The sequence below is a fragment of the Ruditapes philippinarum genome, unplaced genomic scaffold (assembly GCF_026571515.1).
Source record: "Ruditapes philippinarum isolate M1 unplaced genomic scaffold, ASM2657151v2 ctg1424_1_1_1_1, whole genome shotgun sequence".
Taxonomy (NCBI): Eukaryota; Metazoa; Mollusca; class Bivalvia; order Venerida; family Veneridae; genus Ruditapes; species Ruditapes philippinarum.
In genome coordinates, this window is record NW_026862094.1 from 23,782 (window position 1) to 91,512 (window position 67,731).

The 67,731-nt window shown below is 31.4% G+C and overlaps 4 protein-coding genes across 6 annotated transcripts; all 4 read right to left on the bottom strand.

Annotated features, from left to right (window-relative positions):
- Positions 1–541: 541 nt before the first annotated feature.
- LOC132717888 (chitin synthase chs-1-like) lies at positions 542–25,194 on the bottom strand. The gene is made up of 26 exons (XM_060701465.1): positions 25,101–25,194; positions 24,691–24,827; positions 24,020–24,171; positions 23,614–23,769; positions 23,131–23,302; positions 22,435–22,556; positions 21,922–21,994; positions 20,755–20,951; positions 20,411–20,578; positions 19,906–20,056; positions 18,840–18,944; positions 18,524–18,639; positions 17,236–17,347; positions 15,562–15,759; positions 15,243–15,324; positions 13,077–13,219; positions 11,913–11,974; positions 11,450–11,546; positions 10,825–10,898; positions 9,467–9,614; positions 9,062–9,115; positions 7,936–8,085; positions 6,872–7,000; positions 5,816–5,966; positions 4,380–4,510; positions 542–3,737 (listed from the first exon to the last, which is right to left on the bottom strand). The coding sequence occupies exons 2-26, from the start codon at positions 24,734–24,736 to the stop codon at positions 3,715–3,717; spliced, it is 3,012 nt and encodes a 1,003-aa protein (XP_060557448.1). The 5' UTR covers positions 24,737–24,827; positions 25,101–25,194; the 3' UTR covers positions 542–3,714.
- LOC132717889 (uncharacterized) lies at positions 24,887–35,582 on the bottom strand. Of its 3 annotated transcripts, none has more exons than XM_060701467.1 (5): positions 35,263–35,582; positions 30,438–30,763; positions 26,322–26,693; positions 25,733–25,952; positions 24,887–25,200 (listed from the first exon to the last, which is right to left on the bottom strand). In XM_060701467.1, the coding sequence occupies exons 2-5, from the start codon at positions 30,741–30,743 to the stop codon at positions 25,064–25,066; spliced, it is 1,035 nt and encodes a 344-aa protein (XP_060557450.1). In that variant the 5' UTR covers positions 30,744–30,763; positions 35,263–35,582; the 3' UTR covers positions 24,887–25,063. The 3 variants fall into 3 exon arrangements, with proteins under 3 accessions (XP_060557450.1, XP_060557451.1, XP_060557449.1); XM_060701468.1 differs by lacking the exon at positions 35,263–35,582 and adding an exon at positions 33,025–33,215; XM_060701466.1 differs by lacking the exon at positions 35,263–35,582 and adding an exon at positions 33,232–33,388 and having other exon boundaries at positions 24,888–25,200.
- A 9,182-nt stretch (positions 35,583–44,764) lies between these two features.
- LOC132717890 (heat shock 70 kDa protein 12A-like) lies at positions 44,765–52,063 on the bottom strand. Its single transcript, XM_060701469.1, has 5 exons — positions 51,900–52,063; positions 48,378–48,683; positions 47,655–47,873; positions 46,696–46,852; positions 44,765–46,097 (listed from the first exon to the last, which is right to left on the bottom strand). The coding sequence occupies exons 1-5, from the start codon at positions 51,957–51,959 to the stop codon at positions 45,007–45,009; spliced, it is 1,833 nt and encodes a 610-aa protein (XP_060557452.1). The 5' UTR covers positions 51,960–52,063; the 3' UTR covers positions 44,765–45,006.
- A 3,010-nt stretch (positions 52,064–55,073) lies between these two features.
- Positions 55,074–58,515, bottom strand: LOC132717884 (uncharacterized). The gene is made up of 4 exons (XM_060701459.1): positions 58,033–58,515; positions 57,449–57,583; positions 55,546–55,667; positions 55,074–55,320 (listed from the first exon to the last, which is right to left on the bottom strand). Exons 1-4 carry the CDS (start codon positions 58,433–58,435, stop codon positions 55,147–55,149), a joined length of 834 nt encoding a protein of 277 aa, XP_060557442.1. The 5' UTR covers positions 58,436–58,515; the 3' UTR covers positions 55,074–55,146.
- Between the last annotated feature and the right edge of the window lie 9,216 nt (positions 58,516–67,731).

Here is a 67,731-nt window from a genome sequence, read left to right on the forward strand (position 1 = left end):
CCCCCCGAAAAACGGACAGGGCGCAAGGTAGAGCACAGATAGGCTTATCACTTAAATGATACATAAGACGAAATAGTGGTAAACGACAATGAAATCAAAGAAAACAAATAAATGATTGATTTATTAAATAAATAAAACTAGGGGCAAAAGGGCAAATACTTACCGTAGACAAGAAAACAACAAGGAATTCCGACAAAAGTGTCACCAAAACAGTATAAAATAACAAAGACATGCATCTGAGGAACAAATAGGGGCGCCGTCTTGGACCGGTCAGCAGCATAAGCACTGCTGGGAAGTTTAAACTTGTTAATAGTGCACCAAACCTCACTCTTATCCGATCATGTTCCTATAAACGAGACGGTGTAAATAAAATGAATCCTCGCCAAGTAAATTTAGAACAGTTGTTATGGTTTCAAAAGGTAAAATAAGTAAAACACCGAGATGATTATGTAGATATATGTACATATAAATGAATACCCATATGACCGTAACAAAAGTACTCAATACTTTAAAGGAAGACAGGGTAACAAAAAAATCACCTACAAAGGCCCGACGAAGCAAGGCAGAAGACGAACATTAAGGCAATTCAGTCCGAAAGGGCATTAAGAACTGTCCATCATAGAGAAATCCAATTGGTCCGTCAGATGTATTCAAAAGAGGAAAGTACCAACTGTTAAAGTGTTGAACACTAAGCATGTGGTATATCTAAAAAAGTAGAGTCAAAACCTCTTTTGGTTTAGTAAAGGCAACAATGACCAAAGATCCTGCGAAGTTTGTAAATAACATCTCCATTAAATCATTTTTGAAACACTACTGAATTTTGACATTAAATCAAAGTTATAATTGTTAAATTTTGTTAAATATCTACGTAATTTATAGTAGCGGTAGCCCCGTTTGAGTAGCTTGCTAGTAATGAAAATATGTAGTTTGCGAAAATCCTTCACGTTGCTAAAAGTTCTAGCGAATCTAATTTACTGAGATACATATAGCCAGTCAGATGTTGCATGCGGTACGTCTCCATCTAAATGTGGATAGTTTACTATATCATAATCAAAGTCATCACTTTTATCATAGATTTTTGTGTGAATATAATTGTTTTCGATAGTAATATGAAGAGCCAAAATAAAGTAATTAGCTCCCAATACTATCTGCAACTGAAATATACCGCGGTTGGCGTTGGTTGTATACCATCCGGAGGTGAAGGTCACTTGACGCCTTCGTAACCACGTACGAAGGCATCGTACTCAAAATTCGACGTCGGGTACCTATCCTGTGACCTTCGCGTGTCCTGCTTGGAAACTACTTTGAACAAAATTCCAATTTGGAGGTGACTCCGTGTGTGTATCGGATGCGATCGCCTGACCTTCGGTAGGAATCGTGTGTGGTTCTGATGCGATCGCGTGACCTTCTGTAGGAATCGTACTTGCTTCGGCTGTTGAGAGACTGTCGACCAATTTCGGGGCTTCGCACGAAATTAAAATTTTCATATTCGTATGTCCATCTGGTGTCAATTTCGGGACAGTGTGACGCCTGCATTAGGATAGTCTCTGTTATTTGGGGAACAACTTATACATTGCCCTTGTGTTGACGTAGATATCCTTTTAACGCTGGCGACGAATGTTCTAACAACGGAAGAAATGAATTGTGGAAATAAAGCCGCCCGCCCTTCTCGGTCAATGACGGGTTGTGAAGTGTCAAAGATTTGAGCTCAAATTTTATATTAACGTAATTCTAGTTGTACTGTCCTCTTTTTATATGTTTTCAGGATAGCTAACATAGGCGACATGCTGCAAGATAGCTAGCCCTACTTACTACCAGGAATAATGTATCATTAGGATACATATTTATGTCAAAACCACCAGCAGAGAAAATTCGACCACGGTTCGACACCAGAGATGTGTTCTATGAACTTTCAAATACTAGATCTCACTTACGTCTGCTAAATTTATTTACATTTTGCGGCCGGCGAATAGACATTTTGTGATACTGGTGATACTGGTTTCTGCTTCCCTGAAACAATTTCGCGCAACAGTGTCAATGCTCTGTTAATGCATAATACATTTGTAATAATTGACTATTTTGTGAATTCAGAATTGAAAGACTGGTATTGTTTGAAGGGCATTGATCAATGATTTTTTAGAACATACAGTTCAAAGGTTTATATAGTTTGGTTCATTTGTTTGTTTTGATTTTATGTCCCTTATTTGTTTTGCTAGGGATGCCCTAACAGGGTTTTGTATGCCCGGTATCCCAACATTTTGGCTTTTTTTTTATTAAAGGAGCCGTGCCCATAAAATGCAAAACATTTACTAAGACATTACTCAGTAAAATAACTTCAATATGCCACTATGTACGACTATAATATAAATTAGTTTAAAGTCTCATATTGTTTTGTTGTTGTCCCAAGTAATTCGTGATAACATACAACATGTACAAACACTTATTCTGCTAATAACTTATCCTAAGATTATTCTTCTGATATAGTTTGAGCAACAATGCAAAGTTGTTATTTTACATCATATGCATGCTTAAATATTATCATAAATTGCACCATTAGAAATGCTTTTCATTTTGCATGAAAAAAAATCACAGTGCATATATTTTACTTGAAGGAGCCACCACAAAATAAATCCATATAAAAATCAAATGCACGTAATAAAACATACGTAAAGTTGTATTTGATAATAAAACAGAACTTTCTTGAAACATTTGCAACTGTTATAACTTATCTAAGATTTATGTAGATATTTTTTATATGCCACTATTTTTCGAATATCATGCAAATAAGTGTTAAATTCAACGTCACTGCTGCTGTTTAGATTATAAGTAAATATTTGCCTGTAAAAACTTCCATATTTTTCTGTCGAAAGCTACAAACAATGTATAAGTAGCCAAGAATGGGGAAATGCAGCCACTGTAGCATTATCATATTCGTTTTATGAGTAAGAAAGTAAATTTAACTTCTCAAATGTAAAAATAAGGATATTTACTTTTTGCCTACTTAAAGCACACCAAAAATAAGGAATATATATGCATGAGTTAACATCCACATCGATTGTTATAAATAAAATATCGATCCACAGCGATAGGATTTGGACAGGGGAACTAGAAATGAGCCATTGTGAAGTTCACTTTGGCAAATAATAATAATAATACTATTATTAATAATAATAATAAACCAAAACATAAAATACAATTCCAAATATCTGACACAAGCAGTGATACCGTTGCTCCCCATTTTTCATATATGTAATTGCTCATTGTAGTAAATAACACATTGCATTCATTGCTCTGCTTATGAGCATACTAAACCCCAGCTTAAAAGCACATCTGAAGTAAACAGATATAGACCTTCAAGACAGTGTAGGATACTCCAGAATTCATTGTTCTATTGATATAAAATGGATCAAAATGGATCAAACAGAATGTCACCGAATATTCGCTGTCTTTGACAACTAATACATTCTATGAAGATATTTCTGATTTATCTGTTCGCCTACACACGTTTTGCAGTTGAACGACTCATGCATTTTATTGTTACTTTAAACGAATTTATTTTGATTCAATTAAGTTTGAAGTTATAAGATTATTGAAGCATTCTCAATCCGTTCCAAGCGGTACTAAGCAATGGGTGTAATGTTTCTTGCAACGGCTTGACCTTCAGGGGGTTTGAAGACGGCAAGTAATTCCTAGATAACTTGTCCGACGCATTAATCATTCGGCTGCATCTGCGATAACTTTTAAAAATACAAAATGAAAATAATCAATCTTTTTCAAGCGATTTCTTTTTATTTCGACAAATCAGTAAAATATAGAAGTGATAAGTATTACGTATTTTAACATAAAGAATAAATACATTAGATTAATTGAATAAATTGGATATATTATTTTATTTCTTCATCCAATCATTTATTACATTTGTATTCTGTATAAGTTTGTTAATTAGTTAGTAAGTTAATGCAAATCTTGCCACTTATCTTTATAAAATATGTCCCTTTAAATAACAACAACATGATTAATTGAAAATAATTTCAAATTCAACACAATTAAAGCTGGAACGATATAATTTAATTTCATGTTTACATGCTGGTCGGGAAATTGCCTTTAGTATCATGTAAAAGTATTGATTAAAGAATTGGCAGAATTGAAAAAATGTGCTTCTGCTTTTGCGTTCTAATGCACCAGCTTCATTTTTTATATCATTTGTAAAAAAATGAATTTCTTTTTCAGTCAGAAATGTTTAAATTCTACAGGAAGTCAAATCTTTCACATATGGTAACAGCCAAAATATCAAATAGCATTTTTTTAAGTATGTAATGTTGTTCATATAACTCATACACAAATGTATAATGATATAATATTACAGTGTTATAACTAACAGGAAGTGCTTGCCGTGGAGTATGTTTCAAATTGCTCTGAAAGTAGAGGAACTCTTTCGCCAACTCGTCTGTGACATTCCTCAATGTCTTTTCTGAATTTTTCATCGTCTTTATCTTCCAAAGCATTATCACTGTGAAGGAAAGATTATTGATTAGTAACCATTGAATAATCGAATAGGCAGCTTTAACCTGCAATTACACAGTAGAGCTAAAGAGAAAATAATTTGTATACATAATCTCAGAACTTCTGGAACTGTTACACATTTAAACAGTTGGTCTGCTTTGTAATTACATTATGGTGTCTTACATTGCTTTTAATGCTTCATGGTAAAACTCTTATCTCGTTGATATATTCATCTCCTATTGAAGTTGAATGTTCAGATCATTCAGATGTTCAGATATATCAAAAATAGCAAACGATAGATATCCAAGATTATGTTATGATATGCTACTATATTATGATACGATAGATAGGAAGATTTGGGTTTCAGATATCAGATAAAAGTTATGTAGTAATTGATTTAGCTATATTTGGGAGAACCAAAATGAAATTATCAATGATGATTTTTTAAATCTGTATGTCAATAGACTAAAAGATCAATACCTACAGGATTGAAGTGCCAAAGGTATGCTTCATAAGAAATTGACATATTATTCGTCATATAAAACAAAATTTACAGTTGAATATTATGTACATGTACTTGATATTGTCAAATTTCGAAAATGTTTCGCTTCTTTTAGATGTTCTGTTCACAGTCTTCTTATTGAAACAGATATACACTATGGCTTAAGTAGATATGAACGTGTTTATCTTTATTGTGAAACTTCAATAGAAGTTGAATACCATTTTATATTAATCTGTCCTCTTTAAAATGATATACGCTGCCAATATATTTCGGAAAATTACAGAATGCTACCAACACTTGATAAATTTTACTCATTAATGCCTTACAAAAATGAAATTAGAAACACTGCAATGTACCTATTATACGCACTACATAAAAGACAAAGATACTCAGATATTTTTCAATGAATACTGAAATACTGTTAAATTTGTTAGTTTTGTATGTATGTATACATGTCTGTATCACTCACTGTCTATGTATTTATATCATATATATGTTGTAAATGTTTATGGGCTGGAGGTCTTAAGACTTATCAATAAAATTTTGAAATCTTGAAACCAATATATGAAAACCTACGACTTGCACTGAAATGATTAAAAAATATAATTATGATATTATTGCAAATTTGTGTGTTTTAAACATATCAAAATATTACAAGTCGTTTAGCTTTTGTTTCATCAAGTAGGTTTTAACTTAAATTCTATTATCAAAGTTGTATTCATCATATCTTATATGCGGATTCAGCAGACGTTTCGTGTTTAAACATTACCATTGCATATTTAATCTTAGAAAGCGAACACTGAAGATCACCTGTTATAGAACAAGAAATTGCTATGATAGACTGTTCCGCAAGTGTATGGAATAATACCCAAGAAGTGCAGGAATGTTGAAATTCTGTGGATGATCATTGCAAAGAATTGAATCATAAGAACAACACCATAAACAGCTATCACCGCAAACCCTGAAAGTAACATCAGTTTATCATCTATAAAAAGTAATTCTATTTGAAAAATGACATAGTTGACATGTTGATATTTTCATAGTAAGTTATCGACATTATAAAAGATAGCGATTATAAAATTTTCAAAAGTCAACCATCACAACGACAAGTATCCTTACCAAGAGTCAATACACTGTTAAACGTTAAACTTTTGTTTTAACAAAGAAATAACTTTTTTAGGTATATGTAAAATAGTTTCAGTATTTGCCTTCATTTTGTACAAATTTTCTCAACAATTTCTTTGATGTGCATGCTTCAGTTCTATAATGCTTATTTTCGTTTACAGTGTCAATAAAACATCGTCGGATACCCACGGCCGAACCATTATCATTCATCAGCCGTGGGATTTTTTGCCGATATTCAGTCGATAAGAGGTGTGTCAAAGGCAGCTATTTCATTGGCTGCCTCACGATTTCATGAGGCGATTAAAACCAATCAAAACGCTCGTTCTGTACGACGTTCGGTATTACAGACAATATTGCGACAACCATAGACGACGTAAAAAGTTTAACATCGAAAAATTAAACGATTTCCAGCAAGAAAGTATAGATAATTTACTTTTACAGCGTGATTTTTCCTTTATGATTGATATCTGCTTGCAGAAGAACTGTTTTGGCGATGATTTTAGCAAGACACGTGCAACAGTTTTTAACCGTGGGCGCTGCCATTTTGTTTCTTATTGTTTTTTACCTCCGCTGTTGAGGAATATAGATTTGTTAAACGCGATGTCATTGGTAGATATTTTACGCACCTGTTGCTGTATATCGACGCAAATCGATTCATTTTACCCACGGTTGATTGCATGTTATGTGACATGTTTATCAATCGTGGGTATCCGACGATGCAATAAAAAAGCTTCAACTTACCTATCGGATTACTTCCAAACACACCAAGTAGTTTTCCCTTATCTGCCAACGTTGAGATAAGTATTAACCACAGAACATTAATCATAGCAAATACTAAAAGCCACATGTTGCGCGAGTCCTTAAGTTTCACTATATTAAAGTAAAAGACAATATTCTTTGTCACAAATACTAACACGAATAGAGATCATACAGGAAGAGTGTCATTCAATTTCAAATGATTTAGAACAACAATACAGAGTAATACAGGAAATCTATTGTGACAGTCAAACCATGTTAAACTGTACTAAACCTATCTTTCGTGCATTTACATCTGCAGAGAAGCCAAAGGACGCATTTAAATTCAAAGCCATTGAAATCCAAAGCCAGCATTTTGAAACTAAAAGCTAAAAGAATCTTAATAGACAGTGCATAGTTACAGAAGTATTTATTCAAAGCTAGATGAAGTATAAAATGAGAAATATTTTGAATATTTTGAAATAAATAGTAAAACAAATATTGATTCAATTTACTACTTGAACAGCGCTGAATTTATGCCCATTATTTAATTAATCAGCGCTTGCCTCTTGATCTTCTAGTATTGAAGAAGATAATTTAAGATTTGTTTTCTACATATTATAGGTTTTAATGATGTTTGTAATGTTATTTTCAAATATAAATGGTCATGTTTCAGTATATCTTTTTATTGGGCTTTACGTCACACCAACACAGTATAGGTCATTTGGTGACTTTCCAGCTTAACGAGTGCAAAGAGACCTCATTTGCACCTCTGTGTGCTTTTTAGGTACAAGGTACAAACGAACCGGAGTAGAACCGCCGACGTTCCTTAAGATAGTTTTCTCAAACGAAAGACCCGAAGGCTCGTGTTTTGAAGCCAACGACCTTTACCATTCGGCAATCGACGCCATGTTTCAAAATAGCTCTACACAAAACGCTCTTAACAACCATTATGTCAATGCTGTAAAATTAAATCTAAAAGTTGCAACGACCACTATAGAATAGATCATAGCGGATTTTATAATTATAAGATTTAAAAGATACTTATGACGTCCTCAAACTTGTCAAACCTTTCAAGTGCTCATCGGATTCGAAAACTGTTGACCTTGGCCTTAGACACTCTTCTCCAACTTGTTTCCAGAAATCTGTGACTTCGTTGTTCAGTTCTTCAGAACGTTTTTCTTCAATTGCATTACAAGCTTCAACTTGTTTTTTCTGAGCTGTAATAATATTATGTAACATACATCACGAGGAGTATAAATCGATTTTCAATATCAAGTGCAATGCTGAAAATATGGATCTAGTCCAAATAAGTAAGACAACATGAAATAAAAGCGAAAATGTTTAATCCACAAATGTAACCAATGCAAGCTAACATGTCATCTTTATCAGTAAAATATTATTAATCTTTTTACATAAGAGGATATCTAAATACTGAAATTTAATAAGATAACGTTCAGTGAATTCCTTTGAAATTTGAAAAAAGGATGACATCTAAGTTTTTCCATAATATAGAAAAAGTCAAAGGGTTGTGATTGGACGAAGGTAATGTTAGCTTTGTGCATACTGGTAAGTCTTTCTTTCTTGATGAAAAAATCGAACAAACGAACCATAGCGAATGTAACTTCCTCGTTTATAAAGAGGATTTCGGTCAACATCAGTTTTCAATGACATTGTCAATGTTAAAATGTAAACATAGTGCGTCATCCGAATTTAGACTCTATCAAATAAGCGTTTGTCAAAATGTTTATATTTTGAAGCGGGTGTGCTTAAAGAGACAAAATGCTAATTTGTTCATTGTCGATTTGAATTGTCTAAATAATTCATAGATTGAAATTATGATTTACCAGCAGTTGATATTGGAAAATGTTCAGGATATAATATAAATCTACCTAAAATATAAAACAACTGTCTCACTTTTAATAATTGAAAGTTACAGGTTATTTCGATGAATATTTTTTGAAATTTCCTTTGGCCACGTGAGTTATTTATTATTCATGTGAGGAAAATAATAAAATTGAAAGGATGACAAACTTTTATTTGACTAACAGATGTTCACTTACTATATACCCTTGGATGGGCAAAATTTTACTTTAGGGTTTAAGATCAAATGGGACAAGTACAAGTGATACTGTCATTTCATTTAGAAATGAAACTACTTGAAGATAGTCTGTAATGCCTTTCTACTAAACTTACCATGTGACGGTTTTCGTAATGCTTTTATGGCTATCAGGAACCTTCTGATATGACCTACAAACATATTAAAACCCACTCAGAACAAATTTATGCGCATCATAAAAAGGCAATGGATAACGCTATCACTTTAAATAATTCGAGATGTAACCTGTTTGCTGAGTCAAAGTCATTAAATTTATGTAGCCTATGTTTGCTTAGAATGTTTCTATTAAACAACATTGGATGTATTTGTAATGTCAATGCCAATATCTACGAAATGAATATACAATTCTTAGTAAAGCAGAACGTCCAAGAGCACATTGACTAGACACAAATACATTGTTTAGTGTTGGAATCTAGATATTTTTGAATGAAAAACGTTTTGAAAAATGGTAGATTTGTCAATATAGGAAACTAAACACACACCTCTCTTGTTGATGTGGAATGATTTGACATCATCTTCCTTACAGTCTGCTAGGATTTCAAGATCAATTTGATCTTTGATATTTGCCTCAAAGAAATGGTTTTTGTATTGTTCCAAACCAATTTGTTTTAACCAACTCTCAACATTTTCCTATATTCAATCGGAGAGAAGAATAATTATAGGACACGAAATAGGACAGAAAACATGAACATGTTATAAAATATACCTTTCACTTGTTATTCGAATAAACTATGCATGAAATTATCACTTCAATCATTCAGTCAGGATCTGTGTTTGTTGTCTAGCTAAAAGAACTAGAAGAAATTATGACCAAATAATAATGCCAAGCTGATTTCTTTTAATCAAACAACAATGCCGATTTTGCGTTTCCGTTAAAATGGTATTCCACAGCCGCATGTTTATATCTTGAAGTGTGACGTCATTTGCGAAAAACAAACATAGCGTAAACAAGGGCTAAATATTAGCATTTCACTATATAAGTGAGTCATTATAAATCATTCTAGAATTTGTTGACTTAAATAATATCATTCTTGCTAAAGGCCAAAGGAAACGTTGATCGCGTTGATCAAAAATTGCTCACATACTGTTTATTTAATGGGAAAATGTTTTGCTTAAGAATTGTCTGGAATTTTGTTTTTAATTTACCTTACAATCTAATGGTATAATATAAAAGACTGAACCGAGAATAAATATTCACGGATAAAATATTTATAGATTTTGGCATAATGTTCTTTACCCAGGAATACTTTGATGGTCCTAGTTCGATTAATTGAGATGTACTTCTAGAAATGACAAAATTATTAAATGCACTTGTAAGGCAATGCTTAATATGCTAAATAGATAATCTAATTATCAGCCATGAAGTTTGACACTATAAGATCAAAATGTATTTAGAAGCTATAGACCTTATGGAACCTTTCGAATTAAATATTTCTTTTGATTTCCATTGCAAGCAGATTTCTGCTCGGAATCAAATTCTAGAAAAACTCAAGGAAAATAACAAATAAAACGTAATGTCACACGCCATGGCATTGCAGATACCGCGTCGACACACCAGATAAGAAAATAGTTAATGATCACTGAACGATCAATGTCTAACTGACGGGAAACAAAAAAAGTTGTTATGTCACAATGCCCCTCAAGTCCTTAAGAGATAACTTGTTAAAATGGAATATTGTTTCACCAGTATAAGAATTTATTATGGAGAATATGATAGGTGTCTATCTAGAAGTGTTCTCTATATAAACTAGTGGTGTCGACGAGAAGACGAAACGTATTGCGACACAAGCGTTGTTCATTGCCGTAATTATTTTTAAGCATTGCTTTTTACTATACTCACTGGAATTTGCAATGGAATTTCGTAATCTTTCAGTTGTTCAACCATATTAATAATTTTCTTTATTTTTATCCGGTCTGAAATGTAAGTGTCAACTATCGTAAATAAAAGGTGTGTTATTTAAACATCCTTTATAAATTATGTCATACTAATGCACAGCTAACAAGCAAAGCTATTTGAAATTGCAACTTTTCGTTTATTCTTCAAAAAGTGTCTTCCTTTTTAACTGTTTTTCATATAACCATTATTTTACAGGCATATCAAAATTGGGGTGAGGGGGTAGAGAGATTGTTTTTATCATGTTCAAACCTGTATTCTGTTTAATGCTTGGGTCTGATTCGGTAAAGGTTTGACTGGGGCTTAAAAAGTATTGTTACTATACAATAACATAACATATATTTTATAAGCATTAAACATATTGAACAATGTTTATAGTAATGGTATATGCAGCAAAGGTTAACATGTTTTGCAGAAGAATAGAATATGTGATTTATTGACGACATGAATTCTTTACCGACAATCCAACTAAATGTTGTAAAGGTTGACATCCTTATATCCCGAAATTGCTTTAATCGTTTATATCATCAATCATGGCAATTCATAGTGAACAAAGAAATGAAAGACATACCCTTTATACCAATTCTCTTCAGATCTTCTTTTCTAATGTTACTGATAAAAGAAGTTTTCTCGAAGCCATTTTCTTTCAAAAGCTTTGCTTCTTCAGGCTACAATGATTTCAGAACATGTTTAATGAGTCCAAAAGAAAACAAAAAAAGGGGGGGGGAATGTTGTCTTGATTTTTGTTGGATAATAGAATTAAAAGTCAAAATATGGAATGTACGTATTCTATCAATGTCTCCATTATGTTTTTCAATTACTTCATGCGGAATCTTTGGAAGAGGAATCTTTGGAAGATTCCACAACTTTTCTACAAACAATGAGCACAAACAAAGTGTCTCTGACTGAACAACAATAGCAAACTAACATATATATCAAAATAGTTACAAGGTCACTGTCGCATTCAAATTCCAAAAATAATACCGCGCTGACATTGGGATTTACTAAATGTTTCAATGTTAAAAAATTACTACCATATCTTGTAACCATTTCTCCACAGACTCGTCCTCTTCGCTTTGCACAGGATCAACGCAATCTATATGTACCCATAAAACAGTTAATGAACATTTGTTAATCACCCCACTTTACAAAACATATTTAATAAGTTAAAGAATTATTATCCAATAAGATATGTTTGCTTTACATTTAATAAGAAAATTATATTATTTTCAAGATGAAGATAATTATTTAGTAGCTACCGGAATGCTTCCTTCTTGATTTCGCAAAACTGTTTAAAAAGGTCTGAACTTTGGCCGATGTTAACAAAAATCTTCAACCAACAGTTGTGGCTGTTGAACACATGTTCACATACTGATATAAAGATAGTATGGATTTCTTCTCGGCATTTTGTTTGCGCTATTATATTTGCTTCGGGGTAATATATTTTTTTATCAAATAGGTATTACATAGAACTAGAAATAAGACATAAGCACATTTTATATATGAACAAGTGGTTCATGATGGCCAAAAGATATAGGCTAGATATAAGAAATACTTCATAATTAATGTGCATAATGCTATATAACTGCTGCCTGTAGTCATTTTCCAAAATAACGATAAGAAACGCAAGTTATTATACATTGCACAAAAGTATTGCTGAACAGTTAAAAAGTTTATTAGTGCTGCAGAATACGTTGTTTTGGAACACCATTTTAGTTTACATACAATATTCATGTGAGTTAAATAGCAAAGATGTTCTATAATACAACTCATTTGATAATCGACCATTAGATTATAGAAACAACATAACATTATCTTTTACCGTAAATTTTATAAAACGTTTTTCATTAAAAATATACTTTATACGAAAGTATAACTTTTTAAACGAGTTTTCATAAATGTCCAAAACGTTTTAAAAACATATTTTGTTTAAAGCAAAAGTTGACGCCTTACGACGATCAACGCACGAACGCCAATAACTTATCTTAAGCAGTTTGTGCATACACCAGGGCACTTTTACAATAGTTCATCTAAGACATGTTGTGCTCTAGTCAAAAAAAGATTACACTTCTTTATCCTCACACTTAAGACTCTTATTTAAGTTCTATTTTTATAAATCAATTTTCTGGTGATGTACCAAAAAGTTACAATTTTAAAAAAGATGAACGATACAGTAATTAACATATGAATCATATCACCATTTGGTTCCGTTGTATCGTCGTCACCAGATTGTGATGTACCATACGATTTAGCTTTATATATAGATCGTTCTAAACTTTTATTGGTGCCTTGATTTTCTGATTCTTGTACTTGTTGATGCTTGTCTTGCCTTGAAAAACACCTAAACACATAAAAATTAAAAATTGACACAAATGATAAAAATATATTATTAATAAGTTATTATAAAATAATTCAGGATAGCTATTTCGTCAGATTTTAAAGTGACATTGTGCCTTTCAAAGTGTAAATGTTAAGTTCACAGGTAAACCAGAAATAAAATTTACATGTTTTCAATTTTATATTTAATTATGAAAAAACAACAACAACAAAAAAAAACAAAAAACAACAATTATCCACATGACACATGGAAATTTCTTTAACTATCGTTCACAATAAACGGATAACGTTCGAATTTGAGAAAGAATATGTCCGTTCTTTTATATTTTTGGGCAGATTTATATATTTTATCCATAACATTTTCCAATATAAAATGTTGGTCAATCACAATTATAAGGGGTGTTCAATTATGAATGCAACTGGGCCAACTTCTAGAAGTGCTTAACAAACAGTGCCAAATAATTATCTTATAACATGCCACCATGTGATATACAAAGTTTAAGTCTTTTCGTCCTATTGTTAAAAGCGTTTTCAGGATCTTTTCGAGGTACATTGTATACTGTTCAGACTATAGAAAATAGCCGAACCGAGATTTTTTCCCGTTTGATATTTTCTTCCTGCAAGGATGCTTTTTGAGTTTCGGAAATAGGAAAAAGTCTCAAGGGGCAAGATTTGGCGAAAAAGGAGGGTGGGAAATGTCAACAACATTTTCCTGTTTCAGATATTCTCTTTCAATTGCCGCTTTGTGTGCATTGTCATGCAACAACCTGACACCACGGAGACCAGTTGCTTGCTGGTCGACAGTTCTTGAAATATTCTTTAATATATGAAGGACATTGCCTTTGTAAAACTTGGCATTTACAGATTTACCCTTTCGTACGGAAATTTGAATAGCAGGACCTTGATTGACGCTCATTGTGCGCTTTGCTATGCAAAGTCTTTGACTTCCTTTACTTTGACTCATAAAATTGAACTCAAGTCTCATCACCATTATTGATATTTGCGAAAGATCGATTGTTGTATTTAAGGAAAGGTTTCAACAATTGTTTGGAGAGTCTTACTCAGCAAGTGTTTACTTTTTTGTAAGGAGATGGGGTATCCATCTGGCACGTATCCTCAAATTTTTCAATCACAGCTGAGAATTGTATGAGCGACTCCTACAGAGATACCAACGTCTTAAGCTATATAACTAGTTGTAAATCTTGCATCAGTAGCAATTAAGTCCTTTACTTTTTCAACCATTTTTGGCGGAATTACATCAACCATTTTTGGTGAAATTACATTTTTCTAACGGCATGCATGAAGTGTATCTTTTTCTGAATCCACACCACTCTGAAAATTCTTTCACCACGGTGTGACAGGCGAAAAGGAAAGTTCATTGTTCCCATAAACACGACACATTTCATGAAGCATATCTTTCGCCTGTATGCCAAGAAGACATCGGTTCTTGATAAAGACACATATTTGATCAGTAAAAGGTGACATTTTCCCAACAATTTTAGCTTTAGTATACACGCGTATACATCGTTAAATGAGCTATTGTTAAAGCTAGACTGAGCTGAACTAATTTCCACATGCATTGTATCAATTGAGAGCTAATGCAATTATCTATGCAAAATATGTACATAGTCCGTGCAAAACGTTGTTAAAAACGAGTATTGACCTAGTTGCATTAATATTTGAGCACCCCTCGTATAGCAGTCAATCCTTTAAAATATATAAAAAATTCAGCTCAAATTGACATAAACTGAGCATAGTGTCACTTTAACACCATAAAGATAGTCTTGTCCAAATTAAAAATTAAAACATATTACATATAATGTAATTCTAAAATGTATATAAGGTTAGCATTTTACAAACTAATATATGTAAGGTTTAAACATTGAAAAAACTTAACATTCAATTTTAAAAATATTACACTCAGTTGTAACTCTCACTTCTTGGACCATTTAAAATATATGGGGCGTTATCCACATTCATCTGTCATAAATTTTGAATTTAACTTCAATAATATCCATAATACTTACGAGCACAAAAATTTCATCCCCGACAAAATTTTCTCTTTCACTGTATGGTCATGCAAGATTTCTTGTACGTCTTCTCTTGTTCCTTTTTAAGGCAAATGCAAGTTTATACTAAATTCAACGTTAATAAATGAACAACAACTTGAATTATTACAATCATTCTCGAAACTTTAAATTGTCTTCTACAAGATGATAAATAAAACCATTACTGAAAGTTTACAGGCATTTAAATTATTTTTTATGTTATATCACTTCTTACATGGTAAATACTTTTACATTTTGAATTGTTAAGGATGTTTGAATTCTTAGATATTTTTTTTACCCCAGGAACTGTCGGTTATATTGCAGATGCTGTATATCATCAATACCAAATAACCCGAAGGCAGTCCAAGTAGATACACAAATCCATAAAATATAATCCAAAACTCTGATAGGTGTAACACAGCGGTAATGAGAAAAATAGCTGCCATTCCTATCAAATAGACACTGGTCGATGATAATTTTAAATCGTCACTGATAACTGAAATATACATTTAAAGTTAGAGAAATTGGTTAACATGTATAATCTTAATAATACATACAATGTCAAATGGAAACAACAAGGTCTTTGAAATGACTACTTTTTACCCAAAATTTCGAATTTGGGATACGATTGAAATATTCGATTTTACAAAATATGATGAACATCATCACCGTGCATATCAAGTAATGCAGGAATGTGCAAATAACGTAAAAGTAACGTCGGATCTGTGCAACGTTATAGCCAAAACGAATAACACGTTAAGTAAACAAACCAAAGTAAATCAAATTTAAACATACGACTGCTACGACATTATACTTTACCAGCACTTCAATTGTTTTCAAGAATATGTTAACTTCTTTAGATCATTCGTGAGGAAGACAACCGGATTACCGTTATGAAGGTGACTTTTCTGTTTCCGTCAAATAAATATGTACATATAACTTGTAAAAACATTATATTTTTATATTATGTATACCTAAGACATTTGTCAAACTACAAGTGCCGTGTAACAATAAAAGGAAGCTGGTAAAATAAGATTTAGTAACTACTAATGGGATAACCGCCGTTGCTTCAGTGCTTCATTCGCTAATTCGGCGTTATTTCGTAAAAATTGTCTCAATTGCATTTTATCTGCTAAATTAAGTGTCATATGTCACGAGTAGATTGATTGGAAAATGTCTCAGGTATACCGAATATAAAAAGTCATAGAGTAATATGTACGTGTTTGTATTTAAAGATATCAACAAAACTAAAAATCGCCATCAATAATCTAGTCAGGTCGTCATTTTCACGATCATGAACTATTTTGATGAGGTTTAAAGTATAATGTGTCAGCAACTGTTTGCGCTAATTCATTTCTTCCAATTTGGTGTACATTACAAAAAATTTGGTCAATTTACTTATCGCGGTGCTCGTTTTAGCCACTAAATTGCACAATTCTGCGTTACTTTTGCACAATTCCTGCTTTATTTGCACATTCCTGCGTTACTGGATAAACACGGTGATCACATGTGAAATGTGACCCAGAAGTTTCTTTTATTTGACACTATGACTCTGTTTTTTTACTTAGATGAACATCTTTCAATTTATTCGAAGTATCATTAAGAATACCATTCTCACAATGTTTGATGAAGATCAAATAAAAATGTGACCTCTAGAATTTAAGCACGTTTGTTTCTCTTGAATGATTTCGATATTTTATAAGATCTTCTGATCGTTGCTTACAGCTCAAATGAGTTGAGCTAAAACAAAGCTCAGGTGAGCTGAAAAGCAAAAGACATTATGCCGAACAAAATGGAATACAAATCTGAAATGGGATCAGACGTTAGGAAGCTTGCATAAGACATCATATCACATATGTAAGAATATGAATCTTTAAAGCAGGCATAATTGAACATGATTCAAATAGAAAAAAATGCAACTATTGAAGGATATTAAAGGCATTCTTTGTTTTGAGTAAATAAAATAACGTACAACTTTCTTTAGCGCCTTGTTGACCGGTAATATCAGTTGCAATTTCCACTGCAGTACCAACAAGCGCTATCATCATGAAAAATGTGTATAAACAGCAATATAACTTCCCTATCTGAAATGAAATTAATACTAGCTTTCACATTCTGTATTTCAAACTGCATCTAGAGAGCATTAATTTTAACTACGCGGGCTCAAGATTTCCCAAGCACCTTTGTGCCCCTTTTCATGTCTACCATTTGATTCCTTTAAAAAAAATCTTTATCGATTCTTTGGCGTCTGCTGTTTCATTTTCATTGCATGCCGACTTTCTTTTTAATCGTTATGTTCATATTTTTTAAAACACGTTGATAAAAGTTCTCGTTCCAAGACCGTTGATCTCCTTTCTCCAAACAGCAATATTTCAATAAACATTCAGAAAAGAGGAAAGCTTAATTGGTAAAACATATTGCTTTTCAATTTATACGACAAATACCGATATAGTTAGTTTTATTCTGCTTCTTTCACTACATTGCTTTTGTATATTGTTTTAAAAAGCTTAACATCATTAAATTATCTAAAATATTACTTATGTACTAAATATATTACCTAATCGTTCCATTAAATTTTATGTCAACGATATAGAATAGATAAGAATGCATGAAATACATTTTTCAAGTTGATTAAACATTCGGTAGCATATAAAAGCATACATAAAATTGCACCAGTAAGCTCATCATTTAAAAATATATTTGTTTTTCAAAGCATTCCGAAGATCATTTTCTAATGTTTAATGATACAAGATATGAAGCTTATTTTACTCTATTAAATTTACCTTTAATGACTTTTGAAGATATTTTAATTCATTTTTGAAATACATTTATAAAGCATGTAAGCTTTGCATCAAATAGGCTAGACATATTTGTTACATATGCCACAATAGCAACAAAATATATTACTATAAACCGGTAATAAGACATATCATGCCTCATTTAGAGACACGGTATTTTGTAGCATCTCGCTCAACTGATTTTACATAATCGTTCTTACATTCGAAAGTGAATGTAACTATGATAAGTTTTAACGTTTTGAGCCAGATTGGATCTATAAACTTGATTGATATTTCAAAAAATGTGCTCTGATATTATATTAGTATAGCTTACGAAACTTTATTATGGCATGATTACAATTTCCTTTAAAGAGGAAAGAAAAAGAATCGTTCTTTATCAACATTTCTAAAAAAAGCCTATCATTTGATAATGATAAGTATACAGCATTCTAAGAACACTTTAAAACAAATATTATATGCTACCATTAGTTGTGTCCGTGACGAAGAATAAAGACATATAATTCCATAGCAGACGCTCGCAGCAACCTGTATCGAAAGTGTTACTGAAGAGTTCCAATCTTTTCCAAACTTCAATCCCCCTGTTACATACAAATCAATAGATTATTCACTCATTGGAGATGTAAATATTAGTGCGTATAAAATATGTAAAACATCGGATCATAATTCTAATTTACCTTTTGTCTAGAATTGGATTATGTCAATATCCACCCACCCGCACAATAAAAAATAAATAAATAAAAAATAAATAAATGCAAACAATCTGTATTTGAAGACATACCTGAAACAACAAGAATAACTGAGCTTGGTCCAATTAAAGTTGAAACCAGCAAAATAATTTGATATATCTTGAAGAGGAAAGACACACGTAAGTTGTTTTGTTTAACTAAAAAAATAGATAAAAACAATAATTCATTACAGGTATTCATGTACCAGTAGTAAACTTATATCCATATAAATTAATAAGAAGTGAGGTTTTACGCAAACGTAAAATGGCTGCGAAGAAACTGGTTAAATTGAAAGGAATAAGTCAAATGTTGTTGTTGTTGTTGATTTGGCCAAGCCAGTGTATTTCTCCGTAGCCTTTTATCTTGCGGAAATGGTATGAAAAAGAGTTCCATTTCTTGCCTGTCAGGGTATCTCGAGTCACTTCTATATGTACCATAAGCACAGTTTTATTTAACACGTAGTTAGATTTTCAACTTCTTTTCCTCTTACAAATTGTATATGATAAAATTTCATTAAAATAGATAAAATCGCTTGTCAGCACATGTGACGCAGTGGTGATTGGGTAAAACCTAATTTTAGAAAAGTGTTAAAGGGGAAGCGTTCTCACACATTGCTACATTCAGTAACGTCGCGCTAGTATTCAGAGCAGTGGTTTCGTCGGTCTATTTTTTTCGCTGTGCTTCTTTATTAACGCGAGTGTCAATTCGAAAATACGTCTGTGCGGGTAAAAAATAAGTAAAGCAATTGAAATAACCACTATCTGAAATATACTATAATCATAGACATTCTAGGAAATCAACCAGATGAGCAGTCCATTATTTGTTTACTGAGATAAAAAAGTATTATTCGTTGAATGGACAAAACTGTTAATAACAGATGTTTTTTGCAATAAATTGAAAAAAGAAAATGGGTACCATATGCATGTGTATGTGTTAATTTACTTTGCAAAATGTTTTAATACTCACAAAATGAATTGTGTCATCCCGCAGTAAATCATGCGACTTTTTCATAATCTTCAAAGACTCGGTTGCTTCGCATCCGAATGATTTCAAGTTTTTGATCCTTATTTTAGTTTTTCCATGTGCAAAGTTTGTATCCAAAATAGACAACAAACTTACTTAAACTCCATTCTTTAATTAAAAGCCATTGGTTCGCAAGTGTTGAAACAATCCATCGGCGCCTTTGTTTAAAAAACTCGTCAAAATCTTCAGGACAATGAGTACTATTTGTTGACGTTGCGCAATATTCTATCCGCCATCCTTTCTGGACCTTCAAAATGATAATTTACATTCATGAAACACATATGTTTATAACTTTATTGAATATTTCATAGATCACATACTCATCTTTGATTTCAACATTTACTTCATTCAGTTGAATTTCAGTTAAGAAGCTATAATTTGAAAAGTGGCGATAGTCAATGATCGGGAATATAAAACAATAAGGTGCAATTTGCAGTCTCTAAAAGTGAGCTTGAGTTCTTTTACAGCTCACAATATATTTGATTATATTTGAAATAATATAAAGAAGCAACCAAACAAACAAACATACAAACAAACAGAAAGGGTTTTAATTGCACAAATGTAAAATAAAACTTGTCAAATACGTGGAAAATGATTTTACCAAAAGCGTGCATAACCATCGGTCTTCGCCCATATCTTTTGTTAAAAATTCTTCTGCTTTTTCAACATTTGTAGCGTATAGACTCAAGACATCGTTAATTGCTTTAAGTCTGTAGACACTGAAACATCCGGGTGCACACAAAACAGTACCAAGTACATGCTCAGATGCCTGAAATGTCGAACAATATATTACTTCCGTCGAAATTGTATCCATATCATGGTAAACGTTTTAAAACACCGGATGCTGCTTCCTAAACTATATTTATTCAACAAATATTTATTTCTAAAATGAAGCACATGGCGTGATAGCACTCACAAACATAAAGAAAATACAAATTAAAATACCTTTTGAAACCAGTGACCAATTGCATATTCGAAAATCTGATACCAAACTAGCAGCCCACTTCCGAGTGGATGAGTCCTTGCACAGACCGCACCGACGCTCTCATCACGTGCCATTAGATTAATTAGTGCTTCAACACTTTTAGGGGTAAATTTGACATCTGCATCAGTTGTTAGAATGTACGATTGTTCGGAATTTTCTTAAATTTAAATAAAAAATACATTATATTGGTGGGTGAATTTTCACACCTACTTTTAGACATCTGCGACAAAACAATTTATTTAAGTTTGTATTAAAAAATGTGCCATATTTTGATCATATACAAAATAAACCTATAAAACTGAATCACTGAATCACAAATCATTACGTAAAGTATGGAACATCAATTTTGTTAACATAAAACAAAAGAGAAATTGTCGAGAACACGAACGCACGCACGCACGCACAGACACACACGCACGCACGCACACGCGCGCACGCACACACACACACCTACAAAAATAAACCAACAAAAAATGGGATATTAAGGTCATTTTTAACTACAAATACTTCATAAGTATAAGTATTGAGCAGCAAACTAATTATGCAGTATGAAAAAATCATTATGATATTTTGAGAATTCAATACTTATTTAGATTCTCATGTTCTATATATTTCTGGTGAATCTTCCAGTTATTACTAAATTTTTTATTGCACCTTCCAGGTGCCGATGGGATCGAATTTTTTGCTGTAGCCAGAGAGTTTATATTATGTACAGTAGAATTCTAAATGTTTCAAATTTGCTCCAGGATATATAGATCTTGCCTGCTGGCCAGTCAAGGAACTATCTTCATGGTCCAGAAAAAGGTGAATGTTGCTTAATTATTTAGGTTCCATGAAAAATAAATACGCCGCTTATTGAGGATATTGCTTTTAACTATTAACACGGGTAACTCTCCCCTGTTTAGACTATGCCATAGCGTATTAAAGCTTTGACATAAGTCGGACATATCAGTTACATAATCAGTAACTTAAGACGTGTAATTCAATGATGTGTTCAATTAACTTGAATAGTTTGAGCCTTAAAAACTTCTTAAAGGTGCAATTTATAAAGTGTTTGTTTATGGAGTCTCTTATATAATCAGGTTATATGACATTTGATGAAACATTGTAGAAACAAATTAACTTACGGTTTCCATGAATTTTTTCTTCCAGAGCATATTTCATATACATGACTTGGCTCCATCTTTTCTTGCTCTTTACCTTAACAAATTAATTAAGTTAAGGTCATTATTTATATTTTGATACAGCATACATTTGTTACACCATTATTATTTTTGCTTAAAGTACGGTATGTTAATTTCAGTTTCGAAATGTTAATGCAATATAATTTTCATGGTGCCATATAATTATCAAAACATAAAACAGGAGAAAATATTAAATAACCATTTTAGGCATTGCAGAATAACGTATGCTCAATATATATTGTCTTTTATGAAATAATATAGGTAACTTTTGATTAAAACAAATTATTATATAAAAATATATCATCGAAAGGAACATTTTTTCTCTTTTTAAAACTTTTTTCATGAAATTGGGTATATAAAACATGGAAATGAGAATCCTTATTTCTTTACCTGCTCAGCTTAACAAGGAAAGGTTTTGAAGCTTAAGATGATAATAATACCATATAAATATCTTACCTTTAATTTGTCTTTGAGATGGATTGTGCAATTTGAGCCCTCGGTTTGATCACAAGGCAGTCGCAAGCTTAGCGACAAACCATAAGGTGTTTCGATTTTTGTAAAAAATCCTACCTTTGTCCCTAAAAGTGTTAAATTGAAGTGTTCAAAGTCAATTTTTTCGACAATAACGACCTTCATTACGTAAATAGTCTAATGATATTTAATTATGACGCCAAAACAAATTAAATATATATCAGATTTCTGTTCCCCCTTAACGTAATTACAGCGTGATTTATATTTACAATCCTTTAAATTTTAAGCCGTCTTTATACAAATTGTTTAAAATAAATAAATTAATTTATTAATTCATAAATAGATAAATGAATAAATACATAAATAATATAAAAAACAGCAGGAAATTTAGGCTTTCATCAAGTCGAATTTTCCCTTTTACATTTTGTATATCATTTAAAGAAGATAATAACAGTAAATTAATATAAAGTTTATAAGACATCAAATCCTTTTGTATAAAATGCTAATAGTTATTCAGGTCTTAATTTAGATAAAACATATTTTATATGCTTATAAACATTGACTTTTTTGTTCGAATGACACTGTAGAAATTAAACAATAGTTTTTTATAAACGCTGTTGCAAGTATAACTATAGGGGAATAGTAAAGTTAAACTTAATAATGATAATAATAACTTCTAACCAAACACTTCTTCAAAAAGCACAACTAGCTGAAGTAGATATTCCGTCGGTTTTCCTGCCTTTACAGCACCATCGAAGAAAATATGAAACTCGATTTTAAGTCCTTTAGTCCTAAAAGCGTGGTTGTTAAATAATCTGAAAGATTCGAGGAGTTGTTTCATCTCTTGGTCGTCCTAAAAGGTAATAAACTCAAGTTAGCAAAATGTTTTATTAATGCTTAGGTACATATTGCTTGTTATTGATATCGTAACTATACTTTCTTCCTAATGTATTTATGTTTTGCAACCCAAACTGAGATAATGGTACATGTGAACAGCGCATCTGTCTGGAAAATGTAAATTGATACGTTTTCCAACATAGAGGGGGCATGGAATCTGTGTGTCATTTTGGATGTACTCAAACATCAAGATTTTGTGACATCGTTGTACGATTGTATGGTAAATGTTAGAAGATGAATGAACAATGTAATTTGATATAAACGTACCTCTCTATACATTGTGGTGCATATAAAAACTTTCGAATTCTTGGCCAATTGCAATGGTTGCAAATATTTGTTTTCCTTGTCGGTGATTTCATTCCTTCTGGCTAACATTATCCAGTGTTCAAGTAGAGCAGAGTTATACATTGGCGTCCAAAATAACTGTTACAAAATAATTAATTCGTGTGATCATACATGTCATATGTTATTATAATTTTAGGAACTGAGGCCATCGTCTTTAAAAGTTAATCTTTAGTTTATAAATAGATATATCCTTAAAGTTCGTATTTAATATTGATTGGGCATATTACGCTTCATTTAACAAATGGATAATTTATCAATACTTAGGCGATACCGTTATTACTACGTAGGCTGCTTTACTCTGACTGGCTTAATATTCACTAATAATTACCTGATCTTCCCTCAACATAATATTGAAATCACTTTCGAATAAAACCCACCACGTCGAAAAGACCTGTGCAAGGAAAAATGCCGTCGTGGTTATCACTACGAGTGTTATACTTTTCGATGATGTGATAGTACAGTTCATCTTGTCCTCGTTATCTATACAAAACAAAAAATATGTGTATCAGAAATTTATCTAGGCAGATTTACTACTACCATTAAATTGGAAACATTTCTTTGTTTGTTTTAATGGATATTGTCTATGCTCATTTCATATAAAAATACAATGTAAAATTAAGAAAGGCCCAAGTGCATAATGAGAATATCAGTTTTCGTAATTTTTGTTCTGAAAATAATTGATATGTAATATGCAAGAAAAAGAATCAAACACCGGCTGTCGGTATATAGCTTTCGGGTAACTGCAGAGCCTCGTTACCGCCGTAAACAGTCACCCTCGAGCTAGATATATCAGTCTGTATCGGCAGCCGATGTAAGATTCATATATTCCTTCACCAATAAAGCTCGAATTTCGCCATGCGACCTATACTTTGTCGGTGTGACGTAAAACCCAATCGAACAAACAAATTAAAAAGTACAGAAAAAAGCCTGATTCAAGTCCAAATAATGTAACGACAAAGAATGTTGGCTCGAGTCAACCATTTGCACACTTTAACTTACCTGACAGAAGAAGAAAGAAATTACATGTGTTCTCAGATGCTAACATGAATACAGAAATAGGGGTTGCGAGTGCAAGTGGTATTGAGAAACCAAGTCTATGTGAACGTGTTTTACAAGCGATATAGCCGGCGAGATAGCCTGAAAATGTATATGAAGCACTTAAAACACATATAAGTATAAGTTTGATAACCGGTCAGACAATTATGACAAATAAACGTGATATTATAATTTCATGAGATAATTCAATTTTATCACATAAAACTATTTATTTCAAAGTTTGAAAGAGATTTTGAAGAGGAAGAATTAAATACAATAGCTCCGTAGATGAGCAAAAAGACCTTTACAAACACTTCATATACTCTTGAACTTAATTTTATGATTTTGTTAAGAAATATAATAAGCGATACTTTCCGACAAAACCTGATGTTATGTGTGTGTAGAAATAGAATAATTGCTCTCGACTGCACTCAAACAACGTTATCCATGCATTCTTATAAGTGTCAACATCGACTGCAAGAACAGAAAGATAATTGTAATGTAGGCCAAATTATAACAGACAATTAGAACACTCATTTACCAGTTTAAGCACTGATCGCAATATTCGAAAGAAAGGAATTGAATAATGATTTGATATAATCTATCAATTGCATATGTTTATTAGTTACTTACTGTTACGTATACATCCCACAAGAACAATTAACGTTGATATCAGATTTGATTGATTTGTCACTATGTACTATGTAAGATATAATTTCTAATCTTTTTTTTAATGTTCATAACTTCAAAGTTACAATTTCAGATCATTCCAAAACCTCAATGTTCCAGTATAATTATATAATTGTGCAAATGAATCCAAAATAAAAGTTTTGCAACTCGTAGATTTGATTTATAAAAGGCTTGCTATGGTATCGTGCAATTGCCTTATTAATATATAGACTTTTATTACATACATAATAATTCATGCTTCCTTGTGTAAGTATATTAATTACATTAAGCTGTACGAGCTTGGATTTAGGTAAGAACAAATTTAGATTTTTTGTACCTTTTTCAAAATTTTCAGGAAAAGGTGACATGTCGCTTACAAACAATATCAGCAAAGAAAATCCAAAAGTTGATAGCAGTTTTACTAGTGACATTAGTGCAGTTAATTTCCATGTTGTGTTTTCTAATGTGTTTTGATTTATTGTTTGACCTAATGAATATGGACTATCTTCAAATTGTATACTACTGCTTGATGCACATGGACCATCATTTCTTCTACTCTGAAAAGTATTATTAAATACAGGAATATAACTTTTTTTCTTTTTTTTTTCGAAATCTTTTCTGAGCTATTTCTCTATCTCATAAAATTTTGCTGTTTTTGTTGACATTTTGTTATCAATATGCATAATTGAGCACAGAATCACGTGTTTTTATGTTTTCGTGTGCAAGTTGTAAAAGTTATGACCAATATATGTGACCATTCTTCAATAAAGTATCTAACCATTGTCTTAATCTTGTATTAATTCATTCAGTTTGTTATTATATTTGGATCTCATAGCTAAACAATGATTTTATTAAAAATGATTTTATTAAAAACATGTCACTTTATAAATAACTTATTGCTTTAAAATAAACAAATGCATACATACCTCGCTATTGATCTCCTTTTCACTTTCCACCAGATATTTTTGAATTGAAGGACTCCAAGCTACAGACAATAGTATGACACTTATAGATGCTGTTATAAGTGTTCTTGTTGATGTGTGTAGCAACATTAAAATTGTACAAACTATTCCAACAACCACGCACACGAGAGCATAGGCACTTGTAAATTTACAACAACAATATTGCTGTAAATTTCGAGTACTGAAGTTTAGTCTTCTGATGTTCCAAAAGGTGTTAAGAAGTGGACAAACTATCACACAGTTCATCAACAGAATAACATGATACGTTTTACTGAGTCCTGGTATATAAAAGATAAATGAACAAAGACCACCTGCTTCCATAATGCTTACCATCGTCTGAAATACAAACTTATCGTATACAGAAAAAGAATCGTAACTATATTATTCAATATCAAACATTTTAACTACATGTATTACTTTTGCGAAGCCCAAAAGTGATTACAGGAGCTTCACTGTGGTCAAAAGCTTAAAGAAAATTGGAAATTCTTGTTTACTTAGATCAAGTGAGGCATTTTAAAAATGGGAAAATCTGCTATGGATATAAAGCAATTCACTCAAAATTATATTGAATATCTATATTTGTATTCGTGGCTCGATTTGAACAAAAATCGTTTCAACATTTGTTTTGGTCATTTTGCACAAAAAATTGTTATTCTTTAAAAAAGGATGAGGAAATGATCTGCAAATTTGCACATTAGTTATCAGTCCTGACCTACATCGAATGGTTCAAAATTCATAGCGGAATATTTCTGGTCCCTTCATGTCAATCACGAAGTATCTTTAAAAACAACAAAGTAAAACTGGTTAGCTTCCATAGGTAAGTTTTTAGTTTTCCATGCAAAGCAACATAGAAATGTTTGCATAGCTTGCATAACGATGACATAATTATTTCATGTAGGGTTATTTATCTTAAAAATGAACAATTAAAAATGTATATTTTTTTTTAAAACAAATCTGTCATGTTTCGTCAAGTGAATTCAGTTTCTAACAACAAAATCTTCGCAGTCGGTAAGGCAATTACTTTTTATAAAGTCTTGATAAGTATGCAAACATGTATATAAAAATTATTAACATTATATCAAATGAATGCATCAAAATCCTCAAAATATTTGACACTAAACTAAGGGTACCTGATAAGTTCTATACTATTCTCAATATTTTCGACAAAATTAAAAAACAAATATTGTGTAAAATAAAATACTAGTAAGTAAGTTTTTACGTAAATAAATTGTTCACCAATAAATGTAAAGTGAACTGTCCGGTACATTTTATTTAAGAACTATCCTTTACTTTTTGTTTCGTAATGGCAAAAACTATCATTTATATTTCGGATTAGAGCTATTTTTTACATTATTTTAAGAATTGCCAATGTGATTTCCAGATTTCATTTTGTTATTTTAAAATGACCAATGAAAACTCGTCGTATATTCAGTTCTTCCCTGTAAAGTTTACATGAAGTTTAACTGAAAACAGACCGGCCTATCACATTGCCACCACAAGTATAGGGCAAAGAATGTCGGCATTATTTTACACATTGACCCGCCTTGATATTGCTGACTAACTTTCAGTTTTAATCTATACATCCCAAAAAATTAAACTTCCTTAAGCGAATGATGGATCCAGTTCAAAAGTGAAGCAGAAGTAAGATTAAAATGCTTTATCGACAGAATTTATTATGTTATGTTTCAATTTTAGCAAGTATTTAATTTTTGTATTTTACAAATTGTATTAATTTAATAGAAATTATAATTTAAATAGGGAAATATATATGACAGAGTTTAACACTGAACAGAAACTTATAACCCCCTTTTGTTTATAATGGGAATCGTGTAAATACTGTATAACAATGAATCATAATAAAGCATTAGATTTTATCTAACAAAGACGGTAATGAGGAATTTCCTTATTGACCAAAGTTTTCTTAAAAATATTATTCTAACTTGGTTTATCATGGCACCCTCAAATCTAAAACTCGATAAGACAATGTTGTTTGCCCTCGTTATCGAATACAATTGGACAATGCAACAAAATGTTTATAAGATACAAATTTCAAACTTTCTAAGTTGGTAAATCGGATTTCGATGCATAAAGCAAATTGTTTTTATTAAAAAATTGGTTGGAAATAAGTTGCTTATCGTGGACATAGCTTCGTAAAATGCACGGTACTTAAATGGTTAATTAAATTTCATGACTTTAACGGCGGCAGGTTAGTCAGCTGTTGTTTTGTTAATATTTGTATAGAAATCTTTTGTTACAAATTGCTTAGGGGTTTATTCGTTATATTTAAAGTATATTACATGTATATTTAGACCTTATATCTTTCAGTCATCCCTTTTTGTGATGAAATATGCTATAAACATATATCTGTAAATGAAATAACAGGACAGTCTTGGAAAAGATAATTGGTCGTGAAACACATTAAGTCTGTAGCACAAAATATAGACATTCTATTTTTAGTAAATGCTAGACTTAATACGTCTAAAGCAATGCTTTTATAAACCATAGGGTCAATGTCTCTAGTCATGTTTTTTTTTATAAATTTCAAACGTGTATCTTGAAGACGTCATTCAGGGTTATCTCACAATTAGCACGAATTCAAATGCTCTCAGTTATTAAAAGAACAAATTCTTATTTACATATTGATGAAGGTTAGAATCTTAAATAAAATATTACAATGTACATGTAATATATAGAATATAATTTTTAATATCCTGTTATGAATGTGATGTTATTTTATCCATTTTATTACTGATATAACATAAGTTCCTATAGGTCGCAAAATTCGCCTGCCAGATTTTTTCACAAAATACGCACGTCACAAATAGGTCAGTTTCAAAAAAATGAACATTTACATTTCAATCCCACAATTAATGATGAATTGATCTTTATTTTTTATCATTACTTGGATCGCTGCATGTGGCCTTGACGTTTTTTTGCCAATGATGGTGATAATTGTTTTCAGTTAATACTAAAACCCATCCATCCATTCAGAAGATAATCTTCGAACACAATCTGGTTATTTCATCATCTCTGGCGACCTTACCCTTGTGTATATTCACCTAGATTGATTTGGCACGCTCTGATATTATCCTTATTTCAAGGCTACTTAATTGTCTCTACACTTGTTTTCTAATTCTTATTTGACCTTTTACTTTCACACACCCTCATGTCTCAAAATGATTTATATTTGCACCAGTGTAAAAAATATTTTTTTTTATTTCAATGCATGTAGTATTTGGCACCAGACAGGCGTTTTCCTTTGACCTTTGTGATCGAAAGATCTGGTTTTATGTACTTCACAACGTCTGTCTGTGGTAACAACGCCTAATGGCCGTGCACAAATATGTTACATGTTTTCTTAAAGTAAATTTACTAACACAGATAACTCCGAATACGGAATAGTGTTTCTAACCGAAACTAAGTACACAGTCGGAATCAATGTGAATGAGATGTACAGTGAGGAGTAAGAAACTGATTTGAAACAATGGGCAATATGATATGTGAATTCGTAAATTTATCTAAAGTGTGGAACAACTTTAAATACAAAACTTAAACGATTATTGTAATGACTTTGTGATTTATTAGTTTATGTTTAGATATTCTATTTACATCTATTTTATGATCTGTGCCAACGATGCATTACTTTCGATAGGCTAAGTAGATCAAGTCTCTCGAGACTTTTCAAAACAGTGTACGTCTTTAGGTAATTTATGCGTAAAACCAGCAGGACTCAGACGTACAATGGTCACTGTTAAACATGAATGTTAATCAAATTCTGAACTGGAAAATTCGTTTCTAGTCTTTTATAATCATATTCTGTAGAAACTCGTGACCTTGTTATGTAATATTTCAAATAGTTAATGAGATAACAGATCTCGTGTCGAATTTTGAATAGACCCTTGACACTTCAAATTCCATTCAGCTCCACCCTGTGATATTTACATGGGATCAGTGTAAACCATAGACTAAATATGTAAATAATTAATCACGACACGCAATTGAATAGAATTAAATAAAACAACAACAAAACACAAACAAAACACAACAAACAAACTAAAAACCAAACATTAACAAGCTTACCGCAAATAACATTACTTTTCCCTTTGGCCATTTCCTATCTCTTCTTAGGACACCTCCCCACACTCCCCGAATCAAATTTATGGCATGTGGCACGAGTGATATTATTTGTAATATAACGAACATTCTGCATCTTGCATGACGGTCGAGATTATCATTACTTGCATGCATAGCACTAGACAAAGCTAGCATTGATATTTTGCTGTGTATCAAACATACCAGGAACAGAAGTGCTATAAAAATCGTTGATATCCATTTTATTGAAACTTCTGCACGCGAAGCTTTATGCTGATGGACATATCCTGGCATCTTTTACAATTTCAGTATACCTGAAACAAAAAAATTTTTGACAAACAGTTGAATAACTTTTCGAGAATTTGACTAAGTTCAGCATTATATACAACGCAATCAAAGTCAAGTTAATTACAATCGTCTTTTACATCTTTAAGACTAAAAATGCAAAAATAAATGCACTTTATCAAACGCAAAAATGAATCAGATACCTTCCAATGAATCAGTATTTAAACTTTTTAAAGCTTAAATATGATTTTATATGAATTAACGTAGTCAAAATAACAAGTGACAGTCAAATCCACCTTAATCATTCTGTATTTCGTTGACTTTGAGATCACTTGTTTTAAAAATTAAAAAAAATTCTTGATATTTTTATACAGAATTTGTTCAACTTAGTTGAGGAACTTTATTTAAGTTATGGACTGGTATGTTTATCAGTCAGTTGAAAAATACTAGTTAACTGAGAGGATTTTTGGAAACATTTTACGTTTTGTATAAAACAAAACGTGTACATATTTTTGCACGTGTGAGCTCCTTCAAGGACATTAGACAGTGTAAAGAGGTTATAATGTCTTCCAAGGAAAGAAGGGAACATGTTCACAAGAAGAGAGGAAAAAGGGTTGACTATAAATTGCTTAACGATGGTGTCGGAGACGAGGTAGAAGAATCCTTTTGGACACAAGGGCACATAACCGATCTCAAACTGTTGTCTGGAGACGTACATTCAGCGGAAGCGGAAGTAATAACCAAACATGAAGACGAAGGGAATTCGGATAAACAGAATGCGGAGGGTGCAATAGGCCCAGATATTCTTGAGATGAGAAAGGAGTTACAAGCTCTACATTAAGAGGAAAGACAATTGAAAGAACGGATGTCCGAGGCAGAGATGTTAAGGAGACAAATTGCCCAGAAAAAAGAAGATGTTCAGAAAGAGGTGAGGCAATTCAGTCATCAAAATCGCGGAGAAAAGATAACTTTGGTAAAAAATTATCTGTTCAAGATGCTACAAATTTTAATCAAATTACTATTAATGATTTACGAAAGAACAAAAAATTACGACGAATAGCTAAATCACAGTTGCACAAAATTGGTTTAGATATTTTTTGTTCTACTTCCGAGTCAGATTCTGACTCTGATAGCAATGTCAGCTCTGTAAATGAATCAACAAAAGTACTTAACCTAAGCCATGTTTATGTGTTTTTTTTTTAATTTTATATTATTTATTTAATTTAGTAGATTTTCACAATGAGTTGGCTTTGACTTTTCATTTCTTTGATTTTGAGTACAGAGCTACGAGCAATCTTTCAAGTGTTAGATAAATTTTGATAACAATGTCAGCATTTTAATTTTTGTTGTCATCCCATTGTAGCAGGAACGTTTATATTCATATATCGAACAAAACCGATAGAATCAAGGTCATTATGATATAAACGTGATCAGTTAAATTAAATAATCTTTTAATAATGGTCCAGATATTTGAATTTAACATAGATATGTAATTTGTTATCTCATATATATTGTTAGGTATCTTTTACATCCATTTACAAAAAAAAACCTAAAATAAAAAGCACATGTATCTGCTATATTTCGCCAAAGACAACCTCATACCACCTGTTTCTTTTTGTCTTTTTTCAAATTCATTTATTCAGTAGATTAATGTAAACTAATGAAGTATTTGTTTGTCCTGTGATTTTATAAGTAGCATTCCTCCAGATTCATGCTAATTGTTATGAAAGTAATTGTCAATGTATTTAAAAATAAAATATTGTGAAGTGAATAGAGAAAATGATTAACAGTTTGCAATCCGCACTTACAATCCACAATAAATACCAAAGAGAAGTAAAAAATATGCGAAAAGAGCCCTAACACATACACAAAATGATTATTTCTACAAAATCAATTAAAAGTCGCACACAACATGTAAATTAATATTTGAATCCTGATAAGTTTGACTGATATGGAGGCATGCAGCTTTAGCAATAACATATTAACAAAATATCTTTTTTTTTCATACAACTGATGCCGATGAGAAAATAGTTCATTAAAATATACGACCACAAAATGGAATTTAATAAGATGGACAATAAGAAAGATGCAATATCTCAGTAGATCTAATCAATATCAATAGAAAGCAATAAAGTTCAAATGCTAACACGGGATTTAAGTAACAAATTACTATATTTTTTGCAAATGCATATAGAAAAGTTGTTAAAATTTACTTGAATTGCACGATTTAAAAGAATCGAGAATAGTGACAGAAACGAATTGATGGGAATAATGTGGTTCACAATCTTACCTTTTGAGATATCTTTATATCACTTTCTGATGAAGATAACTTCAAATCAAGAATAGATACATTGCTTTACTGTGAAGCATGCGATTTTGTTATCTGCTCTCCAATCGTACATTTTCAGAACACAGTTCATAATTGTAAAAGAAAATAATTACAATAGTAAAGAAAGAAGAACAGTATGATTTTTTTTATAAACTAAATAATATTTACCCTAGTACATAAAAATGTCCGACCAGCATGCAAGTTGAAATTGTGATGTATAATACTAAATTTGAAGATTCAATCTTTGTTATCTTTATCTACAATAACGACTTCTTCTAATCATACTAAGTCATGTCCTTAGCTTGTGATATTAATGGCTTATGTAATTTCTGTGTATGATTACATGGTATCTAATATCTGGTACATACATAGGCCAAGAAAATATTTTTGTCATCATTAATCATTTAATTTTGAAGGAACATAATTATAAATATTATATATTTGTAAAACCATTTCCTGATTTCGTCAGCTTATCTTTATCTGGGGCTACTTTAGTTTCATAAACTTTCATGTTAAATTATGATTATTTGATTATTTTTAGAAGCGAAAAAACCGTTTCACTCTTCTGTCCTTTGTTCGTTCGTTGCTGTCCGGACAAACATTCGTTGTTTAAGGACAAATAGACTTCTAACATCAAAACACTTTCTATAATTCAATTCATAACCCTAATTGATATTTTGGAGTTCATTCAGTACCTGAAACCATTATTTTGATATAGATAAAACAGAAGTCAAAGTAGGTTACCGAAAGGATATCAACATTTGGACTTTGCCAAATATTTTCAACACTCTTGAACAACTTATATCAGTACTTTGCGCATTTGAAGCACATATCTTGTCCATACCGTAAACAAAATCTGACATTTGTTTATCTTTCTAAACGTATTAAGTATTTCCACAACCAGCTCGTTCAAGGCTGCCTATGAACTAGCTGATCAAAGTCAGGCTAATGTGTAAAGTTAAAGACATTGATAAACCGTTGATCTGAGTATCATATGAGTCGAGTGTATTACGATAAGTTAGTATAATCTATTATATCTAGTTCGTATAATATCTGATATTATATTTGCAATTGTTATAATAGTTATCTATTTAAAATAGAAAGAATCACACAATCCTTTTACCACTCATCAAATTCCTTGCGGTCAAAAATATTGTATTTTACTGAACGATAAATCATTCCAACATTAGAGCCAAATATTACTGTACGGTTAAAGACCTCAATCGCTCCTCTTTTTATACTTTAATGTTTTATTGCATTGTTATTATGGTTGGCAAATATTTTTGATATTCCATCTTAAAATAGTTACCAATGTTTTTTATAAAGTACATTAAATGAAAGCATTAAGGATGTGGTTTCATTTATCCTGAACATTTAAGGCAAAGTGATCACTATATCAGAGTAAATGTTTGAAACAATACACGGAGGTGTCATGTTATTCCACATTACACTGCCAATGCAGCAAATGTCTATGAAACAAGCAAAGCAAACGTCACATAATTCTAATTCAAGTTTCAATATAATACAACAAGATCAAAATTTGTATTGATTACGCAATTCAGCACATATACCTAAAATCTTTTTTGAGTAACAAAAACACGTAGAACCTTCATGTTACTTTAAAAATTCAATAGCAATACCAAACACTTGATAGTTGTGTGTATATGAATTGTGAAGAACTTATAGTTATTCAACTTCAAATTGGTCAGTCCTCTCTTAAAAAGTGGAAGCATACTGTGATGGGGTCGGTCCTTGTGTATTATTGTCATCTTTTTCTTGTCAGGTCAATAACATACAAATTAACATTGCAAATGACCAGTACATGACCCCGATTAATTTCGAGGTCAGCGGTTATTAAATGTCGAGGTCATCGTTTCCTTAACGGCCAACTTTGTGTTGTTGTAAGTTTATGTGTTCAGTTTTGTAATGGGTAGAAGATGAACCCGATTGATACTTTGTATATATTCCTTACCAATAGCTTGAGAAATAATAAGAGTATATATGTATGAAACTGCAAATGTCCAATTGATTTAAGTGAAAGTCAGAATGACTTGAATTACTCGATTAATTTCTAAAACAATTTGAAAATTTATTATTTATCATAGTTATTGTCATAATATGTACTGAACAAAATCACAACTAGACTCCTTAGGTCATGCACAAATAAGTAAGTGTTTTGATATAATAAAAATTCTTTACCTAAAAGTTGAAGTAAAACTAATGTTCTACTGTTATTGATCCATTTGGGTTTTAAAAGATACACACGTGATTTTATCAGCTGTCCATGCATCAATTTAGAGCATACATAAGCAAAATGATTATCTACAAGGGTATTGATAGTAGCCGAATGATAATTGTCACTGTCACTGTGGGTAATAGATAATTATTAATCCAAATAAATAGAGATCAATGCTCTGGTTCTGATAAGATTAAGAATAGTAAATCCAAAATAGAATGGTTAAAATTTTATCGTTTTTTATTTATCAAACATTGAGAACATATTGAGCTATACGCTGATGGTAAATATATAGCGATTTAAATGACCTACCTTTGTATACCTAATTTGCAACAGAAGCTATATACATTTCTAATCATTTATTATGATGCATGTGATCATTAAAGAATACTGATAGAAGCAAGTTTATTCAAACAATGTTCGCACAAATCTACCCCTTGGATCGGAAATCAGTTCATTTGTGTCAAGATTTTGTGGTGGAGACGTAATAATTTAAACAGCATAAACTTCGTTTCACCTGTATAGATAATGCTCGTGCTAAATGAAGATTCATTTGCCATAATTAATTTTCAGTCTTTTTTCAAATAGACTTAAGATTTGTTTGCACCGTATCTTTTTAAATAACATTGTATTCTGTATCATTTCAACATAACTTTATGAAAATATGCTTAAACATCATTGGAATCACTAGATACATTGGACATAGAAAATCTATAAAAGTTTAGCAGATCTTTCTAAGAAGCAATAAAATAAAACAGACGACTAGCTAGAAATAGTTGTGATAAATGAGTGTGTACCGTTCTCCACGGCCCTGGCTATGAAAACAAAATTGTACTCGAATGTTCTCAAAAACCATTTAGAGGTTTTCAAAATTTTGATTAACCGTGGCTAGCTGAAATAATTACAGGAACTTACGCCTTATCTAATCAAAATCTGTTGAATAATAGCAAAGTTTTGAAGAAAAAAATACCTAAATCGATGGAAATCTGCATGTACCGTACCCAAAAAGTCACGTAGTATGGTCACATTGTATTTTATCTAAGAAAACTATCCAGCTAGCCTTAATGACGTCGATAGTTCTACTCAAGTGCCCGCGCGTGTCGAGAAACACATGGGGTATTGTCCACAATTAGGAACGACAGTTTGCCGTCATAAGTTGGGCTAGACGTTAATTTCAACAAACAAAGCTTTGATTTCCCCTTTTTAAAGTAATTATTAAAATGCTAAATGTGCAATTTGTCTATATCTAATACTTCATATATATTATTATTATAGGCAGGTTTTCATTGAACGCCGCCTTTCCTTGTTGATCTTGTTTATCATATTTTAGATTATCCTTTACTTTGTTTTGTAGCATTCATTACAGCCAAGTACTAGCTTTGGAGGTTTATGGCCGATATCATGAATGCAGCTCATCTTTTGTGTAAAGTCTAACCCAAAGAGGGTCTTTTAACGGGGAATCAACGGTTGATTCTGCGATGGGAATTTGACCAGAATTTTCAAAAGTCTTTGCTTTTTGTGGGTAGTGGTTGCTGTTGCAAATGCCGATGCAAAGCGTAAATCAAATGGACGTCATTTAAACAGCCGACTTTTTCGTACAATCTTTACATAAGGTTAATTTTCTATAGCGTTTTTAAATGTTTTGAATTGTGTCTGATGTCGTTCTTTTGCATATAAAAACTTGAAATTTAAACATATACCTTCCAACATGCAGAAAACGAAATTAAAAAAAAATGGAAAGAATACTATTTTGCCTCATACTCCTTTCACCAAAACTAAATACAGTCAACTATCGTAATCTCGACATCGCGTTTCTCGATATTTCGTTATCTCGATGAAATTTTGAAAAGTCCCAATTGTCTTCCCTCTTTATTGTTATTTGAAATATTTGTTTATCTCGATATTTTTATTTTGAAATTTTTAGTATCTCGAAGTCTTGTGTTAGGGCAAATGGGAACAAATCAATATATTTTTCAAGCACTGCCGGTGTAAGACAAGGTATAAATTTATCGCCCCTTTTATTTTCATTATTTTTAAAAGAATTACCTGCTTATTTTTCCAACAGAGGTCTTGTTGAAGGCGTCAATTGCTATAATAATGATTTTGATGGAAATGTTATGTACTTTTTAAAACTTTTTATTTTATTGTATGCAGATGACACTGTTATTTTGTCACAATCTGCTGAAGATCTACAAGACGCTTTAAATGTCTATGCAGCGTATTGTGATAAATGGAAATTGGTTCTTAACACTTCAAAAACAAAATTTATGGTTTTCGCAAGAGGTAGACAGTTCAACACAATTTCACTTATAATAATGAAAATATCGAAATTGTTAATGAATATAAATATCTTGGAATTATCTTTTGTAGGAGAGGATCTTTTTTTGAATTCAAAATAGCATATAGCCAAACAAGGAACAATAGCAATGTATAATTTGATAAAAAAAGGCTAAATCATTATACTTACCAATTGACATCCAAATAGATTTGTCAATAAAACTGTTAAACTATTTTTAGTATCTGGATGTGAAATTTTGGGTTATGGAAACATTGACATGATAGAAAAAGTTTAACTTAAGTTTTTAAATGTATTTTAGGATTAAAATCTTGTACCTCAAATACAATAGTTTATGGTGAAACAAGTGTGACACCGCTCTCAGTAGATATAGAATCAAGATTAGTTTCTTTTTGGGCTGATATAGTTGTCCAAAGGCGTTTAAACTAACGCAAACAAATTTTTATTTTGCTCTTTATATTAGTAATTTTTTAAATACACAGCAAAGCAATAATTTTTTGTGGATAACGTGTTTTATAGATATACTCGTCAAATGCAACATGAACAATATTTGGGACACACATCTTTTTCCAAATCAAAAATGTTTGACCGCAACAGTAAAACAAAAGCTAATAGACCAGTTTCGTAACAGTTGGTATTCAAACTTAGAAACGTCTGGAAAGTGTAAAAATTTCAAGTTATCTTAACACAAATTCGAATTTGAAAGGTATATCACAAATACAGCTCCTAATTTACTTAGATATTTGATTAAATCTAGAACACGAAACCATAGATTACCAGTAGAAACTGGATCTTGGCATTGAATAGAACTTAATATGAGAAGATGTACATTATGTTATTCCTCAGTTGGAGATGAATTTCACTACCTTCTAGAATGTAAATATTTTGATCATGAAAGAAAAAAATACTTACGACCCAATTATTATATTAGACGAAGCGTTTATTCTTTTGATAAACTGATGAATATAAACAACCATAGTACTTTTGAAGAAAATATGTATGTTTATCAAGGATATAGTTGAAAAATTTATATAATGAAAATTAAATGCATATAACACGTGTAAATTTATAACATGCATATGTTAAAGTACCCAAGATACTCTCCCTTTACATGTATTATATATGCTTTTGTTTTTTTGTATGTATTCTATTGAGCCTCGAAAATTTGATAATATTTATTTACCTTATGCTGTCAATGTCTTGACCTGAGAGAAATAAAGATATTTGTATTATTCGTACTTGAAGTAAAATTTCAGCACCAACAGTTATTTCTCACTATTATCCTTGGTTTATCTCGACTGATAATTTTTCGCCTTTCTCCTGCAGAGGTGTGAAATACACAAACCAGAAAATAATCTCTTTTTAGCGCGTGTCATAATGATGATTATGTTTGTAACAAGTTAATCTGTTTTTTATAAAAGTTAATCTAATTAGCGTGTTGGTTGACTTATGTCCAAAATGAGTGCATTTTCCGTCATATATAAAATAATTGAACATTGTGTTTAATTTAAATTATTATGACTTTAAATGTAAATGAAAGAGTGAAAGAATAGAAACATTGTTTAACAACATCAAAAAATAAAAAATAAAATAAAAATAAATCAAAAATCTGTCGAACAATCTCGAGAAGGGTCCGCTAACCAACGCGGGAGGATATCTTGATCGACCATGCTGAAAACAACGTTTCACTATGGTGGTGTGTTACCTAGTAAACATCATTATGTGTAGTTATCACAGACTGCCGTATTTCCGCTGGTACTTGTAATAGCTTTGTTTAATATTGACTTTGCGATTTTAGGATCAAGAAAACAAGACATGGAGATATCACACTTAGTTAATTTTATTTATGGTATGCACATATCTTTTGCAAATTTCAGTTTTTGACTGCAACAAACCCTGCAACGTTTATCTCGACATTTTGTTATCTCTATATTTTTTGACAGTCTCGATGACTTCGAGATAACGAGAGTCGACTACATATTTGTAACGATATATTATTATTACTATTCCTACAATCAGGACTATCTTGAATACTTCAAGGACAGCCTATAAAATCAACGTTATGCAAATCTAGATAAAGTATAGATTTAATTTACAAAGTCTTACAAGCTTAGCGTTTTATTGTTGTTGTTTGGGGTTTTTGGTGTTGTAATTTGTTTGATATTTGGGTCATTTCTTTTTCAATACAATAAGAATATGTTCACAATAGGATTAAAGTGGACGCTTGAAGTGAAATTCTTCACAATGCGAAACTTTTTTAAAGGCTTATTCGACATATGCAATAATATAATCCATTACATGTAAACACACTAGACAATTTCAGTATGTAAGTATTGCACGTCATTTTTATACGCTAAAATATAACAAAACACATTCATGGAAACACGCCTACTTAGAAATAGCATGTTTCTTTTTTAAATCATTTAACAACCCATTTATATAGTCAATATGTGTGTTTGAAAAATATAAGCTACCATGATTTTCTTATTTGGCTTTCATTTGACATGCTTTTGGTATTTTCGATAATGCGTGTGTTTGAATGCAATCCCTTTTCCAGTTCTTTTGATTACAATTTAGCTCTGATTCCACAGTCGATTATCGAGTATCCACAATACAATGTAATTCGTCAAAAATATATAAAGAAATTTTACAGACAAAAACCAAGTATGTTTAAATTTGTAAACCTATTAAATAGTCAAATTTTTTCAGAATTACTTACGTTTAGCAAATATATTTTCGAGGCTTTTAAAATTAGAAATCAAATTCTTTCAAATGTGCTAATGTAACTTCTTGAAGTATGGTGTTTCATTTACAATAATATTATATGCACATTTTAATGATTCCCTTTTTGAACTGTTTAGGTATTATATTATAGTTCCTACTTTCCAGTATCTGTTGAATTCACACATTATCACATAATGCAAGTACATGTGTTTTTTCTTTGTTCTTTAATATGCAATTACATGTTGCTTTTTTGATTTTCATTATATAATGTATGCATGTTGTTTCTTAAGAAAATATTAGTTCATCCATTATTGTGTTATATATAATAATTTCATTCACTTTTCATCCTATATGTATCGTTCAATATTATATTATATGTATTATTCATTGTTAAACACTAGAAACTGTACAGTTTATGTGTAATAAAATCTGTTCTGTTCTGTTCTGTTCTGATTATGATTTCCCTCTTTAAATTAAAAAAAAACTAAAATTGATAAATCATTTAATGAACTTAAGTGAATAGTTAAATCCGCCTGTTAACTACGCCTAAAATATACTGTCAATATAGGCAAGTTTTTGTTTTAATTGTTGTTGCATTCATCACAACTTGGGGGGAAATCAGCAGTTATTCGACATTTCGTCAGTTAATTTATTAATGTTATGTTTAAACTTAATTAATCTTGATGAAGCCAAACCCAAAGGGAGGGTTGTTAAGTTTGGATTTAATCATCAGATTGATCCCGCGGGAAGGAATTTTACCATGAATGTCCAGATGTCTCAGATATAAGGTATGAGTAGTTGCTGCGTTTACAGGGCATAACGTAAGTCAAACGTATACGTATATATATGCATGTGTTCAGTGTTAAAGAAATAGTAAACTTTTGTTAAGACAGAAGTAAAACATACTGTGAACTTGAGTGGTATCAGAATGGGATTAAATACTCAGACACATATTGTAGAAAAATAGTTCTTGTAAAGTCATAAGAAATTATTGAAATTTAAAGTAGCAAAACCCTAATGGGCACTATAAGGAACTGAAAAATTGATAGCATAGGGCAGTTATACAGTGTATGCCTTAAATGTCACCTGTATGCTTAATTTAAACAAAATTTACCGTGTTGTTTATGAGTAATGGACATTTTTCTAAACTAAAACTGCGCCATTAGAAGGGCTTTTTTCAGAAACTCCAAATACTCTAAACTATCATCATTATTGAACATGTTTCCCTATTGCTCATTGTTAAGAAACAAATGAAGACATTCAGGTAACAAATTGAGCGATCAAAATGATTGTTTATAAACAAAATGTTTTAAATATGTATAAAAATGTAACTCTACCCCTACAACTTTAAACACTTTTTTGACCATTTCCCTATGTAAAATGTCTTATACAAAATATCCCTTTAGTTGACCAAAATGAGAGGCAGTTTTCAAAGTTTGCCTAAATTTGCTTAAATGTATATTGGTTTGTCTTGCAAAATATAAAATACTTTAACCGTGTAGTTTTTATTTTATGAAACTTTGAAAATATCTGGTATTAAATTTGGCATTTTTCAGCAAATAAATACCTACAATAATTATATTATTACAATCAAACACTTTTTTTTCTTTCATAAGGGATCTGAGAGATACATTAACATTGTTAAAAAACAAAAGAAAGAAAAAAAGTTGGGGGCTTGAACCCACGCCTCTCAGTTTCAATGCACTTAACAGTGATTCTAGCCTATTTAAATACTCTTTAAAGTGGAGATAATGCATTAGAGGTGCACTACCTTAATCTTATTGTATGAACATTAATTCAGAAAAGAAAAAGGGTTAAATAAATCTGTATTGAATTCAATGGTAATTGCTTAATTTCCGATTAAAATCATAGTTTAATCATAGTACATATTAACTATCGGTTACATTGAAACCCCTAAATTTAAAATTTACTTGTAAATTCATAATTATTTTTAGAAAGGAAATAATGTGTATATATAGTAACGTTTACATCATTTACATTGCACACTTAATTTACGAATTTGAAAATCATATTTTAACAAGGTTAACGAGTCAACGCTTATTTTTAGAATGATTTTGAAATTAGGAAAACCATAAATTTGGACTTCAAAATCATATTCTAATGATAGTAAAATTTACATCGTTGACGTAAATCTTTAAAATTAATGATAATCATAGAAATGTTTTTGGTGCACACGTTTAAATTTATAATTTACATGTCGGGAAATTAGTTTTTATTTAAAATCGACTAAGAATAGTAACGCTAGCAGCGTAGACGCTTAAAAGGACATTATGCTATTTTTTTACGTATCAAGTTGAGTTGGATCAAATATATAGGTCAAAAGATTGACTACTTTAATGGTGACTAATAATTAGAAATGTTTAGGATAAAATATAAAATCTGTCTAGAGCCCAGATCTTTTAACAACTGAGCGTAACTGATACATTTCGAAAACTATTTAGAAATGTAAGTTTCCACGTGGGCTATTCAATATTCACTAAACGTACAATATGGATTTTAAAACAAATATTAGAATATTGTAAACTTACTCTTATTTCTCTAAACAGTAACACTTGAATGGACATAATGTCACTTAAATAATGAAATCAAGATGTCTGTTTGCTACAATATTTTGTTGGTTACAAGATAAAACTAAAAGCAGTCAGACTGTTACGTTTGTAACGGATAATTTAAACTATAGCTATACTAATTGATTAAAGGGACTCCACTGAGGTTTAAAAGCCTAAAAACATAACATTTGAATTTCTTACATAATTGAGCTGGGACACTTTAAACAGAAATATATGCAAAGATAGTTAAGAAATATACTATGAAATAAATTGAAAATCGTATTTCTTTTTTTATCTTTCGTTAGCCCAATTTGAGTGAAAAGCGTTTGAACGCTTTTCATTTTTGGTCATTTTTTACAATTTGAATAATTATTCTGGAAAAAAGAAGTGCGCGAATGATCTGACATTTTGCACAAAGATTTGTGGTCTAAACCCAATCTTGTCAAAAAACCTCAGTGGAGTCCCTTTAAGATCAAGTCTTAATCTGCTTATTTTAAAATAATAAGAAAGCGGTTTTGTGATATTGCGTTTACCATCACCGGTAGGTATGGATAAGCTGATTTAATCCCGTTATTTTTTAAATAGTTTTTATGACAAAGGCTTTTATATTTTCTTTTTAGTCGTTTACTTATAAGACATTTTCCTTTAAATACTTAACGTTTTGAACTAAACCATGTTTTTTGGCGCACGGCATATTCTTGTTTTCATTAAAAGGAATAGGCGTTTCAAGATATTGTTTATCTTTGACTTCCAACTGCTCGATAAATGTTTTTATGTTTTTCAATTTTGATTTCACCTGAACTCCGTTTATGACCTCTGTAATAAAAGTTTTTTGAAATAGACAATTGCGTGGCTTCTCATCATTTAAATTTACTTAAAGTTACATAGAATAATAAGTTCAAATAGGTTTTGTGGTAGTATAAATTCATCGCCTTGCCATGTTGATCTTTGTGTATTAAAGATTATGTATCCAATAAACATGTAATTTGATGGTTCGGCGAGGGTTGAAAGCTAGGTCACATAGTCCAAATATGGAAAACCCTTGTTTACATTCTAAAGGTAAAATTTTCAAACAATAAATCACACATCACAAATATGGGAAAACCTTGTTAATACTATAGATGTGATATTTTTAACCCAAATTTCCTTGAAATCTGGTACAAAGGTTATTTAAATGATGTTAAGATTCAGTTTAAATGGTAAAGAAATCTTAGTAACAGCACATAAAGAAGAATATATGGATAAATTTAATTTCGCACTATTCAAGGTGAAGATATGAACGTTATGATATCAGTTAAAGTTTATGATATTATATCTGATTTTTGCTATAGTTCTTCTTTTGATAAGCACCTCTACATTACGGCACAACGGAATTATGTCGCACTCGGGCTCGTTAAGATTGAGCATAGTAAATGCTTTTTGACGAGTCAGAGAAATTGCTATACATTTGAATGTTGTTTTTTTTGCGACAGCATGCGGTTAAGAATTATTATTTTGCTACCAGTAATACTGTTGTAATATCGATATAAGTAGTTCCAAGTTGTTGCATTTCATGCAAATATTGATCTCAATCGTTCAGCAAAATCTTTAATAATCTTCATTGGTTTTGATTTGTATATGATTACAAAACTGAATTTAACAACAAGAGAAACACATTCTGTTGTGTTATTGACATTACTGGATTGTGTTCGGTTTTGTATAATATATATTAAATCCTAAAGATAACCCTTCAACGGTAATATGTACCAAGGTTCACACCTACGTAAACTTGGTCATGTCTGTATTGGTCATTGTTTTGGATGTTTACATGTTTTGTGATGTCTGTACTGTTGGATTGTCGATGAAGGTAGGTATTTTCTCACCCCCCCCCCCCCTCACCCATTTTTAACCTCCCACCTTTTCACCTTTAATTCCCTTATGGGCCCGTTTAAGTTGATATTATTTTACATTACATGTCTCACTCCTTTCACCCTTATGTCCGCTCCAGGTTTTTTAAGTGTGTCTGGCGCCGCGTCCTGTGAACGTTGCCTTTGCCTTGTTGATCTTTATTCTTGTTTTGTTTTACAGTTTGAACCAATTATGGAGATCTAATAGCTTAATATTATTTCCTGATTATTTTATTCAAGAAAACTGACTACTGATTTAACTATTTTCCCTGTCTTAACTTCTTTTGCAGTAACAACTATTTCTGTCCCTCCAAACGCAAAAGATACTTCAAGTTGATTATTCGTCGCATCATCTGTACCAGATAAGTTTAATGTGACTCTGCCAATAACATGACAGTCTTTGTCTGTAGTATACCTTGGATTTTCAAGTTTTGATGCACATATATCCCATTTTACTGTCCTTTGATCTCGATACTGTGGAACAAACAATTTCGTGCGTTGAGACTCTCCAGTTTTAACTAATTCTCCTCTAGTCACGTGTTTAAAGAAAATATCTTTACAACGCACTCCGTTATCAGTGACGACACGCTTCTCTATTGGATGTGCACCTGGAATGAATTCAGCACTCCCTGAAACACCATATGTATATTTCACAATTCTCTCTGAAATAACAGGCGGATAATATCCATACAAAACTGCACCTTTCAGCACTGCAGTCGAAGCTTCTACTGGTACAACAACAGGAATGTCGGGAAATTCAGTTTTAACAGCTTGTTGCAGAAGGATACATTCAGAGAAGCCACCTACCATTAATATGCAGGAAAGTGTTTCTCCCTGCATTTTCTCAATTATTTTTTTGATTTCATGTATTGCCTTTAATGTTGCCAGTTTGAAAAAATTGCTGAAAAAGTGTGATGTGAAAGTTATCTTGTCCCTTTTCAGAGTGATTTCATTGCCAGTATCTATCTCTCTGAAAGCATCATCTAAACTTTTAGTTTTTATTATTCTTTTCAAAATCGAGCTACGTTTGTTTGATTCATATATCCCTTTAAAACTATGCGGAAATCTCATATTTACATGATCTTGTTCTTTAGGGTTAAACGATTTCTTTTTGGATTCAAATTCACCCATTAAATACAACCAATCATCAGTTTCTATTCGTTTAAACTGCTCATACTTTTCATCAGATAGAGTGGTTCTCAAGAATTTTTCGAACTCCTTATTCACTGCATTTCCGCCGTGTACATTCCCACTTGCGGTCACTATTTGTTTTACAGTTTTCGATGAGGCGACTTCATGTACTGTTAAATCTACTGTTCCGCCTGAAGAGAAATTCTTCTAGTTAAATAAATTTGAGAAACAAAATTATGAGATTTAATTAAAGATACAAATTACAATTTCTTATCAACATTCCAAAACAGAAATTATTGTGTTATCTATAGAAAGGGCAAATATGTGTTTGATTGTGTCTTTATTTAAACATTCAACGGTGCTTATCACTTGGAGAAATTAACACTGAATATTGAAAAACAATTGTGAAGGTAGCAAAAAGTAAACAAAATACTTAACCACTATATTCGTACCAATTGCCAAGCGCAAGACAAATGCAAAAAATCACTCAGCTAAATGGCATATTAGTATTCATTTAGAAACTGTAGCAGGCCACTAAAAGGAGGCATACCCATTAAAAAAAAACAACAATAAATAGTGTGGCTCAGTGGCCCTTTTTAAAGGAAAATAATATTCAAATTTGAATTAACCTTTTTGTAATATATATAACCAAGTGGCATGGCTAAATCATTTTCTTCGTCTCTCGAAATAGATACATGTAGAATGCTAATCCATTTTGTAAATGATTAATACGCTACGCACCCCACTTTTGCTTGAATTAAAAAAAATATAAACTTTTTTTTTATTTACCTCCAGCATCCAGCACGAGGTATTTACTTCCAATCTTCAGGGAAGATAAAGCAACACCCGAGTCTCTATTAATAGCACACACATCAAGTTGCCGACAATAAACTGACGCAGCTTCTGGCTCAAGAGCTATAATTATACTGTCTGGTAATAATCCTGCCTAAAACAAATAAAATCTGAATAAAATAGCGTAGGTTAAAGTAAATCGTGACATTTGACTCGTAAATCTATATACATTGTATAGTTTTAATTTTTTGGTTAAAAATCTTGAAAAGAGGACACCACTTGGGAACAATATAAACAGTTGCATAAAAGTGAAAATTGCATTCTTTGGTTAAGTCTGTTCATGAGAGATAATGAAAAGTGCAATTACTATTTTGAATTATTTATAGTAACTCTCCGTCCATACTTCACCTTTGTGTCTACTCCAGATTTTGTTTGCTGTCCTTGCCGGTGGTCATTTGTTACTGTTTTTTGTTGAGAGATGTTGTCAATGAATGCCAACCTTTTTGGTTGATCTTTGTTTTAATTTTTATTCACATTTTAACCCATGGCCTAAAGTGGCATTATGTCCATCCAAATGTGTGAATGGTGAGTGTAGGAAAATGTCATTCAAGTCATTATTTTGTTACACACAAACTATCAATAAACCGCGTGACCAATGGTAATTTCTCTGTATAAAATTCGTAAGTTATCGGTATCGTTAAATAGAGCTAGGCAGTCTTTTTATGTCTAAAGCAGGTTTAATATTTAATCGTTATTAATCATTGGCTATTCCCCATTATAGCAGTTATTCAGCTAATAATTTAAACGAACAAATGAGCATAGTATAACCTTTATTGGTGTTCGATAATAAATACAAAAATAACTTGAATCAATGATCGACAAGGATTATGCAAATGTTAGGGTAAAATGTTAATCTTCCCATATAGTAAACATTTTTGTTGTGAAAAGAACCTTACTTGTAATGCAGATTCTCTCATCAAATATTTTGCTTGGTCTGTCCAGATGGCAGGAACAGTAATAACCCATCTAATATCTCCGGGTCTTATATCTTGAAATCTTCTTTTTAAATCACTGAACATATCCTCGGCTAAAAACCGAATACTGGCTGAAAATACGTTTATTGCTGGAAGAACTCTTCCCATTTGGTCAACAAGCTTCATCCCAGTGTTCAGCGGCTGAAAAGTGTAAATTTTGACCATGCATAAATCATGATCAGACAAAAGGAACTTTAAGAATGTCTGTGCATACGGCTGCAACTTATGAGAACAGATTGATATGTTTTTCTTATCCGCGAATTTTTCTCTACGAATTCGATGCAGATCAAAGAGTTAACGCAATAGATAGACAGGTAGAATGAACAGTGAACATTTACAACATTGATGAATTTGAAGTATAATACATTAAAATGATATATAATGATTGAAAGGGTAAATTTGTTTTACGTGTAAATGTTGTTTTTTACCCAAGATATATGATAATGATTGACACAACAAAGGTTTGAAATGTGTTTCTTGTTTATTCTTCTCTAGTGGTTTTTTTTTACATTTGTAAGGTTGTAAAAATAAGTTTGTTTTTGTTTCTGATAAGGCCAAACTAAGAACACATTCGGTAAATTGTACGGTATATGTTACATACATCACGATACTACAAAATTGCAAGTAACAAAATATTAATTATACCTGGTAATATTTTCCATAGAGACCAGTTTTGAAGTTTTTGAAGAAGAAATATGCCTGGTGTTGTTTCTTTGTTACTAAGTCATCATATCTGCTCTCTGCCTCATACCCAAATGAGTCCAGAGTTTCACCATCTGGTTTTATCAAAGCACATGTGGATGTTTTTCCTGTTGAATTTGAGGTGTATGTTGAGTACCAAGACTTTACATATATGGTAGAGTTTCTGTCTAGATCTGTCTTGGAAGCAAATGCCCATCCAGAATAGGAAGTTCCTAAATCAATCGCCGCAAAGATAATCTTACTGTCAGCCTGAATATATCGTAATACAACATTATGAACAATTTCCATTTTCTTTTAATTACTTTAAACGTACATTATTCTTTTTTGTTGTGGAGGGGGTGCATATAAATTTTTACTATTCCATAATATTTCCATTTAGAGTATACATTAAGAGAAATCAATATCATGAAAACAGTACTTATTGACTTTGTTCTAGTTTGAAATAAAGTATGTAGATGTTATAATAAACAGCCTTCTTCCACCTTTACGGAGAGAATCTATACCCAAACCATCAAGCATCAATTAGTCCAGTATTCCCTTTTTAAATGCATCTTTGTGAAGCGAAGCTATAATGCATAGTTGATAATTTGTTTAGTTGGGTATTCTAGTTTTCCTGTGTTAGACTGTCCTAAAAGCATCTTCAGAAATAAGCAACAATCTGGTAGAACTATTTTCAATCTAAATGCAATTTGAAAATGCTACTTGTGTTAAAAAGAATTGCTTGTATCCGAAAGTAACTGCTGGATTAAACATTATAGTGTCAGGATGTTACCAAGAGACTTAAAGTACTTTTTATGGCGCCCTGAAAGTCTTATTTGTTGAGTTCTTGCACTTTGTTAATTGTCATACTTTATTTTTGTCCGAGCCATTTCTCATGAACTATAAAAACTATGGACTATAAAACGTAAAAGATCTCACTGAGCAAAAATGCCTTGCACAATAACTGGTACTCTGTACTTCATGATTTTTGAGTTATTACCCTTTGTTAATTTCCATGCTTTATTTTTGTCCGCACCAATTCTCTTACACTTTAAAAGCTATTGGCTTGAAACTTCATAGGATTGTCGATCTTGTTGAGAAGAAGTGCAGTACATAAGAACTTGAACACTGCACTTATAATTTTTTATATTTATTCCATATCAGTCACTTTAATTTACGTTCTTTATCATTTAATATAAATAAGGAATTTTGTCAATAAATACATTCTTTAAAATCAAGTTTAGGGTTAAGGTGAGTTGATATCATTGTTAATTGTTTTTTGTACATACTTGTCGCGCATATAATTAGTTATTTAATGAAAATTACAAAACGTGACAAGATACGACGAGCGTATGTATTTTTTTACCAATGTTATCATCTGATTTGAAGTATCAATTTATCTGAAGTCTTAAAGTGTCAAAAACATTGTAGACATACAATGACAAAACCATGTCTCTTCAAAATAGGAAAAATAAAAAAGCTCCGATAACTTATCAATCGATTCACGCGATAAACCAGGAAGTTAAGAAACGTTAAAAGATTAAGCACATTAATATCAACCGGTTGTTGCACATAGATGGAGTGGGCAAGGTGGTCCACGAAAGTTGTACTTTACTAGAGCATAAAGCTGAGAGAAGAATGGTGTGTAATTAAATACTAGTAGATTGCCTTGAATCATCTGACGGAGAGGTTTTATCTTATAATGAATTTATTTATAGGTTCAATATCCAATAACATTTCTTTTTTTATATATATCGTTTTAGGAATGATTGTTTCAATTGAAAGTTTTTAAAGAAATAAGATATAAGCTCTAATATTGTACTAACAATGGCCGAGAATTTCAACATTACCTCAAAGATATCGTACTAAGTGTAAATTTCGTAAAACCATTTTCATGTACATTGAGTACACAACAAATTCAACCCGGAAGTACTGTTATCAGGGTTATTTCTGTGCTGGATATGTCTACATGTGTCTCTAGTTTTAAAAGAGTAAAATGTATATTTATGGCCACTTTAACATGTAATAAAAGTTTTTTTATACTTTACTTTGATCTAAAACTGTGTTAACTTAATGTAAATAAGCACCTCAGTCATTACTTAATTTTAGATCTAAAGTGTTGCAATTTAAAATGATTTATTTAAAACATTAGTGTATATTAGTGTATATGTCCTTATCTCACAAGTGTATAATATACTGCGGATTACATAATTTTTCTCTATCATTAAAATGACATATTTCAAAGACATATTTTGTCTTAAATGTACAAATGCTGCACTGGCTATATGCATAATTATAGCTTATGACTTATAAATGAAAAAAAAATGAAATTTTTCTTTTTTCACACTTCCTACATGATCAACATGTTTTTCTGACTTACAGTGTACACACAAATTATCATTGACCAAATGATTCAAAATTATATTTTAAAGATTTAACGATTCATGATACTACAATATAACAGCTTATAGTTTTAGCTTTAAAACAAGTATATCGCCGGATACAGCTCACATCTGAAAGATTATGATGTTAAGGATCAAAGTTGCAGGCTTCAACATAAGTATCGTTATGTTTATAATGTTTCAAAACACAATCTGGCTGCTGCTCTGACTTTTATTGTTGCTGATACTTGTAGTTATGTTGCAGTAACAGGAGCAGCTACACTAGTAGCATAGAAGCAATAATATTAGTAGTAGAAGCTATGTTTCAGCCAAGCTGTTACAAACTTGTTATAACTTTTCAACAATTGTTTCGTATAATATCGTCGTAATATAATATCTCTTCTTTTAAGGTTATGTCATAAATATTTTATGATTTAGTGTTTGTTCAAATGTTTGATATTCGTAAAAAAATTATACAGTCATATTTATAAGTCTGGTTCCCCATATCTTCATATTAAGAATGTTAAGTTCCATTTTTAAGAACAGATTAGTAGCGGTCGTGTCAAGGTCACTAACTAGGGAAGGGGATGTTTAAGCGGCCGCATAGCTCAGTCGGTACAGTCGCGGAAAAGTCAAAGGTACGAGTTCCGCTCTAGCTGCACATAACTTCTCATCATCTGACATTTGTAAAACAACAGTTACCGACTTGTAGGAAAACATTACCTTCTATTGTACATTACTATATTTTATGAAATATTTTTATTATCATTAAATAAAATTAATTGGTTGATTCTTGAAAAATAAGTTTTAACATAAAATGTGTTTTTTAACATAATGAACTGAATAAGGCATTTAAAAGAGGGTTTTAACCATTTCGCGATGCGTTAATACATTAACCGTTTGTTTTTTAAAGCAATGTACTACCGTGTTCCTTAAATATTCATCAGCATTTTGGTAGTATAATTTTTCAAAGTCAGAATAATAATTGTTGCAGCTAAAATATATACACTTTAATAAAGAGATAAGAAATATTTTTATATTCATTTATAATACATGTTCCAGTAAAAAGCAGTAAAATGTTGATTATAACTAAATAAGAGAAAACCTGATCTGATGTGATGTCGCACTCTGCTGATGTTGCCATATTAAGAGCACTTAGTTCCATTTTTTTCTCCCAAACAAGGTTTACATAGTTTTATGTGATTTTTGCCCGCCGTATTCTTTTCAATTCAATCTTATAATTTATCTTATCAGTATTCCATTTGATAGCGACTGAGTAAAGCGATCGGTGATATCTACCGTTATTCCTGATTTGTAAACGCTTAAACATAATATTTATATGACACGAAAAGTCACGAAATTACCCGAAATTATTTACGAACTTGTTATCAATCCAATTAGATCCTCTGCCATTGTTTTAATCATCTCATCTCTTCGCTGATTTCACTTTTTCACTAAGAATATATGCATATACTCTAGCTAATAATTGGTTGGGATATCATCATAAAATTATCTAATTTATCTGTTTTATATTTATTATAAATCATTCAGCAGATTAGTTTGTTATTTTAACATTGTAAATATTGTATGTGTATTGGAATAAATTAATTTATATTGCCGCTTGGGGTTCGAGTAAGGTTGCTGATTATATTTCTGTCCTTTTCTTTTGTTTATCTTTTTGTCTTCTCTCTTTTATTTCTTTTAAATTTAAGTTTCCTTTGACATGTAACATGAACACAAAACACGTCAAATATGTCATAGAAGAACGGCAGAATTATTGTAGCAGATGTCACTGCAGTGCATGCATACAATTGCAACCATTGCAAAGTGACGGGCCGGCAGTGTAAATAAAAAAAAGTTGTTTCGGTCCATATATACCTTTCTTCGTATAACGCCGCACTTAACCAAGTGTACAAGTTTATTTATTTAAGCATGGCATATTACATGCATGTGATTAAAATTACAAAGTATATATAAAGTATAAATAAACAAAAACATAGCACAAGTGCATACACACGGGGGAGGAAGTGTTACACGAAGGATGGAGTTCTTATGATAACTTGTTCAGGAGTTCTTGTGATAACTGTCACGGAGTTCGTCGGAAAACATCTGTATATACTACAAAAACACTCGTCAAAAATGGTTATTTTCATCTTTCCAAAATGAGTTTTAGGTGCTAAATTAAACTTTAATGATTAAGCTTGTCTTACATCTTGTATTATGTGTCAAAAACTAATTCACAGACCATTTTTACGTCCTCTTGCTTCAAATCTGGTAGTTTTGAGTAAAATTTCCAAATTATTTGCCAATTCACAAGTATTGACCTGTTTATTTCTGGTCTTCATCCTTGCCATACATAATTACCTAATTATAGGGCAAAATTGCAAACATAAAGCACCGGCTAACAGATTTATACCCGATTTTTCAAATGTCCCGGAGTTCTTGTGATAACTCTGAAGATGTCACAGAGTTCTTATGATAACTTTTGTTATTGGCAGTGTGTTTCTTGCGCTAAATCACGGCACGTTTTAGCGTTTTTTTATTATTCATTGAGATTGTAAATCATTATGAAATGTAGTACGCTCATCCTTTGCGCAAAAAATAGGATATATAATGTTGGTTTTGAGTGAATTTTAGCTCAAGAGATATTATTTTTTATACCCGCGTTTCTTTTTCATAGTATTTTTTTGTTTGACGCAGATTTCGTAGACTGGAAAAAGGATTTATGTACTGGTTTCCTAGCTGTTTCTGGCCCCTAGCAGTTTTCTGGCCTTTATCATTTTCATCCAGGCATACAGTCTTTTTTTTCTCTCAGTTAAGCATCTTTGTTACTGCATCAATCTGAGAAACATTTGTTTTCTATGTAAAACATCAGTTATAATAGTACAGCGATTAATATGTTTCAAAGTTTTGTCTGTTGTTTTAAGTTACATTAGAGAACTTGCGACACTTACAAGCAACACCTGTGGAATTCTAGTTTGAATGCCCGTGCACAATAACTGAAATCCCATTCCAGGTAAATCTGGAACCTGGAGGGACAGTTCAAATTTTTTCGAGAGATCGGTAGTTAGAGCCAACCGCAGTTGAGTTTTTATCATGTATCGTACTTTTTAGGACATAAGTGGAAATCATCCTGGTTATATACTTATTTATTATGGTATAAAATGATACAAATTACTTAGCCCTTAGGTAAGGGAAGCATGCCTATATATTGTCTGCTTAAGAAAGATGGTTGCTTAAACTGAGAACAACGTGTACGTTTTGATACATTTTTGTTTTGTGGTTTAAGCCATTATACTGCTGAGTATCAGTGGCCGCTGGTTCAATGTTACTGTAGATGATAGCCTATGATAGCCTATCACCTATTTATCCTTTGAAGACACTTAAGACCAACGTTTTATCCACATTTTTGTGCAAAGGATGATCGTACTGCATTACATAATGATTTACAATCTTATTGAATGATAATAAACGCCAAAACGTGCCGTGATTTAGCGCAAGAAACACACTGCCAATAACAAAAGTTATCATAAGAACTCTGTGACATTTTCAGAGTTATCACAAGAACTCCGGGACATTTGAAAAATCGGGTATAAATCTGTTAGCCAGTGCTTTATGTTTGCAATTTTGCATTATAATTAGGTAATTATGTATGGCAAGGATGAAGACCAGAAATAAACCGGTCAATACTTGTGAATTGGCAAATGATTTGGAAATTTTACTCAAAACTACCAGATTTGAAGCAGGAGGCGATGAAAAATAGCCTGTGAATTAGTTTTTGACACATAATACAAGATGTAAGACAAGCTTAATCATTAAAGTTTAATTTAGCACCTACACTCATTTTGGAAAGATGAAAATAACCATTTTTGACGAGTGTTTTTGTAGTATATACAGATGTTTTCCGACGAACTCCGTGACAGTTATCACAAGAACTCCTGAACAAGTTATCATAAGAACTCCATCCTTCGTGTAACACTTCCGCCCCCGTGATACATACACTTATCAATAAGGTATTCTGTCGTGTTTTCGGTCTGTGGCAAAACAATGTAGCGAGAAATGAATCTCCGCGAATGTTAATGACTACGAGTATTTTCACGCGTTGAACGGTTGTCTACCCATTTAATTGCACGGTGTGGTAATGATCACTTTCACTTTACAGCTAGCTGTTTTTATGACGGTTAATGTAACGTCATTGTTTAAATTTTTGCACGTGCTCGGCCCCGGTCGACAAACTCATAATCGATCACATGACACTTGATTAAAGCTAAACTAAAACAAACATTAATCCTTATTTCATTAGTGACTGAAATATTGCCAATAGTTTTGGTGGGAAAACGTGAAGTTCATAATTAATATAGCAAGACACCGGTAAATGAAGTTGTTCTCTCATCATTGTCACCAAAGACACCAGAGCCTACATGCAAGGCGATCCAGACTTCGTCTCTTTCATTCAGACGTATAACAATCGTGCTGCTGCCTTGGTTATCATCTCTAGCAAATTGACTTTCAGCTGCCGCGTCAAACTGAAGAAAAAAAAACCATAGAAACATCTCAGTGTTATTAACATAAAACGGAATATATATGCTTGAAATACATCATTTTTCCCAATGTAAATGTACGACATTTTTAATTCAGTGTTATAAAAAATTACGATGTCAATACAATACAATACAATACAATACAATAAATACAATACAATACACAATACAATAGAGTACAATAATATACAATACAACGTTGTTATATACCTTACGGACACCGTTAACCATAAGTTTCACCCAGATTTCGTGGGTTTCCTTTCCAGATAACCTTCTTGCTGTTATAGACCATGACAAGAGGTACACACCGGAAACTGGTACACGAAATATTCCTGAAATACGTAAATAAATCTGAAATTTTCAAAGGATCGTTTGCATGAAGTTTAAAAATGTTATTATTCTTCATTATATAACTGTTAAAATAACGAAATTTAACATTCTGATATTTGCATCCAAACTACAGAAATCTAAATGTGGATTTAAAGGAACGAAGAAAGTCACATCTTAAAACTATCAAATAAAATTCTTGAACATGGTGATACATTGATAACGGACTAACAGTTATTACCCAACATACGTGTAAAATAATCGCGTATTTTAATAATTATATTAATTTACGTCGTTATTCTGAATATACTCGTATTACAGCATATTCAAATTTTGTTCTTATAAGTACAGGATCTATTTTCATTGGGTGGTATGGAAATACATATTACGTGAATGGAGGTTGCCACGGGTGAAATATTATAATTTTCGTACCACAAGATGAAATTTTGTTGTTTATTATAAACATTTTTCTCTTTTATGACATTACAATTTGAAAGACTTTCCCTTACATTTTGTGTATTGGCTGATTTTAGATGAAATAACCCGGAAAATATGTTTCACTGCAATGAAACATGATTTTTCATATTGAAAATACGGGAAATGAAAATACACATTTTATTTCATCAATATAAAATATCAATATTTCATTTATAAGTATATAAGAAATACAGTGTACATAAACTGACAAAAATGCACTACTTGTTAAACGTATGTAAAACACTTGCTTTACATATGGTGAGAAACATATTGTGTACACCGTATATTTAACATGCGGTGTAGACACATGCTTTTCATATTGATATGTACGAATATCATATGTTTTTCTTATAGTTCAAAGTCATTTAATCTGATGGCAAATATTTTTACGTGTATAGCAGAACCTCCTTACAACAATAAAAAAGGTAAGACATTTCAAAGAGCAAAACTTGCAAACAATACATGCATTATCCAGTTAATATATTAAAAAGTACATGAATGGTCACTTATATTTAATTTATAAGAACTTATTCATATTAAAAAACATATCATAATCATAACTTTACGATGCTTTTGTTTAAATACATTTTTCATGTTGTCTTGGTTTAACATGTGTCATTTTACATATGAAATAAGACATGTTCACGTATTCAAACCATACGAAACACATATGATTTACATGTTTTGTGTAATATATATAGATCTAGATATTGTATTCATAATATAATACCATCAAATTCAGCTTTAAAATTTAAAATGTTAAAATGCTATAGAAAGGGCAATCATCGTTATAATAGATTGTTTTAATATTGTTTATTTCAAGATAAATACTATATAGATTATAAAGAGGATATTTGTTTAGTTCAGTGTAAAATCGAAATATAGTGAGCACCAAGAAGTGTACTTCGCGAGTGTTCACGAGATGAAATATATTTCGATCTTGCGCAAAACCTAACAAGTTTTCTTTTTATTTTATGCAAAGAAACGTATAAAAAGTCATATTAAGCTAATACAAAATGACAAGAGCGCCAAATAATGATGCAACGTCATATCATTTACGACGTCACGTCATTTAGTTGGTCCTCAGTACTGTGCACGCTGGTATAACACTGAAACAAAGTAACGAGGCTAAAACTCAAAGCAGTGAAAAATATCAAATTAATATTTTCACTGTTTCAAACAGTGAAACATGAGTTTTAAATTTCACTGATATATTTCTAAAGACCACCGAAAAGCATGTAATAAATTTCAATAATAAAGATTCATTGATATTGCAAGTAGTAAAGCAAATAGATAATAGAACACATACCGGTATTCACACTATATGCGCCAGCCTCGTTCTGAAGAACTTTATTGTAAACAATGGGTTGGTTATATCCTACCTGCTCTTTCACGTGGTCTAAGTACGCGGCAAATGAAACCGATACCGGCTGATGACGCTTTTCTGAAAATACAAATTAAAAACACTTCATGACAATTTAAAATGATGGTATGGCGGATCATATGCTTTAATGCTTTTGTAAAAGATTTTCAATTATTTTACCAGTGATCTTCAGATGGTCTATTGTTATTTTAATTCATTTTGGTTACCTGTTATCCTCTTATATATAACATAAAGAAACATTAAACACTCATTAGGGACTTAACGCACGTGTTTTTGTTGTTGTTTTTGTTGTTTTTTGCATGTCAGACATGAGATTTACTATTTGAAAAATTTCGTTGCCGCCGTTGACAGCAACCCACGAGCTAGATGTTCTGGTCTAAACCGGCGGCCGGTGTAAGGTTCTTATGATAAATATGTAACTAAAGAAATCGCAAGTACACAGCATTTAAAGTAATAGTATTTTCTTAACTAGTTCCCGCATATAAAGCTAAAAATGCCAACTTACTGACCTCTTACTATACTTTTTGAACTGTTTGTCTCACCCTTCTGGTTAACAGTATCGGTACTTATGCGAAGGTGCTGACCATTAGATTCAATCAAAGTTTCCATTGTCTTTTCTAATGCTGCAATGTTCTGTTTGTTTTCTTCATCAGATAGCTTTAACTCTTCAATTTTCTTCATCAGTTCCGCAATCTGTGACTGACATTGTGTTGTATTGCCGATCAGTAAACTCACAGACTGGATTAATTTCCGTTCTGCCACAGTCAGTCCTGATATCATTTGTTGCATTATTTCCATTTTAGAAAGCACTTCTTTTAACGTGACTTCATTCTTGTAATTAATGTCTTCGCTAGTGAACACAGCATTAATGACAAGAATAAGACTTGCGAAGCAAAATGGATAACAAGCCATGCTAGAACAAATTATTTTAATGTTTTAAACAGTAGCAAATATTGTGAACTGCAAAACTGTATTTAAAAGATAAATATGGTCTGATTTGAAAGAGGAAGTACATGTGCACTCAATTATATAGTTATCCTTTTGTTTAACAAAAACTTACAAAGGGCCTGATAAAAATCAACTTCTTTTGAGAGACACTTTGTTAACATTTTAGAGTTGAACAATGTGGCATTGTGCGCTTTATTGTGTGTGATACCGTATTGTAAGATAATACAATAAACACGATATATACATGTATATATCCACTTTTTGTGCACACCAGCTTAATTTTCGTAACTTTAAGAACGCATATACTGAATGCAACGCTTTTAAAACATTTTTGGTTTCATTAGTCCTTCAAAAACCGACGACGATTTTTCAATGCAATGTTGACAAAAAATTTTCGTCAGATGTACAAATTATAATAATCTATTTTACGCAGACTATTGAATTTCTGAGTTCTATCAGTGAGATACATATATATTATGAAAAGTAACTGGATGGGCAGAGAGTGAAATATCTCATATCACCACTGTCAATTGTTCGCTGAGATGAGCAAAAAAGTGATATATTTTCTTAACTGTAAGACAAACCCGGTCACGTTTGTATTCATTTTGGTATTTAACATTAGGACTTAAACATTATATTGTGTACTTTGTCGAAATGGCTAGTGAGCAGCACGCATTCGAAGCAAAGACAACTTCAAATGCCCATGAAATATAGCCCCGTGGGTATTCCCTTTTTAAGAAGGAACGAAATCTTCAATACTGTATTATTTTTTGAAGAACTTGAGTACAAATATCGTTCGTAGCTTTACACAGCTGTTGATGCTGTACATGTTGTTTCTATGACATAAAATAAAATGTGTTCGTTTTACATTTGAATATATCAACTTCAAGTGATATGATTTTCATTTTTCTTTTTTTCATGTTTCTTTTTTTTCTTCTTTTTTTTTTTTGGCTACCCTTCCTCAAAATAATTTGTTTCATACTTTCAAAAGGTGTACAACTATCACTTAAAGTTTACAGATAATACTTTTAATTTGTTCTAGATATATAGTACATGCAGCACCGTCCACCGTGCTCGAATGGTAAAGGGATATTCTTTCAGATCGGCAGATTTAATGTTCGAATCCTATTTGTACCAGCAATGGTGCATTATTTTAAGTATTAAAGATAAAATTGAATAATTAACAGCTGATCTTTTAAGGCGTCACTGTTTGTATTCATGCTAAAAACAAGGTTTGACCAAAATTGACATTACGCCGCCTGCCAATCATTGATAAGCCAATCAGCGATCGTTATGAGTTTCACTGCGAAGTCAACCATTATCTTTAGACTAGCTTCTTGTATAAGACAATGGTGCAGAGGTAATTTAGATTGAAATTATTTAGATTTTCTGTCAATTTAAAGCTATTTAATCGGTATATGTATTAAGCTATCAAATATTCTAACATACTGACAGATAGTTAGTTCATTAAACACAAAGTCAATAAATTTCTATGGTAATTAGTTTTGTAGCAGGTACGAACCATTAAACCTGGCTATAACACAATGCATGGGAAAAAAGGATTAAACAAATTCGCTTTTTACCATTCCATTTTTTCATAATCACATTATATATTATAATGTCCCAGAATATCTAGAAAATATTACTTTTTTCGTTTATAACGCATAACGTCAATAAAAATGCAGCCGAAAAAATGCAGATATAGATTTAATGAGTAAATACAATAAATTTTTTTGGTGAAACAATCGAACCTGAATATTTCTATAAAAGTTCAATATACATATATTAAGATAAAATGCTTAATACGGAACTAATACCAATAACATCATGTCTGGTGTATGTGAAGCTTATTCTAAAGAATATAACGTTGCATTTTATCGTGAATCATATCAAATGTGCAATACATAATTATATATCATACAAAGTGCCGCAAAGGCAGGCAATTTTCACAATCAATTTATTCATGAACAAACTTATGTATAATTTAAACTAAACTGAATTTTGCTAATAAAACTCTAAAAATGATAAAACATTTTATTCTGTCACTAATACAATTTTACTGATTTTGTTTCGCTACTTAAATTTGAAAATTAAACAATCATAACATACTTGTATACTTTTATACATTTAATCTCTCTTTGAATCTGTAAGATATAATGATATTTTGTCTGTTTAAGATTTTTCATTGTAGTCAACATGAAATTACACGATCCTTGCAAAATGTTTCATTCGTCATTAGTTCAAGAATGCAGATATTTTTATACTTTAATGTACATTGAATAATACTATTCAATAAAACCATTAAAAAGTATCAAAATTTTATATATAGAAAAATTATATCAGGTTAGTATAAGTGGCATAACAGTTTTGCCAAGACATTGGTACCGTATTTTGTCTAAGGTTCTGAATGACCGGATCACGTGAATCAGTGGGCGGAGCGATCCCTTCACTGACGTAATGTCAATTACATTTGATTTGTTTACCTGATTATGACCATGTCATCTATAAATTGATGTTTAGTACACATTGCAAGGTAATGTAAAGATGTAAATCTCATGATATACTGCATTTCTCCATGTTGTCAATATATCTTTTCAGTTCCAATAAGTTTGCATAAAAGTCCAAAAGGAAAACAATCTCAGCCAGATTTGTTCTAGTTGCACTTGAAGACAAAAAGTTTGATCAGTTTGTTGACCCTCTTAAGGAGTTTCCTGAAGGTTAGAATAAATAGTTGTTTAGCCATAGTCTCAGAGTAGGCTATTAGGATCAATACATGTCCGTCGTCTATCTGCCGTTGTCACTTAGTTTGTTTACACTTTATTGTCGCATTTTTGTCTTAATAATCACGAAATTTTGTAATGATATTTGCTCCAGTAACTACAGGGACTAGTTTGAACATAGGTTATCTCAGATGGAAAACTAGGTCATATGACCCTAAATTAAGAAACCATTTGTTAACGGTAAATTTGTTAACGGTAAGGCTACTGATGCAGTCCAAATATCCTGGAAATTTGTCATAAAGGTTAACAGATAGATTTCTAGCTAAGGTTCGAATAAAGATCACCTGGGGTGAAAAACTAGATCACAGTGCCTAAATATGGAAAAACCTTGCTAACACTCTAGAGTCTGAAAATAAATCAGGACGTTTGTTTGGGTGATTTCGAACTCAATTCCAAATAGTGGTCATCTGGGATCAAAATCTAGGTCATGCAGCAAAGATATTGAACAATTCTTGTCTACTTTTGTACTATTTCAGAGGCAGGTTTGAACTTGTTGATACCATTTTAAGATTAAGTCATTTTATCTGCTTTTCATGTATAGTAATCATATAACAATAAAGGGGCAACCATGACCTTCTTGCTTATGTCGTAGGGTTCGTCTTTCATGTATAGTTTCATGTAATGACACGGAAACAAATAAAATAATTTTCTAAGGTGGAAAGAAAAGCAACACAGCTACTTCGTGGCGCAAACCAATGGAAGTGTATTCAATGTGTGCATGCGTGCCTTCCAATCCGGGTGAGTAAATGTTAGGTGGCCCGTCCAGAAGAAATTAGTTGTTATGAGTTATATAGAATGACATTAAGTGTTACATATTGCAATGAATGAAAAGAATGAATGAAAATGAGAAAAATATGTGAAAATAAATGGGACAAATATATAGGACATGCACATATATGATATAACAAAATGACAAACATACAGGGGATATATAACGACACAATATATAAGACATACATACAAACAATAAATTATACATGTCGGTATATTACCCTCGTGACACTTATAGCTAGTATTTATTTTCATTTTTTGAGGCCCTTGGCCAACTTATCACTTTTTCCCGTTTACTCACCACAGAACATTGGACGATTTTTCTCACCGAGCATCTGTGTAGCACTTTTGCTAAAGACAAACCTTAAGGTGCAAGGTATTGCACAACACAATTATTACAGATATGTAAAGTTCCACACTTGTAATAAGATCAATGTCCATTAACATAATACATAGTATAGATTTTAACCAGAATTATCATGGCCCTCTGCAAAAAAAAATTGGTAGAAGTTTCATGTGCAACATCAATATTTAAAACTTCTGAAGGTATTTCTTTAAAACCACCTAATACATCTCTACAACTCTGACAATGATATTGGCCGAATTACAGCATTTTGTAATCTATGAAAATTGTTGGTTATAGCCCGTACATGGATTTGCATTTTTTCTCCTATATGGAAACTACGAAACTTTATTGTCACTGACATAAAATGCAAAGTAATTAGTTCTTATAAACACCATGTTAACTCAAAAGCGCCTTTTACTATTTTGGCCTAACCGAGCTTCACATACCTTATCGTGTCCAATAGGAACATATTGGGGCTAAGATTGCGTTTTGGCAGGCCTAAAACCGGTATAAACTCCCAAGTGGTTTCACTTTGTTTCCAGATTTTTTAACTACCACCGACCGTTTTAAGGCGGTATTGTGATGGAAACGTATCTTTTACTCGACTAGATTGACCGCTCCCCCCCCCTATTTGTAAGTTCATCATTTGCCTCAGAAAAAAAATACAATTAACTCGTAAATTTAATTAGATAGAAGAGTAGGCATTTTAGTTGTTTTTATCGTCAAATAGATATCAGTTAGGAGAATCATCAAAGATGTTTACGTTTTGAATTGTTTACTTATTACTCGTAATAGTTTAAAGGCGAAATAGTTTCAAGTAACAGACGCTTACCAGATCAGGTTAAAATCAGCATAAAGGAACGTATTATTTTATTAGCCAATCAATATCATTGTTTTTATTGACTGCGAAGATGGTGCAATCACTAGTATATATAGAGTAAGCGCAGCACAAAAGAGTCAGTTTGGTTTTGTCCGTGAGGCAGATCAGAGCAGTATTATATTTACTGGTACACAGAAGTCTCAGATATATAGTGCTAAAAATATATTGCTGTTTCTGTGAAATCTCATGGACAAACATTTGATTGAAGAAAGTTTTAGAAATGGGTATTCAAGTAAATCTGAATATGTCTGCGTATAGAAGGGAACGGAGTAGTAAATACATACTACTGTACAGAAAACACTAAAGACGTTTTACTGTTTCTGTCAAACCTCTGGATAAATATTTTAGTTGAAGTATTTTTGGGAAATAGATATTTGAAATATGTTTGGTTTTGTCCTTCTAAGAGTCGGATCGTAATAATAGAAATATTTTCCTGTACACAGAAATCACAGATATCTGGTACTGAAGTGTTTTATTGTTTCAGTAAGACCTCTCGGGCCAACGATTGATTTGTTATATTTTGGCTGATGTTAAAGCTAGTACAGAGAAATCTCGGATATCTGGTACTAAGGATGCTATATGTATAAGACAAATGTTTAATGAGGAAATATCTTTATGAATGTTTGGAGTAATGTAGTTTTGAAAAGAAATGTAGGATAAAAAATTGTTGAAATGTAAAAAATTTAGGAATATAAAGGATAGGTTTAGCTTTGGATTGATATTTGAATGAGAATAGTTGTTGAAAACAAATAAATTGTTTCTTGGAATATATAGTTTCGAATGTTTGTAGAAAGAGATTAAGATTGTTATTTTACAATGAATGATGTTTTTAGTTATTTTGCAATCATAAGGATAAGTATCTCGAGAAAAATTATATATTTACATTTAAGAATACTATGATTTTATTTTGTAGCAATTAGATTAATAATCAACAGCTTGGTACGCGCTACAGTACACCTCTGTGTTCCTTCACGTGATTAACAAGTCTTCATTGTTTTGAATGTTATCATGTTTTGTGATGTCTACCTTTTTAAATTGTCAATAAAGGTAAGTATTTTTTCACCCCCCACATGAGTCTAATAACAGATATTGTAAAACGTGGCTCTAGTAAAGGAATTGTAAGACTTGGCTCTAGTAAAAAATTGTGTAAGACGTAGCTCTAGTAAAAGAATTGTAAGCCGAGGCTCTAGTAAAAGAATTGTAAGCCGTGGCTCTAGTACGAGGCTCTAGTTAAAGAATTGTAAGCCGCGTCTCTATTAAAATTATTGTAAGACGTGGCTTAAAATATTGAAAGAGGCGCATCTAGTAAAAGTATTGAAAGCCGAGTCTCTAGTAAAAATATTGTGAGCCGTTGCTCTAGTAAAGGTATTGGAAAAGAAGCTCTGGTAGAATATTGGTGAGGTAATAAGCTATTGTTTGTTTGTCGACAGTTCGGGACTGAGGGGGCGGGGTGCATTTAGATAAAGAATAATGAATTGCACTTCGAGATTTGCACAACACAAAATTTGAAAAATGTCAGGTTGATAAGTTTCGCCAAATTTTCATGTGCATATTCAATTTCTGAATGACTAAAAGTAGCTTTATACAGACGTGGACATTCTGATGTCTGACATTAAAATTGACAGAAAATTTCTGCCCATTTTTTAAGTGTTTTGATTTAAAGAATGTCAAAATCGAGCTGTTTACTGTATATAAATTTGATAAGGTAGTCAAATAGGTTCTATCTAATGTCAATAACAAAATTCGGTGACACCATCCCTCTGGTAATCAAGGTTTGAATATGTATTTAGTTGTACATTTAATAATTGCATATTTTCCCCAGTCAAGTCATTTTCCAGTACAAAATTCGTAAACTTGATCAAGTACTTTTCCTCAAAATGGCCAGAAAAAGACCTGATGTCGCATCATTTTGTCAATTATGAATGAACTTATTTTCCAACAATTAAACTTATCTAAGGAAGACATAGTGATTATTGCTACATCAGTTTAGAATTATAAAACATATTTGGTGATAAAACCACATTTCAAACTTGTTTTTATCACACACCCGTGCCGATGTTGCGACTCCGTAAATATGGTATTGCACGACCGTGCATATATTTTGACGTGACGTCATTACCGTTATACAAACATAGTGTAAAGACGCGCTAAATGTTAGCGTAATACTACAAGCGCGTCAATGAAAAATGACTCTTATCTCACTTTAAACGGTCTTTATTTTGGGTATGTGATAAATAGAATATTAAATTCGTGTAAGTTCATTACTGAATTTATTGCACTCGTTGAATAAAATAATATTATGCTCGCCAGAGGCTCGCATAATATTATTTTATTCAACTCGTGCAATAAATTCAGTATTAAACTTACACTCATTCAGTATCCTCTATATAATAAATGTTCATGATGTTGTTGTTTTTATTGTTTTTGTTATTATTATTATTATTATTATTATCATTATTATTATTATTATTATCATCATTATTGTTATAATTATTTTTATTATTATTATTATTATTATTATTATTATTATTATTATTATTATTATTATTATTATCATCATCATCATTATTGTTATAATTGTTTTTATTATTATTATTATTATTTAATAATTATTATTTTTTTTATTCTTATTATCATTAATGTTATTGTTGTTGTGTTCTTCTTCTTCTTCTTCCTCTTCGTCTTCTTTTTCTTAATTGTTATTGTTATCATTATTATTATTATTATTATTATTATTATTATTATTAAATCAATAAATATTTACCCCTATTAACGATATTTGTTTACCCATATTAACGATATTTTTTAAAGAACATGTAAATATTCCTCTGAAATAGTTATAATTTTGGAAAACGTGTGTGTCATATATTTTAAGGAACATGTACATATGATCTATTTATCCTAACTACTTATATACATGTATAACATTGTAACTTAAATTAAAACTTTTATATGACACACAAAATTATGAGTCATTTATAAGCAACTATCTTAAATCCAAATATACTGAGGCTATTTCCTTAACATTGTTGTTAATTCATAGTCATAAATCATAACTTTGTGTAACATTATTCATATGCAAAGCAACAGACCCCTTCTTCGCGTATTTAACCGCCAAACCTACCATAAACAATGACAGATGTAACTGATAATTTTCAGGTAAGGCACCTTTGCGCTGTATTCTCCATCGTAAGAATTATATATATAAATGACTAGACATACGGAATGTCTACACAATATGACCACTCGTTGGAACAGTTTTTCTCCATAGAAAACGATCAGTTGTAATATTTTTGTCAATAAAAATTTGCGTGTTGAGTTCAAATGTAAACGAACAGTTGTTAAAATGGCTATGTTTGATTCTCGCATTTTCAATAAACTTTGAATAAAGATACAATTCAACCTTCGTATGGTACATCCAAACTGTGGTTGGCAATCTATTGTTTTTAGCCGGTTGTTTCTTTTATAAATTGCAACGTTAGGTGGGACCGATCGCTTGCACCGGAGAACATCTACAATTTATTCTAATAAAGAACAGGTGATATGACAAGACACTAGTATGAATTCATTGGAAATGAATTTTTCCCAATTGAAATTTGAATTGTTTGTAATGAATTCTTCACCATGATACGTTTTATTTAGTTAAAGATCTGCTGAAATTTGGATTTTAATGATTTCGTGCTGCCTGTAGTACATTTTCAATCCCCTTGATTGCTAAACTTTAGCCAGGAATATCTTCCATGTATCACTTACTTCGGCAGTCGACAACATTCAATTAAACTTCATTCATAAACTGCATATATTGTGATGGGCAAATTTGGTCAAACTCGACAACTCCAAGTCACTCATGGTAAATAAAGATTTTTTACATACACGTGCCGATTTTGCGACTCCGTGCATATATTTCGATGTAAAATAATCGAATGAAGAATTTAAATTACAGAATTATCACCGTGTATTTATAATTAACATAAAAAGTAAAAGTAAAATAAATTATGAATTAATACATGTTATTGTATATACATGTAACATAAATGGGCATTTGACCCAAGAATAGCTTTATTGTTCTCGTGAATAGAGTATGTGGGAGTCGACTGTGTCCTCCTCTACTCCGTAAAATGTTGTAATAAGTATGTATATCATGATATGGTTTATGCAATAAGGTACAAACATTTTTATTCACTTTCATATCTTCCAAAACAACATGCTTCCAGAGTTGCTTCAATTTTTCAATTCTACCACTAAAACTAAAACTGTGCTCATTATACAAATTGGGCAATTTAACAATGCATATTTTCCATATTTCCTTAACCCTAAATATATGGTTTCTTATGTTTTGAATTTTTGATAATTTATTTTATTCATCCGATGATATGTCACTTTAAATTAAAAAATATTCAAAACATTATATTGAATATGGATATAAAAATACAACAGTTACATAACAGACATAGGCATTTACATCAAAATCTACTAAATCTTC

Bases quoted from the DNA above. Each gene is read 5' to 3' on its own strand.
- LOC132717890 (XM_060701469.1), bottom strand. From the start codon at position 51,959: ATGGAACTAAGTGCTCTTAATATGGCAACATCAGCAGAGTGCGACATC. The intron at 48,684-51,899 runs GTTTTCTCTTAT...CGATATATTCAG, and splicing joins GCGACATCACATCAGATCAG to GCTGACAGTAAGATTATCTT. The intron at 46,853-47,654 runs GTAAGGTTCTTT...TATTTGTTTTAG, and splicing joins TGAGAGAATCTGCATTACAA to GCAGGATTATTACCAGACAG.
- LOC132717888 (XM_060701465.1), bottom strand. From the start codon at position 24,736: ATGTTAGCATCTGAGAACACATGTAATTTCTTTCTTCTTCTGTCAG. The intron at 24,172-24,690 runs GTAAGTTAAAGT...TGTTTTGTATAG, and splicing joins TTTCTTTCTTCTTCTGTCAG to ATAACGAGGACAAGATGAAC. The intron at 18,945-19,905 runs GTAAGTTTGTTG...CTATTTTTTTAG, and splicing joins AATTAAAGAATGGAGTTTAA to TTAAACAAAACAACTTACGT.
- LOC132717884 (XM_060701459.1), bottom strand. From the start codon at position 58,435: ATGGCTTGTTATCCATTTTGCTTCGCAAGTCTTATTCTTGTCATTAAT. The intron at 55,668-57,448 runs GTATGTGTTCTA...TACGTATTTCAG, and splicing joins CGCATATAGTGTGAATACCG to GAATATTTCGTGTACCAGTT. The intron at 55,321-55,545 runs GTATATAACAAC...TTTTTTCTTCAG, and splicing joins TGGTTAACGGTGTCCGTAAG to TTTGACGCGGCAGCTGAAAG.
- LOC132717889 (XM_060701467.1), bottom strand. From the start codon at position 30,743: ATGCCAGGATATGTCCATCAGCATAAAGCTTCGCGTGCAGAAGTTTCA. The intron at 25,953-26,321 runs GTATGTATGCAT...AATACTTTTCAG, and splicing joins AAAAGGAGATCAATAGCGAG to AGTAGAAGAAATGATGGTCC. The intron at 25,201-25,732 runs GTACAAAAAATC...CTGTTCTTGCAG, and splicing joins TCCTGAAAATTTTGAAAAAG to TCGATGTTGACACTTATAAG.